Source organism: Paroedura picta, chromosome 2, assembly GCF_049243985.1.
Source record: "Paroedura picta isolate Pp20150507F chromosome 2, Ppicta_v3.0, whole genome shotgun sequence".
Classification (NCBI taxonomy): Eukaryota; Metazoa; Chordata; class Lepidosauria; order Squamata; family Gekkonidae; genus Paroedura; species Paroedura picta.
In genome coordinates, this window is record NC_135370.1 from 142,617,647 (window position 1) to 142,689,735 (window position 72,089).

The 72,089-nt window shown below is 40.6% G+C and overlaps 1 protein-coding gene and 2 long non-coding RNA genes across 6 annotated transcripts in view; 1 reads left to right on the forward strand and 2 right to left on the reverse strand.

Annotated features, from left to right (window-relative positions):
• Positions 1–8,200: 8,200 nt before the first annotated feature.
• LOC143828815 (uncharacterized) lies at positions 8,201–28,032 on the reverse strand. Its single transcript, XR_013227898.1, has 3 exons — positions 27,958–28,032; positions 23,676–23,800; positions 8,201–8,331 (listed from the first exon to the last, which is right to left on the reverse strand). It is a non-coding gene; the product is annotated as an uncharacterized LOC143828815 (long non-coding RNA).
• A 21,974-nt stretch (positions 28,033–50,006) lies between these two features.
• The window catches only part of G2E3 (G2/M-phase specific E3 ubiquitin protein ligase), a 37,782-nt gene continuing 15,699 nt past the window's right edge, over positions 50,007–72,089 (forward strand). The window contains exons 1-15 of one of the 4 annotated variants that reach the window (XM_077323016.1): positions 50,083–50,116; positions 50,856–50,948; positions 52,439–52,601; positions 54,091–54,177; positions 55,110–55,162; positions 58,370–58,467; positions 59,214–59,315; positions 60,020–60,144; positions 60,759–60,921; positions 63,843–63,949; positions 64,583–64,699; positions 67,446–67,573; positions 68,593–68,725; positions 70,099–70,227; positions 71,067–71,377. In XM_077323016.1, the coding sequence (XP_077179131.1) occupies positions 55,129–55,162; positions 58,370–58,467; positions 59,214–59,315; positions 60,020–60,144; positions 60,759–60,921; positions 63,843–63,949; positions 64,583–64,699; positions 67,446–67,573; positions 68,593–68,725; positions 70,099–70,227; positions 71,067–71,377 (1,447 nt within the window). In that variant the 5' untranslated portion in view covers positions 50,083–50,116; positions 50,856–50,948; positions 52,439–52,601; positions 54,091–54,177; positions 55,110–55,128. Of the gene's footprint in view, positions 50,117–50,855; positions 50,949–52,438; positions 52,602–54,090; positions 54,178–54,629; positions 54,832–55,109; positions 55,163–58,369; positions 58,468–59,213; positions 59,316–60,019; positions 60,145–60,758; positions 60,922–63,842; positions 63,950–64,582; positions 64,700–67,445; positions 67,574–68,592; positions 68,726–70,098; positions 70,228–71,066; positions 71,378–72,089 lie in introns of those variants that run through there. The other 3 variants (XM_077323015.1, XM_077323017.1, XM_077323014.1) reach the window with 3 other exon arrangements.
• On the reverse strand, positions 51,100–54,503 carry LOC143830480 (uncharacterized). The gene is made up of 2 exons (XR_013228474.1): positions 54,363–54,503; positions 51,100–51,293 (listed from the first exon to the last, which is right to left on the reverse strand). It is a non-coding gene; the product is annotated as an uncharacterized LOC143830480 (long non-coding RNA).

Sequence of the window (72,089 nt, forward strand, 5' to 3'; positions counted from 1 at the left end):
GACTCCACCTCCTATGGCAGCCATTGGGGTAGGGTCTCATTTCTCCATTTCAGAATTCCAAAGGTGTGCACAGGGTCAAAAAAGGTATGCATTCCTTCACTACCTATTCTAACTGGTTCTCCAAGGAGGGCCAGATGAGATGCTGTGAATTCCATTAGCAGAATTCATAGAGGATGGCTCAGTTCAATATGAGGGCACAAGTTCTATCAACATTGTGACATGAGGAGGAGGGTGCTAAGACCTACTACACTATCTTCCTTACCTGAAAATTTAAAACCCTCTCCTTACACTGTAACCAATCATATTTAGGACTCTGAATACCTGACAATTGAATTTAAATACTGAAAGTACCCGTCTCAGAACTCCCAAAAGCTCATCTGGTTTTGCCCTGGGAGGCTTTGTACAAAGGATACAAGACACTGAACTTTATACATGTAGGGCATGTGTTCTACCAATCAAAATCTACAGTGTTTTTTATTTGCAAAAGCACAGTCAGATCAAAGTTCTACCCACTCCAACATTCTGCTCCAACAGCTGCCAGCCAGGAAGTTCTGAGGGCACTCAGAAGCAAAGAACGGGGGTGTTGCCTTCTCTTCATGTTGTTCTTAATATCTGACTCTTTGGAGGTTGAATGAAATACCAAAACCAATCAAAATGCCAGCATCGCAAATGGGTTTTGTTGAAGGTACATCCGTGCTAGACATCACTTTATGAATACAGCATGGAAAGCAAGGGCTGGGTGAGGATGTGAGAAGTGTGGACAGATATTCCTTTCCCAGTAAGGACCTGTGGGAATGGGGGGGAGCTCAACTATGGGGATCTCTGCACATGCAGGAATGGCACTCTCTTGCAGGAAGGCTTGTATCCTATGTAACTGCTGTCACAAATGAATTGGCCTGCATCCTTTGGCACAGATCATTTTGCTTAGGGGGAAAAATGGAGACTGTTTGACCTGTGTTGTTCACCCTACTGTGGGGTTATAGCAACATATTTTAAAAACCCTCAAAACACATATTCTTAATAGATGAGTTCTTTCATCTGAAGCTCAACTATTTCTTAGTGAGCTATTATATCGTACTGAATTCTGTAATCGTTTAGATTTCATAGTACTTAAAGACTGTGAATAAAAGAAAGCTGTATCCGTTTATTTACTGATGACCTTCCATGTGCCTCTAAAAATAAAACAACTTTGCAATAGCAACATGAATAATTGCCTGTTTTCGTGAATTAAACAGTTTCACAGTATTATATTTGCTTGCCTTGTTTATGCCTCAAGTGAGACATTCATAAATGTGGATGAAAGCGGCCTTCCATGCACAGAACTGTGGCACGTTATTTGCTCCTCCCAAACACCCCAAGAGGGACGGTGGGAGTTGTACCATAAATCACCGACCTTGTTTGTCCTTTTCCCCTTGGTTCTTTGTCTTGAGTCAACGTGAGTCCAAGCCCCATGAGGACATCAGATCAGCAGGGCAGATGATTGCTGGGTAAAGAGAGAAGGGGAAATGTGCAAACCTTGCAAAGCGCACCACAAGCACCAGCTTGCCATGCTCACAAACAGAGCCTGCCGTTCATCCCGCTCCCAGGTTGTCACATAATACAACATGCTGGAAGTTGTGAAGCAATGTGTTTAAGTATAAATAGTCACCACTGGCTGGAAGAAGTAAAACCGTTCTCTGAGTTCAGTCAACACATTGCTTGCTGGGGAAGCTGAGAAGCCAATGGCCTAGGCTCACCAGTGATTTCTCCCTGTAAAATGAAAGCAGGCAATAATTTAGTGTGTAATATTGTCTATTAGGTGGTGCATAAAGGCCTGCATTGTATGTTCATACTGTAGCTGTATAGAAAACATTACAGAATGAGCCTGCTTTTAGCCTGATGCCACATACAGTGGTAATTAAGGAGAACAGCTTTTTGATTTGCTACTATTTGCAGTTCTGCAGGAAAAACAGAGTTTAGGCCATCTTGTGCTGTGCATTGTTGCTATGCTTAATCTTCTGATTTGCCTGCAACAATTACCCGCTGCACCTATGGAGAATCTAATTGCTTGCCTTCTTATTCTATGGCAATTGTAATTACTGAGCGGTAGTGTGGGGGGTGTTACTTCTTTAAAAAAAAAAAACCAGGGACACGCACACACATACACATGGAAATCAGAGTGAATAGTTTTGTTTTAGGATACTGACAGCCCACCCCTAGCAATATCTACTCAGGAGTAAGTCCCACTGAGTTCAGTGGGGCTTACTTCCAAGTATGCATTGGAGCCAGCAGGCACTAAACAGTTCCCAGTATGTGCTTTATAAATGTTTAGTCCAAGAAATGGCCATGTGTGGACTTTAGCTGGTGGGAGAAGGAGTTGTATGGTGGCTAGTCAGCTGCTGGGATTGCCACCCGTTTAACTTGACGTAGAGTTAATGCTGTCAAAAATGGTCAACTAACCCTAAAAATCATGCTCTTAATTGTTGTGATAGAAAAGAGTCTGGAGGTTCTTTGAGCAGTAACTCTTTCACTAAGAAGGTAATAGGAACAGCCTGATCCCAACTTTCCTTTAATTATCCTCCCTAATCCCAATAGCCATTGGGTGACTGAGCAGGATGTCATGGTTAGAGTGCTAGACTATACGACCAGGTTCAAATCCCCACTCTGCCGTGGAAGCTTGCCAGTTCACCTTGGGCCTGTCACATGTTCTCAGACAAATCTATTTCAAGGTTTCAGTTGTACAAACAAAGAAGAAGAAGAAGAAGAAGAAGAAGAAGAAGAAGAAGAAGAAGAAGAAGAAGAAGAAGAAGAGTTGGTTCTTATATGCCACTTTTCCCTACCCGAAGGAGGCTCAAAGCGGCTTACAGTCGCCTTCCCATTCCTCTCCCCACAACAGACACCCTGTCAGGTGGGTGAGGCTGAGAGAGCCCTGATATCACTGCCCGGTCAGAACAATTTTATCAGCGCCGTGGCGAGCCCAAGGTCACCCAGCTGGTTGCATGTGGGGGAGCGCAGAATCAAACCCGGCATGCCAGATTAGAAGTCCGCACTCCTAACCACTACACCAAACTGGCTCTCTCAAAGCAGAGGAAGGGACAACAATGTGATAAAAATATATGATAAGAGTAGGATAAAGTACCTGGCTGCTATATTAAAAGCTATTATGACCCCAGAAATCAAAGGCCTTTATCTGGGAATCCCTTTTTCAAAATGGAGTTGTTTTTGTAACACAGGAAAGATAGATATCCTGACTCACCTAGTTTTCAATTGTTCAAACTTCAGAAAGGACAGAGAAAAATGGATTCAGCCACTATTGGAGAAGAATGAGCTTATAAATGTAAACCAAGATCTATCTTTTCTAGTACAGCACATGAACCCATATAATGGCTTAAGGCTTAAAGGGCAACTGTAGGCCATAAAAACTTTGCCATAAAAACTTTGCCAGATGTTTGCAAACAGCGATGGGGTGGATCAAGCAGAGTTGGCTGAAATTCAACCTTTCAAAAATGGAGGTTCTATGAACCATAGAATCGTAGAATAATAGAGTTGGAAGGGACCTCATGGGTCATCTAGTACAACCCCCTGCACTATGCAGGACACTGTGGCTGGGTAAGAAGGGACCTAGCAAGGAAGCGTGCTTGCCCTGTCTGGACAGGATGCAGTTTTTGGTTGCATGCTCAGCCAGAAATCTGGGCATGATCTTTGATGCCTCCTTATCAATGGAAGCACAGATCACAAAAGTAGCATGGCAGGTGTTTTTTTCATCTTTGCCAGGCAAAACTACTTGACCCAGGAACATTTAACCACAGTTATCCACTCAATTGTCACCTCTAGGCTAGACTTCTGTAACTCACTCTATGGGAACCTGCCCTTATCCTTGCTCTGGAAACTGCAACTGATCCAGAATGCAGAGGCCAGAGTCCTCACAGGAACATCTTGGAGGGCTTATATCCAGCCTGCACTCTGGCAATTGCCCTGGCTCCCAGTTGAATTCCAGATCAAGTTTAAGGTTTTGGTACTTACCCACAAAGCCATTTACAGTCTGGGCTCTGCACATCTGAGAGACCATCCCTCTGTCTATGCACCCAGAGAGTGCTTCACTCTAATCTACTTATTTGATAGTTTTATATATTTTAACAAATGTTATTTAATTGTGTATTATATTGTTAAACAATGTGCACTGTCCTGAACCAGTTCGCTAGGAGGGCAGTATAGAAATTAAATTATTAATTTAATAATTTTAATATTAATAAGCCAAAGAGCATTAAAAAAGAAAGGATGAAGTGTTTTATCAGCTTCCTTAAAATACGAGCCACCCTTAGGGTTGCCAACTCCAGGTTAGGAAATTCCTGGAGATTTGGGTGTGGGAACTAGGGACAGAGTGTGGGGAGGAGAGGAAACTCAGCAGGAATGTGATGTTATAGACCCAACTCTTCAAAGTAGCTTTTTTTCTCTAGGGAAAACTAATCTATGGAGATCAATTGTAATTCCAGAAGAACTCCAGCTCTCACCTGGAAGTTGGCAACCCTACTTCTCCACAGAAAACACAAAGGCATCAGCAATTGAAGGGAGAAATTAGATCCTGACATGTTATTTAGTAAGAGGCAAAGGTCCTGATGAACATGCTTCCATAACTCTCTCTGTCTCCATCACAAATCCATGTTTAGTTCAGCTTGAATAATTGAGTGGATTTAGGTAATTAATTGGAAATTGTTTAAAGAGTGATAATTAGGTTTATGACTTTGTTAGGGGTAGGGAGTGGAGTGATCATAATACAATGATTGTTAAGAAATTATTAAGTTAAGAATTGATTATATGATAAGTATTAATGAAGATATAAGTTAATGGTTACTAATTAATTGCTTTCTGAAATGTTGGATTGATGTAGAAGTGGAAACAATATGTAAAATAAACCTTGTGAAGATATCTTGGGTGACTGAGCAGGTTATAACTGATTATTAATTTTGATATGGATTAATACTAGTTAGTGTCTGAATTATATTAAAAGGAAATGAATGAAGAATTTTGAAAAAGCAAGTTAATTTGGACATTGTTCTAATTTAGGAGCTGAATTAACATTGAAAGATGTTCAAGTAAGATATTAATTAAATTTGAGAAGTGATTGGCAGTTTGATTACATTGTTTGGGGAAATATATTAAGACTAGAATTTCCCTATTTTTAAAAAGAGCTCTATATTTAAATACATTTGACTCAATGAAAGAACACACAGGGAAAAAAAACAAGGGGCTTTCCGCACCGGGATCCTTATAGCAAATTGTTTGCTGAACGAAAAATCGCCATTTAAAATAGTGGAATTCGTCATTATGCATACCTGACTTTGTAGTGGAATCCAGTTGCGTTTCTATCGTTTCCCAAAGGCTTCCGGTCTCAGCAAAAATCGCTAGAAAGGAAGCACTATTGCCAAGCTCATCCCGCCCCTGGCCGTCAAGCAGCCAATGGGCAGCCGTTAGCATGCTCCCAAACAGCCCCTTTCCCTTTAAGAAAGGTTTTTTTTTTTAAAACACACCCATTGCAACAAATCTGTGTTGATTCGTTGCAACGGAGAGACCCATCCAGCTGGCAGGTGTGTTTGAGCTGTCATTTCATCATTGCTACGCTCCTCCTGAGTAAAAAAAAAAAATCCCCCCCCCCTCACGGGCCCAATTTTCGGCCGAAAACAGTGTAAAAAATAAAGGGAAAATAAATCAGCAAACGGGCTTCTCTGTGCTTAGTGACTAAACAGCTCTGGGGAGGGACTGAAGCCGGGGAAGCCTCTAAACAGAGGCTTGCTGGTGGGTTGAGCCCCGCTCGCTCGGAGAAAAAAAAAATGGCTATCGCTTTGCCGGAAGATCAGAGGAGAGAGCCAGGGGGACTTTGTAGAAACCACAACAATGGTAACGCACAGAACTTTCCCGCTAGTGTTGCAGATTGGTTGCAGGAGTGTAGCGCTTTCTGGAGGGTGAATCCACTTTTGGGGATTTCCCTGAAAGCGCTACAAGGAAGCGCTTTTTGCGGATCGGTTTCAGGTGTGTGGCAGATTGTCAACGACGTTGTGCATAATGGCAAATCAGTAGCATTTTCAATTGGCAACCATTGTGCGATTTTGAAGGCGTGCGAAAAGCCTCCAAGAGTTCATGAAGAGAGCTACAGTAGGTATGGCCAGTCAAATCAATTACAAACTCAAGTTTATCTGAACGAGAAGTGCCTGGATAACAAGGAGCTCTAGTCTGTTGATGAATCTGTTAATTTGTTACAGCACCAGAAAGGCTAACAATGGCTACTTTTTTATTTGTTTGTTTGTCTGTTATATTTTTATCCCGCCACTCCCATGAAGGCTCGTGGCCGATAACAACAGACATAAAAACCCCAATAAAACCCATAAAACCATTTAAAACAGTCAAAAAACCAACCAATCAACCTTAAAAACCCTCCAGTGTTCAGCAGCAAGCAACCCGATTCTACTAATAAGCCTCAGGGAGGACAGAGGGGCTGATCTTCTTCTTTAATCTGCCCCTAGTAACCCGATGGCAGGGGGGGTTCAGATCTTCTTCCATGTGCCAGCCTTAACCATAAACCTGGTGGAATTGCTCCATCTTGCAGGCCCTGCGGAACACAGAAAGCTCCCGCAGGGCCTATAGTTCTTCCAGGACCTCATTCCACCAGGTGGGGGCCAGGACCAAAAAGGCCCTGGCCCTGGTCAAGGCCAGGCGTGCTTCCCAGGGGCCGGGAATGACCAACAAATTTGTGCCCGCAGAGCATAGGATGCTGCAGGGGGGGGCATAGGGCAAAAGGCGGTCCCTCAGGTATGTGGGTTCCAGACCGTGGAGAGCCTTACAGATAAGAACCAATACATTAAACCGGATCAGAACAGCAACCAGTAACCAATGCAGCTGCCTCAGCACAGGCTGGATATGGGCTCTTCTAAGATGTCCCAGTGAGGACCCTAGCAGCTGCATTTTGCACCAGCTGTAACTTCCAGATCAAGCCTAAGGGAAGACCCGCATAGAGCGAATTACAGAAATCTATTCTTATGTAATGTAAATATAATCCCTTTGGATGTACTTTGAAGAGTGAAAAAGTATAAAAGAAAATGAAAAAAGATAACAAATGTGATGATAAGGAAGGAAAGAAGGAAGGAAGGAAGGAAGGAAGGAAGGAAGGAAGGAAGGAAGGAAGGAAGGAAGGAAGGAAGGAAGGAAGGAAGGAAGGAAGGAAGGAAGGAAGGAAGGAAGGAAGGAAGGTTGTTTGTTTGTTTGTTTGTTTGTTTGTTTGTTTGTTTGTTTGTTTGTTTGTTTGTTTGTTTGTAGAAATGAGAACTTTGAAGGTCAGATAAAAATCATTGAATCATAGAGTTGGAAGGGACCTCCAGGGCCATCTACTCCAACCCCAATGTAATTTAGAGACAGCCAAATCCAATCTAGAAACAATGGAAATTATCTAGTCCAAATCAAGCACTTTTAAGTTGCATTGATTAAAATAGGATGGAGTTAAACATAGTTAAATTCATCCACTGAAATTATCTGTGTTTAGATTGGTGCAAAGTTCTGCTGCATAGCCAGTTTCCGCTACTCAAATCTATATCCAACATTCAAGGAACACATATGATGCTGGAGCCGGAGCCGGAGCCGGAGCCGGAGCCGGAGCCGGAGCCGGAGCCGGAGCCGGAGCCGGAGCCGGAGCCGGAGCCGGAGCCGGAGCCGGAGCCGGAGCCGGAGCCGGAGCCGGAGCCGGAGCCGTCTGCGTGGCACCAGAGATTAGTGCTATTATCTTGACTGTATCAACTTTTTCTTATGGCAGAATTGAGCCTCCTCCCCTTCATTCTGAATGCATTATATACATTATATGAACTGCGAAAAGTGTTGGATTATGGGTTATTAGTGGAAGTATGAACATCTATGTACATGCAGGACCACAGAGGATTGAAAAATCATAGAATCCAAGAAAAAGGTATGGAGAAAATGTTATTAAGAATTAAATCTTTAATTTAAAACAATTTGAATCATTACACTATTTTTTCCAAAAGGACAAATAGCTTTAAAGAGTTTTAGAGGATTTGGAAGATTTAAAAGATTTATTTAAAAGATTTTATAAAAGAGCTATAGATGATGTTTCTGAACATACGCAAGATTTGAGCTGTCAGAGTAACAACTGTATTTAGGGTGGGTTTGATGTCACTCAAAAACTAAACAAATGCAGAATTATGTTTATTAAAGCATTGAGGTTGAAAGAGAGGATCTGCATTGGTCTAAAGGTGCTTCTAAATTAATAACAAAAGATCAGTGGCTTAAGCCTTCATTGGTATGCTGATAACACCACAGTCTATATTTCTTCATCCAGAGTGTCTGACAGTGCTGTAGAGAAATAAAATAAATAAAATATTTATTATATAGTGTGCCAATATACAATTAAAACCTTTCAGAGTCTAGATTTCAGACTGTACTATTTACAAGCATTCCTGGTGGAAGAATATATGCTGTGGACCACAATAAACCAGATGCCTTTTGGCGTCTACAGCCTTCCTCAGTGATCAAGGATATATTACAGAACACACACTCAGAGAGTATTATATATATTTTACAACCAGGTGTTGTTCACTGAAATTTAAAAAGGGGGGGAAACCAAATTATTATAGTTGAAATTAGTATTATTACACTAATAAATTAATTACACATCTGTCAATTATTCTTAAGATATTAACATCAAAATGGGGAAACTGATGTATTGTCTTGTATTTTGGAGGGTTTTGAGTTTAAAAATTTTTGTTTAACTTAAATCATCTTGAAAATAATGTTCCTGAATTACCTCTATTGAATCCACACATGCAGAGGTTATACAAGGCTCAGAATATGGCCTGCCATAGGGCAGTTCAAACTTTCTGTTGTAAAGGAGTACCAGGGAAGAGTACCAAGGTATTATAATGGAAATGAGGATCATAGAATCATAGAGTTGGAAGTAACCTCCAGGGTCATCTAGTCCAACCCCCTATGTTACCATAAATGTGGCCCATAATGGAAAAGTGCCTTACACAGAGACAACTTCACACACAGAAACCCACGAATGGACACTGAACAGGGTGGTACACCCAGAAACCAGCTTGGCAGAGACTATGGAATAAGTAGGGCTCCTTAACAAGCCTAGGAAGCCAGGCCGGGTCTCCATCTTGTTTTGCCTTCACTAGATTTCTTTCTCCTGCTTAGAAAAGCCAGGCCAGATTTCCAACTGGTTTGAGCTGAACTAGAACTTCATCTTCCATTTCCTGCTTGTCCAACAGACTGAGCTAATTGTGCACATTATTGAAATCACCCCTCCCAGCCAAAGATCATTAGACTATCAACAAGAAAGGAATATCCCTTCCAGGTACTAATTGCAACTTCTTTTGCCTCTTTTGTCCAGTGCAATTAGTGCCCAGCAGCATCTCTTACCCCTAAATGTCACCCATTGTACTGCTCCCAGAGTCCTTCCTGATTAAACAATACAGGGCCATTACACATTACACTTAGCCAAGATATTGTTCTGCTTGATAAACTTACACCATATCTCCCACTTTGCTGCTTGGATCCAAGACAGGTACAATATGTCTGTTAACCTTTTCCCCTGTAGAACTTAGTGTGAATGTTTTTGTTTGTATGTGTTTTGAATGTACCCCAATATTTTCCCCAAATAAATCCCCTTGAGTGTAAGCTCAATTGTCATCTTCACTTAAGAAGGGTTTCTCTCAAGGAATGGACCTCATAAAAATGATAGAAAAGATCCTGCATTACCCAGCCTCTTACTATATTAATGATTTCCCACAATTTCCTTTGAGGGATCCAATTTGGGTAACACCTGCACAGTGCTGGAACTCACAACTACCTGCCCAGCCACAATTTCATGCCCAAGTGATCCTCCACACATACACCAAAACTCTCCAGGACATGTATCTGGTTGGACATGATGGAATCAAATGAATGTGACATGTTGATAATGGTCCAGGGAGGTCTACATTGTAAAGGAGACAAGGAATTGAAAGCTTGAGCTGGTACTTATGATCAGAGGTTTAAGGAGTTGTGAGAATCATACAAAAGAGCCATGATTAATGTGCCTCTGCAGTTCTCAGGCTGCCAGGCTACTTCTACTTATAAGTACTTAGAAAAATACATGTCTGAATTGAGAGACTGAGAATCTGAACTGATACCAAGGGAGTGGTAGATTTATCTACACCACTGATTCCTGAAGGTCAAAGGATATTTGAGGTACCAAGAGATGTGACTCTTAGACCATTTATGCACTGGGAACTTCACTGCCCCAGCTCCTGTGCAGGAGCACAAATCAGGGGCAAATGAGGTGCACCAGCCCAAATGCTCCCCCATGTGGGTGCAGGAAGAGGTGGGGCAACCTGCCACGACTAAAACTCCAGCCTGCAGCTCGGCATGAAACCTCCAGTGCATAAACAGTATATTCCCTGTGATGCTGACAACTTGTATTATTTACAGTCTGCCAAAGCCATGATTCACACCAGTATGATGAGATTTTAAAATGCTTCTTAGCTAATGGCAAAGTCAGTCTTTGGCTTTCTGAAGTATAGCTGAGATGATGAGTTGGAAATTGCCAAGCAAGCTGTCGGAAGTTCACCTATGACCATGTCTTCAGAAAAGTTTAGTGTACTGCCTGAAATGAAGTGAGGCTTTGCTTCATATGGTTGGTTCAAAGTCTGAACCTTTCTGACTGTGAACTGAATGACAATTAATAGTGAATATGATCCAGTAGACAGATTATTGGACTTCAGTCATAAATTCAATTAATCAGTCATGGCATTTGTTAAAATCCACAGATTATCACTGTCTGAATAAACAGCTAAAACAGAAAAAGTAATTTAAAAGATCCTGACCATAACAGTCACAGTTTTGCTGCTATTCCTGTACAGAAAGTTACCATTTTACTAATATTCTTGCCTCCGAGGAATCAAAATTGGCTATGATATGAATGACCCAGTTCTGATCTTGAAGTATAAGAGGAATTCAGTTCTTATATCTTTCTGGTAAATAATGCAGAACATTTTCTGCAGCTCTGCTTACACATACACACAACCATCTTCAAAGACTACAGTGACCATGGAATGATGCCTCTGAAGACTTTATGAAGAGCTGGTATCTAAGGAATCTCTAGGCCCTATGCACCTGTCTGTCATTCTGACCACTACTTCTGTTGACTAAGAATTCTTTTTTTAAGGACTTTGTCCTAATTCTGAAGATAATATTTGCCTGTGTAAAGAAACTGCCCCTGTCATTTAAACACAGGTGTTTCCTTGTCTATAACTAACATTTGTTCATGCAGCCTAATCCAAAGGTGTAACAAGACCATTTTTGTAAGGCATAAGTAATCCTGTGCCAAACTATCCATCAGTTACTGCAGATTGTGGCATCACAAATAGAATGTTTTTCCTTTATCTCTTTGGAGAACTGCCAGTCACATTTGGCCAGCTTTTCTTGCCACATTTTACAAAAACTGTGCTGCATGTTAGCTTGAAAAATAAACATCACATTTGACAGAAATATTTCACCATCAAAGACTCGGAGTGAGACAAAAGAAGTGATAGGGACAGTTGCAGTTAGAATTTCTACTGAAGCATCTGCTGTGGGTAATGCCCCTAAAGTTGCAGCAGGGAGTGCGTGTGTATGTGTATATATACACTATGTGTCAGGACATGTTTTCACACAAAATGGCAGCAGTTATAGGCATGTACCTTTTGAGGTGAGAAAAGGGCATATTATTGGGTGGAAGGTGCCTGAAATCATGAGAATTTATATATGTGTCAGGACACATTTCTGTACAAAATAGCACTGATGTAATCCATACTGTCACAAGCTAAGTTCTTTAAACTGTCTCATATTCTTCATTTATGATCCTAAGGAAAATATATTTTAGGAGAGAGCAAGAGAGACTATAAACTGTCTATTAATGCCTGGTCTGAATGACCATAAAATAAAGATTGGCTTGTGTCTATTAATGCATTCTTAATTTTACAGTATTTCTGTACAATCTGATGAGAGGTGCTACTACACAATATCAGTAATACAATAATATTCCACAGTGTCCAGCAAATCAAAAGTCTGTAACAATTGTTAGTACATATTACATCCAGAAAGTATTGTCCCTCCACTTGGTAACATTTTTCAGAATACTGAGTCCAGAAAACTGAGATAGCTGGTTATGCTGCCTCATATTTGCCAATTTAATTTTCCTGCAACAAGACAAATTTTAGGGAAAGAATGGATTGACAAATATTGATGGGTCAGCCATCATCCCTTTCCATGGTTTATCTTCAATTGGAAAAGTCCATACACTATGGGTAGCATGAGGAGGCAGTTATTGTTAGAAGTTGTACATGGATTGCGGAAGTTGTACATGGATAGTACTGTTATACATGAAAGATAACACTCGTCCTTTAGGCATTTGGTACTGCCAATTATAATGTTCTTCTAAAGGAGTATAGAAATGAACAAAATTTGCAAAGGCGGAGATAAAATCTACTAAAAGCCACATTTATACATTCAACGTTTCATTATCTAGCACTCCTGGGGAATGGAGGTTACCAGTTTATCAAACTTACCAATGGATAGTACTTTTCTATTTTCTCATGAAAAAAAGTAAAAAAAAAGATTATTGGAGTATTTCTCAATTGCCTTGGCTGTTTCCTAACTGGATGCAAATTTCATCAGATCTGCCTCCTACTACCCAGTGCCAAACTCATGTATCAATTGGGTATGGTTTTCTCCACTTTCAAGGCACGTAATTATATCCAGCTTCCGAGTTAGTGTCAGGATAACAGGTTTTCTTTTATGTACTATTCATTCATGCCGATGATATGTTCCTAGCCATATAGTGTTACCCAAATGAGATTGAGTTGGGGGATTTAGCTAGCCGGAGAAGCATCAACAGGGTCTCCTCCAATGTAAATCTTCAAAATTCCCAGTGAAACAGGCCAAAATAAATGAAAGTAGTTTTTATTGAGAACAACAATTTAAAGTTAACTAACAAATTTGTGCACATTAAACTAAACACAAGTGCAAGATCAGAAAAACAGGGATGAGATGATGTGCTAGGGGAATATAGGGGAGGGGGAATATAGCTATTGTCATAAAGTGGAGAAACCTGCAGGAGAGCCAGCATGGTAAAGTGGTTAACAGTGACGGCTTCTAATCTGGCAAGGCAGATTTAATTCCCTGCTCCTCCACATGCAGCCAGCTGGTGACGTTGAGCACATCACAGCCCTGATAGGTCAGTTCTCACAGCGCAGTCCTGTCAGGGCTTTCTCAGCCTCACCTACCTCACAGGATGTCTGTTGTGGGGAGAGGAACCGAAAGAAATTGTAAGTCCGTTTGAGACTTCGTTGGGTAGTGAAATGTGGAGTATAAAAATCAACTCTTCTTTTTCATTTCTGGAAGAAAATGAAGTAGTTGACCCTCAAGCTGGTGGTGTTTGGAGGAAATCCAGAAAACACATATACACAGAAGGGTTCTTGTGTGTGGCTTAAATATCAATATTTGTATCTTGAGGCTAATGGAACTCAATTGCGAGAGCCAAGTCTTAGTACCTGCTTTGCTCAACATCAGTAAATGTTTGATAGGTGTTACCACAAATCCAGATCTGTAGTTTAAAACAGAATATGCTTCTAAGGCTGGACCTTTTCAGTATATCACAAGTGCAGCATCATAGATCATGATGTTGCATTGAAATTGCATGGTCATATTCTACATATTATGCTGAATCAGCCCTACCAAGGTCAGCATTGTCTACCCTGACTGGCATATTGAATTACTGAAAAAGAATTACTGAAACCGAAGAGAGATGATGACTCTATATAAGTCTCATTCGGATATTTTATTGCCATATTGGTTTCCCAGTGCATCTTGTTGTTCTATATTTGTTTCTTCACTGGGACCCACCCCTTCCGGTTCATTATTTTTACTCTGACTAGCAGCAGCTCTTCAGGGTAGCAAGGCATGGTCTTTCCTATCACTTATGACTTGATCTTCTAACTGGCGATCATGGGGTTTGGGACTGGAATCTTCTGAATGAAAACCATGTTCTTCCACTGACCCGCAGCCGCTGCATAGGATCATAGCTATTGTATGTTATGTTTCAGTATCATGTGCAATTAGAAAGGTTATGTTTCTGTATCCCCATCTCATATTCAGACAGGTTCTAAACCCAGTGGATTATCTATGTTTGCAAACTCCTCTTTAACCTAAGTGCACAGGAAATTTCCTGCCTTGCCGTATTTCCCACTCTGAGTGGCATCTGTCCTCATGCAGACATGCCAGCGTAGCTTTGTAACACGGGCTTGTTTTGTGAAACAAGCCTAATTTGCAGTGCTAACAGTGGGCAATCACTAATCTTTTTGTCTCCGCTGGCTGTGTGATTATGCTGCATTCAGCGTTGGGATCTGTTTTGAAATTCAATTTTTGTTCATTTATTCCCAGTGTCACAAAGCAATCTGTTGTAAAGTCCTGTTTTGTACGCTCCGGGGAAGAATCAAGCACGAAGTTTGTTTCTGCCTGTTCATCATCCTCTTCCTCATCATCAGGCCTTTATCTGACAGCTGCATGCTCATTAATGTATTTTGCTTTTGTCTCCCTTTTCAATTTGTGCTGAGGAAAACACATTTCTCTCAAATAGTTTGCTTTTATTGCATGTGTGATCCTCTGCCCCTTCTGCTGGGAATCTTTGCATTGTGTTGTGATTGCCTCCACATTTATTAGAAACAAATCTGGTCTCTGCTACTTGTTTATCCTCATTGTGTCTTTATGTATGGGTATCTGTTTTTAATTAGGCACACTCTAAATCATTCACTGCTTGCTAACACTTGCATTTGGGAAGCACAGTTTTCAGTAACCCCGCAAATATCCTGAGTGCTTTGCAAAAAATCAAATCCATTTCTCAAAATAACTTTGCCATAGTCTCCCATTAATAGTGACACACTCACACACGCATATGCAGACGTACAATCAGTCTGTAATTAATCCATCTGTTAGCTGTTCAGTTTTACACTGTGTATTAATTATGTGCTTATTTTTCCACAATGCAATGGTCAATGGCTTAGCCTACTAAGAGAGAGCATGGCTTTCTCACATGACATGCTCTCATCAGTTCCATTTCCATCAAGATATGCAACCATAATCCACGACCCAGACAAGACAAAATGATTTGGGTTTAAGCTGATTTACTGCTATTCGTCCATAGGGCTAAATCAGCCTAAGGCCTAATATTTTTATTTTAGTTAGATGATATCATTTCTTTCATCCCCAGAATCTAGAATAGGGGGTAATGCTAAAATAAAAACCTAACCAACTATTGTGTTTATCAAAGCACTAAGGTTTGGCTTCAGACCTTTATCATTAGGAATGCTGAGAATTTAGCAGCAAATATATTTGTCAGGGAAACATACTTTTTACTTCGGCCACTAACACCGTAGGAGCCGGGGCTTGGATCACTTTCATTGTTCAGAGCTCAGTTCAAGAGTCTGTGGACAAGCAACTCAGCTGTGGTTCTAGGACTGGAGTTTAATTTCCTTCTGCATGCAGCCACTTGGCACCTATGCACTAAGCGCAATCATCTTCCCTTCAGACTCATGGATGGCTGCATGAGCCAGCATGGTGTGGTAGTGGTTAAAAGCAGCATGCTCTTAATCTGGTTTGATTCCCCACTCCTCCACATGCAGCTAGCTTGATCTAGTCACAGTTCTCTCAGATCCTCGCCTGCCTCATAGGGTGTCTGGTGTGGGAAGGGTTGGCAATTGTAAGCCACTTTGGGACTCCTTCAGGAAGTGAAATGCAAGGAATAAAAAAAAAACCCAGCTCTTCTTCATCATAATCAGGTTGTGAAACATTGTGCATATCCAAACTGCCAGAGACTCAGAAAGATCAGCAGCCATTAACACTGAACAGACACAGACAAAATAGTAAGATTTCTTTTTAAAATATTACAGTGTTTATTTCTGTATCACTGTTTTTATTCATTTTCATTTAAGCTGTTGCCAAGGTGTGGTACGTTGGGCGGAACCTTCAGGTGTACTGTGTATAATTGTAGCAAAACAGCTCAAGCAACCCAAATTTACCTGTCAAACAATCAGCTCCCTGCTCATGGTGAGTGAGCAGAATACAAGCTGAATAGGCAGGGGCTCAAGTACACCAAAGCAAGATATCTAAAAGGGGAGCCCATGAATCTCTGCCATCCTTCTAGGGTTTCTTCTGTAAGGGTTCAACATTCTGAAGAGTTTCCTATATTTTCTATATATTTTTTCTATATATGCCTGAAGAATCTAGAAGGAGCCTTCCTTTGTTATTGCTGCACCGGGAAGGTAGACATAAAACTAAGCAATGCCCACTATTCCCCCCCCCAACCCCCTCCATTACTTTTGGAGTTCTTCCACAGGCAAGCACTATTGTATTCAGGGATTCTTTTTATGTGTGGGGGGGACATCCTCTTGATACATAATGATGTTTTATTGAGCTTTTCTTTGGATAGGATGTACATGTCATGCTGACCTAAAATATGGTTGCTGCTGTTGTTTATTTCAAACAATATCGCTTGCCATTAGTTCTAGTGAAAATGTAAAGCAATGGCCCATAAAGGACAGCATTTATTTATAATCCTCCCTGAAGTCTCTGGAATTCGCTTAGGAACAGCAGAATTATGAATAAATACCATTAAAATCATTAAAAGCATCCTGCTTTAGGATGCTCAGGGCTGATCCTGCGTTGAGCAGGGGGTTGGACTAGATGGCCTATATGGCCCCTTCCAGCTCTATGATTCTATGATTCTATGAAAACTGACCCTGCATTTGTTGTAAGTAACATTAAGCTTTTGCAACCTTTGACAAGAATGAGGATTTTTTACATGACATAAAATAAGTAACAGTGCAATCCTAAACAGAGCTATACCTTTCAAAGACTTCAGCAGATTTAGAATGATATTACTCTGATTAGGTCTGCACTATAAGAAAGAATTTTGGATTGCACCAGATTTCCCTGACATTCATTCTATAGCCTGTCTCAGTAACTGCAGAACAAAGAGGTTTCAAGAAGGAACAAAAAAAGAAACTGTTTTTGAAAATCCGTTTTTCTTTTTTGTTCTCCCAGCCCTGCAAGCTAAACATGTTCCATTTATTTTTAAATTAAGTGAAAATTAGCCAGGTGTGTTAGATAAGCTTTCTATACACAGGTCTAAATATTGACAAAGGGAGATGTGTCACTGGAAAAATCATCAGTCTAGCAATTATCACGTTAGCATGTTAAGCAGAAAAAGATGCGAAACTTCCAAATGTGTCAATACAGATTATTTCATTTCCACCAACTATCAGATATGCTGTGAACACCAGTGCCTTGATGTATACTCAGCAGCAGGTCACCACCTGCAAGCTGATACTCTCCATGCAGCAAGCAGAAATGCCAGGTTCAAAGTGGAAATCATCGATGTAAGGAAGTCCTGAATGTAACGTTAGGAAGTAATTTATTTCTGACTGTATCACCAAGTAAGAATAAAGTAATCATCATCCAGCTTCTCCCATTTATATCTCTTTCTAACAAATTCCAACAGTTTTCAATGTTGTATTAAAATTAACTTTACTGTTTCTAGGTACCATCTACCACATGTTTTAAATTAGCATAATTCTTTGTTTCTTGCTTCTGCAAAACAGTGGTGAGGCAAATCCACTAGTAAAAAATAGTGCAATAAACTACAGTTGCTAAAGTTCTGTCTGTCAAGTTTTGCAGACAACTTTCTGCAACAGTGCTTCTTCTTAAAAGGAAGAAGTTGCCTTCCTATTGTTGTAGGTCTCTATTTGAGAAGTGGGATGGTTCAGTCACTAACAATGGATGCTACTCAGTGATAAATCAAGGGAGCAGCAGAGTTTATGGGAACAGATCAAGGGCTGAAGAGATAACAGGAAGCTCAAAGGAACAGGTTGTATTGGGAAATGGACAGTACAGTTCAAAAAAAAAGGAAAAGAAAGATTCACAAATGCAACTATTACTCCTCAATTGATGTTGCAGTTTAGTTGTTATTGTCTGTGTGTTCTGGTGTCTGCATTCCTGCTAACACTTGTTCAATATGCTGATTTATAAACAGATTATTTAAAAGTCACCTTAAGCCTCAAGTATTCTGACCACCAAAAGAAAAGTAGCAGTGTGTCCTAAGCAGACTTATGCCTATTGATTTCAATGGAATTGGAAGAGTGTAACTCTGCACACCAGAGAACCATCAAAGTGTTACAATAGGCAGTATTCTTTTTAGCAATGGCTATAGGGAGATGTTGCTAGCTTTAGCTGTGTTCCATCTGGACTAAATCTGTTTTTCTCATCTAACAGCAAGATGGCCATACTATGGCATGCTGGTAGGGACTCATGGGAATTGTAGTCCATGGACATCTGAAGAGCCATGATTTGGCCATCCCCGTCTTACAGGCACTTAAAGTTTGAGAAGGGCTAAAGGGGCTCATAGTCCGAGGCCTCTGTTAGGCAGCCTTGTCAATCAAGACCAGCCAGGGAGCTCCTTTATTTTGTGTCCTTTAATGCATTATTAAGGTTGCCTCCAGGTAGTGTGCAGAGAAGCTGACTGGCCATGACAAAGTATGAAGTAGAAGAGTAGTCTTTAATTCAGATCAGTACATAAAACCAGATTGTGGACCGGTTAAAAGACACGTTTTCACAGCTTTGATCTGTGGTTTAGTAAAGAAAATGGCAAGTTTCACATTCAGCTTTGATGCTGATTTGCAAGATGAGTCAAACCATCAATCTATATTGAACCATAACAATGCTAACAAGTAGAAAATTGCAGGAGAGATCTTCAATAGGGGACTAAGTAATGGTGGCTTAGCCTACAAACCTCATAAGTCCTTCCAACTTTGTTCATATTCATTATCAAACTGGTGTTAATTTTTTCCTTATCAATATATGCTATTTTTGGCTCTGTTTTCCATAGTCCTATGAATGTATATACAAATTACACTGTTATTACTGCTTTCACAATAATATCATCAGCATATTACATTTTCCCCCTGTTTTTCTGTCCTATTTAGTTTGTTATGCTCCTATTGTGCTCACTACTAATTTTGCATGTTCTTCTATACATTTCACACTGGAGACATGGCTCCTGCCCTCTTGTTTCATGATGTGAGAGTGGCCATCTTGGTTGGGGTTACAGATGATTTAAAAGAAATCCATCATACAATAATTCCCCACTCAGTTTGCTACAAAAGGCATTCCCATTTAGCAAGAAGACTACTTTGTAGGTAACCTAAGATAATGGTTCCACAATCCGTTGAGATTAATATTTCATACTGAATTCCTTGGATGGTATATGCTGTTGTGTGTATGACATCTTCGTATGATCTGGGGAAAGTCAGCACAGATTTGTCTCTAACAGGCCCTGCTAGACCAACCTGGTTTCCTCTTTGACCAAATGACAGGCTTATTAGATTGTGGAAATTCAGTGGATGTTGTTTATCTAGATTTCCGTAAGGCTTTTAACAAGGTTCACCATGATGTTCTGATGCATAAACTGGAGGACTATCAACTGGATTTTTGGATGGTTAGATGGATAAGGGAACTGGCTAGATAATTGCACCCAAAGTGTGGTTGTCAAAGATATTTGTCAATGACAAGGCATGGTTGTCAATGACAAGATTCACCATGATGTTCTGATGCATCACCTTGAGGACTATAGACTGGATTTTTGGATGGTTAGGTGGATAAGGGAACTGGCTAGATAATCGCACCCAACGTGTGGTTGTCAATGATATTTTATTAGTGAAGGGAGGTGAGCAGCGGAGTGCCACAGAGCTCAGTACTGGGTACTTTTCAACATTTTTATGAGGGGATAGAGAATGCCTCATTAAATTTGTGGATGACACCAAATTGATAGGTGTAGCAGACACCCCAGAAGATATAGAGTTCAATTTGATCTGAACATGCAGGAAAAGTGGGCAAATGATTACAAGATGCAATTCTATAAGGAGAACTGCGGAGTTCTACATCTGGGTCACAAAAATGAAAAACATGTATATTGGATAGAAGATACATTTTTGTGTAGCAGTGTGTGTGTACGTGATCTTGGAGTACTTGTGAATTGTAAGCTAAATATTAACAGACAGTCTGATGTGGCGGTAATGAAGGCAAATGCAGTCTTGGGCTATATCAACAGAGGTATCACATCAAAATCACAAGATGTCATAGTCCCACTGTATACCACAATGATCAGACCCCACCTAAAGTACTATGTGCAGTTCTGGAGGCCTGCCTTCAAAAAGGACATGGAAAAAATTGAGAGAGTTCAGAAGATAACAACAAGAATGATCTAGGGACCAAACCCTATGAGGAAAATCTGATGGATTTAGGAATGTTCAGCATGAAGAAGAGGTGGTTGAAAGGGGACATTATTGCTGTCTTTAAGTATTTGAAAGGTTGTCACTTTGAGGAGGGCAGGAAAATGTTTCTATTGGCAGCAGAGGATAGGACCTGCAGTAATGGGTTTAATCTATGGACAGAATGATATTGGCTAGATATCAGGAAAAAAATATTAACAGAGTAATTCAGCAATGGAATCGACTTCCTTCTATGATTCTATGACTGTAAAAGGTAAAGGTAAAGGTATCCCCTGTGCAAGCACCGATTCATGTCTGACCCTTGGGGTGACGCCCTCCAGCGTTTTCATGGCAGACTCAATACGGGGTGGTTTGCCAGTGCCTTCCCCAGTCATTACCGTTTACCCCCCAGCAGCAAGCTGGGTACTCATTTTACCGACCTCGGAAGGATGGAAGGCTGAGTCAACCTTGAGCCGGCTGCTGGGATCGAACTCCCAGCCTCATGGGCAAAGCTTTCAGACGGCTGCCTTACCACTCTGCGCCACAAGAGGCTCTTTCTATGACTGTAGTGTAGACCAATTAACCACATGGCTCTCTCTGAATGAGATCATTTCCTTGCCATTGTATGTCACATGAGGACTCTTAGGCACTTGTGTGGTAGCTCACCCCATGATGGAGTCAGTACAGGTAACAAAATGCTTTAGCCATAAATTCTTATTTATTTATTACAACATTTCTCTCCTTCCTGTCCTTGTGGTTCAAGGCTGTTTATAATAATAGCTAAAAACATTTTTAGTTTACCAGCAAAAATGAAATAACAACCCCCAAATCATCACATCCTTAAAAGATGCCTGCTGCTTCGGACACCCTTAAAAGTCTTGGGAAGCAGATTGGTCTTGCATCCTCTTGAAGATCTTGAATGAGGGGGCTCCCCTCACCTCTTCAAGGAGCCCATCCCACAGAGAAAAGCCAACAGATGGCTGCCTGATGACCATAATTGGCACACTAGGCCATTTTTGGAGCCATCATGCAAAAAAATAGCCTCACTGTGGCTACCAGAGAAAACCAAGGGAATACACCAGTATTTCCTCCACCAGTTGTCTGGTTTAAGTTTTCAATGTTCTAAGCAGAACAAGAAATATGTGTTGAGACAACAAAGGAAACTCAGGATGCTAACCAACATGTAGAATATGGCCATAAGTCACAGGGATTTTAGGCAACAATTTCTCCTGTATTTTTTAAGAGTTGTTACCATAGCAACTGCTAGACACAGCATATGGTATGTCTGCTACCTCTGAGATAACAGAGCAATTTCTAAAGAATTTACTTTACAATATGGTGTGAACACTTGTACTTTTTACCATTTTTTTCCACAGTGTAGTATAAGGTGCTGTTGTTCCCTGACATATTCCTCGTGTTGAATGCTCATTTTGTGCTCATGCTGAGCAAATACTTCATTTTTTTTCTTCTTTAATCTTTAATATTTCCTACATATATAGAGCAAGCCAGGAAAGATTACAGGAATAATCTAGCACAAAGTTCTTCTACATAGCCCCATATGTAGTCGTGGCCTGTTTCCATTCATTTTCATAGGGTCTGCTGGCCTTTTGGCCTGCCTGCCTACCTGTCTTTCCTTTCCTTTTTTTACAATCAATTTGCAGCTGTCCTATGGTGACCCTGTAGGGTTTTTAAGGCAAGAGACATTCAGTGGTGGTTTTCAATTGCCTACCTTTGTGCATAAGGCTGGGAGTTCAATCCCAGCAGCCGGCTCAAGGTTGACTCAGCCTTCCATCCTTCCGAGGTCGGTAAAATGAGTACCCAGCTTGCTGGGGGGTAAAACGGTAATGACTGGGGAAGGCACTGGCAAACCACCCCGTATTGAGTCTGCCATGAAAACGCTAGAGGGCGTCACCCCAAGGGTCAGACATGACTCGGTGCTTGCACAGGGGATACCTTTACCTTTACCTTTACCTTTGTGCAGAAACCCTGTTATTCCTTGGTGGTCTCTCAGCCAAACACTGACCAGGACTGACCCTGCTTAAGTCCCAAGATCAGGCTAGCCAGGGCTATCCATGGCAGGGTTGCTGGTCTATACTGCATGGAAAATGATTTCTGAGCAAGTCAGATATGTTTCATAGGTTGCTTCCACAAAGTAATGATTATTTATAGGCCCACTTCCCATTACCACTGCAAACACAGAGGCATTCGCAAAAGCAAGAAAGGATGCATGCAGTGGTTTCTCCTACACTTTGCTTGATTCAGCCCCCTCCCCCATGGCCACCATTACTTTTGGTAAATGGCCTCTCACTGTAGCTTAAAAGCAATAACTGGCATATCACTGATAAAGGGGGATTGGGTATCTTCGGTCATTATGGTGCTACTAGATTCAAATCTTGACATATAACTGCAGCCTAACACTACAGTGATATATATTATTGCCAGATATTTTTAAAAGCCTAGAAAAACACTGGGGGGGGGGAGGTTGTTTATTTATAACACTTCTATGCTCCCTGTCCAGGCAACTCCAGGCCCCCATGACTGTGAACATTAAAACAAAACATTTCAAATATAACTGGCAGCCACAGATGACTAGAATAAAGAAAATAGTCTCTATGTAGGTAGGACATACAAAAATATGTACCTTCTTTTCCATATGGTATGAAAATGCATATTAACTGCAATCTTTTAAAAATATTAAATTAAATAAGCTTTGGGAAAGATCAAAGTAAAATGGGAAAACATAGAAAGTAGGGGACATCATCATATTGATGTTTTTTAAAAACTCCAGTTTGAAAGCCAAGCTGGAGCAAAACTTCTATGAGGAAGTAATCCTGGACTACTTGTCATTTCATTATCCAAACCACTTCACATATATTGCCGCTATAACTGTTATATCAGTCCTGTAAATTAGGCCAGTGTTATTAACTACATGCGGTAAATACAGTGCTGTGTCAGGGTCCCCCATTCCCTCATAGCATGTAGTGCAACTTACCCCATGCTCCTACAATATTACACTGAGCATTTTCTCAACTCTGAACCAAATCATTGACTGATAAACACCAGGCTTAATGATGTTGATTCACAGGCAAGCTAGGATGGAAAATGTAACACAGAGAGAACATTTTGGATTGTGGTCCTGTGCTTCCCATAACATCCAGTTCCATTCAAAATTATCCTCATCTTCAATTTGTAGAACCATGCTAGACATGGATATTATGTAATGATGAGGATTCCAACTCCTGACAATCCTATGGCTCAGCTGTCGCCACGTCTTTCCTCTGATTCCGAATTGGGCTTATAGACTGCAGCAGACTGTATGTGAACTGTGCACTGGCAAAATGAAACAATACCTACCTAATCTCTGGAAGTTGTTTTAAAGCTTCATTTTAGCCCATCATGTTTGCTGTCAGTGTCAATGGGGTTTCCCAAGGGAATCCAGGGAAGCAGGAAGCCAATAAACTGCAGCCAGTATTTTATAACTGAGGGAAGAAAATAGGCAATCTGAAAGAATCAAGACTCTAATGACTTCAAACTATGACACATCTGAAAACCAAAAGTCTCATCCAAACACTTCCATGTTCCTAAACGCTTTTAACGCCTACATACATCATTTCAACAATGCTAAAACAAGGCATCAAACATTCAAGTGGAGCTACACTTACTGTACAAAATGTAAAGGCTGTGACAAGTTTTAAAAGGCAATAAAATGTGAAGTTATGGCTGTGTGCTTTCTCCTCCTATGATTCCGGTAAAACTGTGAGTCACCGCACCCAATAAAAAATGAGATCATTTTAATACTGGCACCTCACAAAACAGTCAATGTCTCCATATTTAAAAGGCCAAAAGATTTGTATCTTCTTTGGGCCAGAAATTATCAGGACAACATGAAGCATTCAATCTAGAGATGTTTTGAAAGAAGAAGTAGGGAAAAATAGGTACCCTTAGGCATGCCCTAGTGGTTTTTATAAGGGCTAGACTAAGCATGATGTCACCTTGAAGACTGAGGAAAGGCATGGTAATTTTAATTAATTTCAATTTTAATCAATAATAAATAAATAAGATAGTATGTGACTGAGCCTATGTTTTTATTGGGGGAGTTAAGGTGAGAGAAGAATAATTACATTGTAATAGTAGTGCTGAAAGAGGAGGTGTTTAACACTTGACCCATGGGACATTTGATTTATTTATTTACCTAATGTATTTCTGTACTAATTTACTATTCTGTACTACTGTCTAAAGCTGATTTCAATAAAATGAGTAAAATAAAACTGATCATAAATACAACATATTAAAACAATAATACAATTAAACACCATTAGAACCAGTCAGGAAAAGACCTGTCTAAACAATACAGCTTCAGGCTGCCAGCTGGATTGTATTAGAGAAGAGGTGGTCTTCTCTTCAGCTTGCAACCCATTCCATAAAAATGGGATCATCACAGAAAACTTTCTTGCCCGAGTAGTCACCTATCTTGCTTCCTTTCAGGGGGAAAAAGAGAACAAAACCTATAATGGCTTATGTGATGAAAGGCGGCCTTTCAGGAATGAGACTGTAAAGATCTTTAAAGGTCAGGATGTTCTTGAAACCATTCCCCCATATGTTTCCCCTTGCAGACTTCACAATACAGTCACAATTTTGTCACAATACAGATATTTGTTTTTTAAGGTGCCACAACATGATCTGTGAAGCAACCCCAGATAGGGATGCCAGAAAAAGGGGGGGGGACACAGTGAGGGCTCCCCACTGTCAGGCCTCACCTCTCTCAGGTGGCGATTATCCCCAAGGAAGGAATACCCAACATTTCAGAGATGTTCCCATGTGACTTCAACGTGATAGGCACATCAGAGACATCAGAGTGCCTCATTGATTTAGGGGCAAAAGCTCTATGCTGGAAGCTAATTCTACAATAGAATTTTTGTCCCTAAACTAGAGTGTCACCTTGACATGCCTACGTCACTTCCAGATCACATATGAAGTCATGTGGGCACATTGCTGAAACTTGCAAAGAAATTCCCAGGTCCCAGTAAGCTCACTCCACATCCACTGCCCACTGCCTGAAAGGACCTGGCAATCTTAACACCAGAACTTTGAGTCACTTTGAATATAAGATCTTGTATTTAAATAATGTTTGGAACACAACACAGTGGCACTAAAACAGCCTTTTTCAACTTCTTTGACCACCGAGAAACCCCTGAAACATTCTTCAGGGTTCAATAAACCCCAGAAGTGCTGCCATGGGAAGCATGGTTGGGAAGCATAGCTGTGTATACGCCTTCCAGGGGAAGAAGGTTGACATGACCATATATGGTCTTATCATCCTATAAATGTATAACAATTTTTTTAAATATATTAAAAATTAATTAACTATCACCCAGTCAGGAAAGTCTTCCAGGGCTGTCAAAAAATCCCAGGGTTTCATGAAACACTGGTTGAGAAAGCCCGCCCTAAAGAGAGACTTCCCAGCAGATATATGCCCCATGTTTTTCCAAACTGCAGAACAAGAATGCAGTTTCACTCCACAGTTAACTTATCACATATAAGGTGAACCCACTACCAAGAAGTGGAGTGGAAAAAATTTGCAATATATTTTATATTATTCATTCATGAATGCAGTCTGAATATAGGAAACATGATTGTCTTCTAGTTGATAGAAATGCAGTGCAATCCTATGCAGTTATTTCAGTTTAAACCTTTGAAATGAGCAAGATTAGATGGAAATAATTCTGCAAAGGATTGCTTGATATGAGTGCAAGCCTATGTAGGGATGCAAATACTTCAACATGAACTTGCCAGGCAAACTTGCCTTGAAGGGCACTCTCCTGATCAGATCAACATAATGGTCATTGTTGAAATCCATACCTGTGCAACAGCGACTTAAGCTACAGGATCTGGTAACTTCAGTGTTCATTTGCTGCAATGCAGTTCTAGGTGTCAACCTCTGAACTGCTTACTAAGATGGCCAGGTTGGGTTTTTTGGTATGTTTTTTTGTAAAGAGGCATTACACATTTCTACTATCAGGCAGAAACTTGGGAGGGGGATGCTATACTTTGACTGACATCAGTAAACAGAGGGGAAAGATGAGTGGGAGAGGGCAGCAAAAAGGCACTGGAATGGTACAAGTCTAATCACACAAAGCAGAAACATTCACATTCATTCGGACCTAACAAATTTGTTCAGACGTATCCAAACAGCTCACCAAACACAATCAGTGTGAACTAAAGTGGCAGAGGCTTCAGCATGCCCAATTCTGAACAAATCTGGTAGAAAATACAATCAAGGCATAGCCTAATTATGGCATTGCCACTGAGATTTCAAAGGAAATGGCAAAGAGAGATGGTTTGCCACTGCCGGCATCTGTGCAGCAACCCTGGATTTCCTTGGTGGTCCATCCAAGTACTGACCATGCTGACTGCTCAGCAGCTGAGATCTGGCTAACCTCGGCCATCTGCTTAAGGCAAATCTACTGAGGCACACATCTGCTCAAGATTAGATCCTACAGAAACTCAATGGGATGTACTTCTGAGAGCACACACTGAGCCCCGCACAGCAAAATAAGTGACAGATAATTTTTCTTTAAAAAGTGTGTTTTCAATTCGTTACATTACTATGGAATATTTATAACACCATATCCTTTTTATATGCAAGAATTAATCTCATTTTTAGTCTTTGCCATATTTTAAAATCTTTTCTTCCCTTCCTTGCAATATGTCACTACCTCGCTAGAAGGTTAATCCCAGGAGGTCCTGTAACCACAATTACTGCATTTAAACATTCCACGTCTCTGTCAAGATTCAAAAGTATTCTGTGGTGTCAGTTTAAATATAAATATCTATAATTCTAGCTAATCACCATCACTTCTAGTCAGTTTTGAAAACTCACTTGATGTCTATTTTGTGTTGCGACCGCATGCCGCTTAGGTTGCAGTGCTCACCATTGATTTATTGGTTAAGAGGTTACCCAAAGCAATTCTGCCACACATCAGTGTTCCTGTACAGACAGTGCAGAACTTTTCACAGAGGTAAACTTGTCAATATAATTTCCCCCCTAATCGTTCAAGAAATTGCTCTGCTTTTTATACAGAGCTGTAAGAGAGGTTGGAGTTGTTATACAAATACACTATATCAGGCTCTACTGACAAAAACACACGCTTTTCAATGCTGTTTCCTTTGCTTCCAAAAGAAAAAACCCTCATCCCATTTATATTTACAAGCAATGTTCAAGTTGTCAATACCTCTTGCTTGCGTTTGCCTTTTGAAGCCAGGGCCAATTCTATACAGTTTGTAATGACATCTCGTAAGTGGCCTGAATGACCATGCAAGGGAAAACAAGCATTTGAATGGTTGGTGGAAGCTGCAGCCTCGTAATTTTGACTCAAGACATGTCGCAAGGGCACAGTGTTTACCTCCAAGTTGGATGTGTTCATGTGTCTGCATTTATTTATCCTACTTCAATAGCCCTTGCAGTGCAGATAAAAATGCAATTATTTTTACAACAATGAATGATTCAGGGTGCCAGAACTAATATCCTTGTGCCCAGCACCAATGAAAAGCACTTCAAAGCTTTTAATCTCCATGACAACCTACATCACATTCTTCAATAAAATACCACTTTACACAACATACTCTTTATGCACACCTACTATGTGTTCATAAATATCACTTGCATTGCACACTGAACAACCTGTTCTTTAGTGCCCTTGAGTTCTTTTTCTTGCAAAATTAATCAATCAGCTGCACAGTTCAAATGGAACATAATTTGATGTTCTTATGCTTCGGGTTCACTGCAGAATAAGGAAAAAGAAACAGATAGTGAAATTGGAAAGGCCTCTAAGTTTCCCAAAGTCAGTTATAGCCAAGCCAGGTCAGAGATTTCAGCTCTGTGAAGGGTTGCCCAAATGCCTGGTACTGTTCATTAAATACAGGCTTAACATGTGGAACTTGGTCATGGCACAGATGTTAACAAACACACATCCTAATATGCCTCTATTAAAGGGAAAAGCATTCTTTCTTCTCTAGGTAGGCGGTAACCCTAGCTAAGAAAGTGGACATGAACCAATACATTGCATTATTCCTTTGGTGATTCTTTGATGCTCCATCCCAATCCAAGTCCCTTGATCTAAAAAAAATCTGGAAGATTCTTTTGTGCTACACTGACCAATTATGCACGGGCCAGGACGCTCACACTGACGCTGGCAGGGCGTTGGGGAAAATCACCGATAATGCACGCCACCACTTCCAGCACGGGCGTGTCCCAGCCCAGGCCCTTGGAAGACCCACATTAATGAAACGCGGGTTCTTCCGGAGTCCCAGGATTCCCAAGGGCACAGGCGAGGGCTAGACCAACTGAGCCCCATGCATAATCAGAAGGTCCTCCCCCGACCTATAGCGTCCCTGCAGGGACGCTTCTTGCCTCTGCTGGCTCTGCTCCCACCATGGTGAGAGAGCAGCATGCTGCTCCCCACCATCCTGCAGTGCGGACCCCCTGCCCCCACTTCCCCCCCAGCCGCTTCCGCTGCTTACCTACACTCCTGGTGCTTTCGGCTCTGAGTTGCATGCACGGGGCTGTAGCTCTGGGACAGCTGGCGGAGCTCCGCCCCTGTGTGTACATGGCATGGTGGCAGTGCAGAGTAGCTGCCGTCATGCAAAATGGGTCTATGACATTTGTTTCTACTTTTTATCATCCACTTTTTCAGTGATCAGCTTTAAGCTGTTGTTTGAATGGATTAAAATGTGTCTGAACTATCTGCTTTGCCTCCATCCTAGGTATATGTGAGCTGGTATTAGCATCTATTTAGATTTTCTTTCCTGTAGTGAACTAGCCATTCTCTTGTGATACAGTTTTCAGCTGTTATCCTCTCTTTGGTCCTAGCACATATTATTTCTGAATAGAGTTGCCAATTCTTTCCCCGGGCAGTCCTAAGTACAATTCAACCAAAGCTATTCAGAAGTGGAAGAAGTTTCTACATGGAGTTTACCAAACACAGAGCTGATGCATACTAATCTAGTACATCAAGTAGTATTTCACATTTCAACTAGACTTTCACAGCTCCCTACCCAGCTTCATCTTTTAGTTTTACTGCTGCCCCTCAAATCATACTCTGCCTGGAAACCAGCTTTTCTTTGTGAATTCAAGGACTTTATTATAAAAGAAATAGCAGCTATAAAACGCCTATTGGTGAAACCAACACATTAATTTTCTATTTAAAAGCACCAAGACTCCCTGAATATAAACAAATTATAAAATAATTTTCACTTACTTCATACAAATAAACATATAAACTGTTTATGGAAAATTCAAAGCAAGCTGAAACTGAATAGAAATAACAAGAATTCTATGTAGAAATATGTAAAGAAAAACTGCCTTGTGGGTTTTTTTCAATCACAAAGTAAGTTTCCTGCAAATCAAAATTTAAAAAATCAAGATTCATCATTATATATGCAGGTCTTAAACAAAAGAATATTGATGTTGACAAATGTAAATACTCAGATTGACAATCTCTACTGGGAAACTGTCCAATAATTTTAATACAAGGAGATCTGCACAGCAACATTCCCACCCACTGCCTTTGAACAGTGTGCATTTTCTGCATGGATGTTTCTTCTTATGTAGTACACAAAATGTACAAAAGCAGAGTGAAAGCATAGTTGCAGATAATAAGCATGGGGCAAGCATGGCTGTAACGTACAAAAATAGCTCAAATAATCGGGAACAAATACACCCAAGAAAACATAACAAAATAATGGAAGGATCTAAATGAACATGGAAATAAAGTAACATATGTAAGGAAGTGGAAACACATTTGAAAAAATTAAATTTAACTGATCTATCACGTTCTACAAACTTATAGTCATTACTGGTGCTCTTCTTTGCTCCACTAAGTACCAACTGATCAAAGCTCATTTGAAAAGGGAGTCATTGAAAAGGTGTACCTGTGGCAGTCATTCTGTGGTTATTCCTGCCACTTTGTGTCAGAATTCAACAGGCGTCCACAAGTTCAAAAAGGTTGGAAATGCCAGATCTAATGATATGCATTTGGAAGACTATTTCCATATGTGGATCTTCTTCTCTGCCTGAGGAATCTGAATTTCTTGCTGCTTTACTTAATTAAAATAATATAAGGAATGTAATACATTATGGTCATCATCCTAATGTAAGCTATGTGTCAAATAACTAACATAACAACATCAGAAGAGCCCTGCTGGATCAGACCATTGGTCCATCTAGCCTAGCATACTGTTTCAGACAGTGCCCAGGAGCAGATTGTCCACTGAAGTCACTGAAAAACAACCTAGTGGGATGCTGGCCTGGAAGGGCTGTCTCTCCCACACCAGGGCCACCCTGACTCCAAGTGAGGGGTGACCCTTATCCCATGTTTGGCATCTCTTGCAGCCCCCTCTTCAGCAAGCTGGCAGCCAAACAGCTTTACTGGGTAAGACAACTGTCCTAGCCCCTTCTGAGGTGAGAGAGCCACCACAGAGAAAGAGATGGCTGCCCTGGCCCTATGCAAGGCACATGAGCTGCCATCATGAGCAAGCAATATTTTCCTCCTTCCCCCACCCCTCTACTGGGGAGCACAAGAGGGGAGCACTAGAAGGTGCAATCCTTTCCAGGGCCATTCTTGCTTCCAAGACTACCCCTGCACAGTAGCCAGTCAGCTACAAAAGGGGATTGGCAAGTGTATTCGTTATGCTCTCTGTCATTTAACCAGCTTTTAACCCATGATATGGCCTATCCACTAATTCCATGACTGCTAAGTTTATGTAGGTGGCATCTTGTCACAAACCTTTTGGAAGCCCAATTATAAAATGCCTACTGAATCACTTTTATCCAGCTTTTTGTTAATCTGCTCAAAGAACTCCAAAACCTTGCAAAAGCAAGACTTCCCTCAACAGGCTTTGTTCCTTGATTAACTTAATGATTCTGTCTTTAATAACAGTTTCAACTAATTTTCTCTGGGTTGGGAAATACCTGGAGACTTTATTTTTCTTTTCCTTAATAAGCGGGGGGGGGGGGTCGGGTGAAGTCCAGATGGCATTAAAGCAGAGTGCTTTATTTCTTGACTTTTGATTCTGAGTCAGAGTGTAGTAAACTAGATAGTAAAGAGTTAACTGAAGCCTGATTAGGAGTGGAGGAAAACTCCATCCCTCAATTAATTCTTTTTCTTTGCTTTCATTTTTCTCTGTTAGTTGGAGCAAGGTTGCAAATAAAGAAGTTGTGTTCTGCAGCTCCTGTGATTACCTATATGTATTGATTACAAACAGAGCAAGCCAGGGGAGGAGCCAAGTTCAGCATGAGGCTGCTTGTTTCTCTCTTTTCCTGAATGAGGATGGGATGAGGGAGGCGGCAGCAGCCTCACAGAGAATGAGGCAAATCTTTACTGAGAGAAGTGTGGGCTTCTGGAGCACAGTCACTTTAAAACAGAGCCCAAAATGGGGGCAAAAATAAATCTTGGGAGTGAAGTCTTGCAACCGGGAACCAGGAAGTCTTTGAACTGATGCCCATGGAAGATTGCTTTGCTATGTCAACCTTGGAGGCATGGGGCAGGAAGTTAATCCAGCAAAACGCAGAAGATCTAGGCAGAGTCTGCACTTACTTTGTTTATTCCATTGTCAATCCTACTGAATTCAGATCACTTTGAACTCGGATCTTCCTATTCCCCCCTCCCCATTGAAACAGGATAGTGTTCTGCACGTGGTTAGGGTAGTTCAGAAGGGGGGGGGGGAGCCAAGCCTCTTTCTTTCTTTTCTTGAAAGGGGGGGAGAAGCCAAGCAGGGAGCCTCTTTCTTTTCTTGGAGGGGGGGGGGGTGGGAGAGGATCGAAAAAGACAGAGAAGCGAGAAAAATGCAGGACTGACAGAAGTTGAGAGAAATTAGGGGTTTCTCCCTTAAGGCAAGTTTGTCACATGACCACCTGTGGCCAATCACGAGTCCTCTACCACAGAGGAGAGCCCAGATTCAAAACAGCCTTTAAATATTGAGGCTTAAAAGCACTCTAAGATATCGCACAATAAAGGTAGGGTCACTCCAGATCAATCCTTCTTGCTGCAGAAGGAAATTTTAAATCGCCCCAAATCCAAACGGAAATTGCATTCTGTGTAGAGGGCAGGGACTGAATCGATCTGGGGTTGGAATAAAAGCTCCGTGCAGTTTACACCCTACACTTATACTGGGAGCTTTCAAAGCCAGTTTTTCAAATATGGTGACTTATATCCACTCCTGGATATTGCAGGGGGAAAGTAGGATCACTGCAAATCAATCATGGATGTTGCAGAGGGCAAATTTAAAGCACACACACACACCATTTTCTACAGTGAAAACAAATGTATTCTTTCAGTTTTTCTGCCATCCTCTTCGTTCACCATCTAACCGTTTAACTGCCTCCCTAGCTGGTTTTCTGCTCCTGGTATATTTGAAGACATGTTTGTTTTTTTAGCAATCTGTTCTTCAAACTCTTTTTTTCTTCTTCACTGTAATGTCAACTTAGATTTGTTTTGTCAGACCCTGTGCTCCTTTCTGTTTAATTATTCAGAGAAACCTTCCACTTTTTAAATAAAGACTGACTTAAATGTGTGTATAGGAGAGATCTAATAAATGGACTGGAAGACAGAACTTTAAACCTTTAGACTGCTGCGCTCAGTAAAGGCAAATGCTTTGGAAATAGCTTCAACAACTTTTTTTTTCAGTAACCTTTTTGCAATATTACCAAGGGCTCATGGGGGTATGATTCCTTAAAGCCATGAGGGTGGGCTATGACATCCCTAATAACACAGTAAGTAAAATGTTTAGACTGGACCAAAGGACCTTTTTGTGAAGTACATTTCTTTGAACCTGGCCCTTTACTTGAAGAAACTGTTTTGTATACGTAGTGCCAAACTATTATTTGCATTGTGGAAGTGGCCCTGAGTCAAAGATCCAGCTTGTAGAAACTCACTGCTGACATTTACAGGACCTTCAATTATCTAATCAAATCATTTCTTGCCTCCTTTTTTCTGCTTTATTATATTGTCGTGAAAAAATTATATACTTTGCCTCTTCAGAAATGGGCTCATTCTTTTTTCAGCATTCTGCCTATGGAGAACAAAAAGTTTTAGGTATGGGGTGAAGATAATGCTTGAAACTATAGTTTCTAGCTATATATAATTATTTTCAATGGAGCAAAATCATGATGAGAATAGGTTTATTGTCATATTTTCACTAGTGGGTGTGAAGAATGATTTAACTTACAGGTACTGATTATGTAATTGTATTGATATAGGGCACACAGCCTACTCTGCTTTGTGAATCATCTAGACTGACAAGAGGAGGTGTAGAAAACCCCACATACTTTTGGTTTCACAAAGGAGAAAGGTGCTTTGCACAGTGAGCCGGTAAAGTTCTTGATCACAGATATGCATACAACAAAGGGAACATTTCAGTTCCATGTGGAGCAATTCAGACATTCATTCAGTGAAACAAACCAACGCTTGCACAATGTGGCTGTCTAGCAGAGGTTGCCACTGCTCTGAAAATAAAGTTGTAAACTTAGCTGAGTTCATTTGGCTGATGATCCCAATCCCAATCATCTTTTTGTTTATTTTGTTCATGTTTTTCTTACAGCAGATGATATCCCAGAATAAAGGAATGAACAAGGTTTACAAGGATTTCAGTGAGCTGATTGAGATAGTAGAAAACCAACATCCAGTAGGTTTGCGTATGAACAGAGGACAGTGTATGCTGTTGTAAACATCCTCATATGCAGAGATGGCCCACTGATAGTCCTCTTTTCTTTCTCCATGAAATGTAGCAGCCCTCTTGGCATACTTCTGCACTCACAAACCAATAGTTATGTGATACATCGGGCCTGAGTATGATATAATGCAACTTAATAACAAAATAAATAAGAAGCAATAAATGTAAAGAAAGTCCATGAAATGTTATGGGTCTTCACTTGAACAATCTCATAGTATAAATCCATCCATGCATTAGAAGTGCCATTCATTTTCAATAGGAAACATATTGGAGGAAATGTACACTGAAATGTAAAGAGAACAAAATTTTGGATTGGTTGGTGATAAACTAACTTGACACACTTGCAGGCCACTTTACACACATTCCACTATTTGTAGCACATTCTAGTACACTGAAGCATCAGCTGATTAAAAGAATATGGTTGGGATCCAAATGTATATGGCATGTATACATATGTAAAAGAAATGAGGCTTTTGAACTCTGGTGGACCGTTTATGCACTGGGAACTTCAGTGCCCCAGCTCTCATGCAGGAGCACAAATTGAAGGCGGATGAGGTGCCCCAGGCCAAGTATTCCCCCATGTGGGTGCAGGAAGAGGTGGGGCAACCTGCTATGACTAAAACTCCAGCCTGCAGCCTGGCATGAAACCTCCAGTGCATAAACGGTCGTGCTGGAGAAGACTCTTGCGAGTCCCTTGGCCTGCAAGGCGAACAAACCGGTCAGTCCTAGAGGAGATCAGCCCTGACTGCTCCTTAGAAGGCCAGATCCTGAAGATGAAACTCAAATACTTTGGCCACCTCATGAGAAGGAAGGACTCCCTGGAGAAGAGCCTAATGCTGGGAGCGATTGAGGGCAAAAGAAGAAGGGGACGACAGAGAATGAGGTGGTTGGATGGAGTCACTTAAATGGACTCTGGGAAATGGTAGAGGACAGGAAGGCCTGGAGGATCATTGTCCATGGGGTCGCAATGGGTCGGACATGACTTGGCACCTAACAACAACAATACATATGTAAATAGTGTCCATTTGCAGATCTTTGTTGTTTTAACTGCAGCACTCCCAAATAGACAAGCAGTATTTGGTTTAGAATGTTATCTGGTTCTTCATCAGTAGGAATTTCTACACCATTAACAAAGATTTGGTTGTGCACACTATGCATTTGGATCCTAGTGAACAAATCTACAGTGCAGTTCCAAGCAAAGTTATATTTATTTAATTTACAAAGTTTACAAAGTTTGCTACCTTTTATATCCCACCTTTCTTCTTATAAGGCTATGCTGTAATTCTACTTAGGATAGGAGTGTTAACTCTGCTTAAGGTAGTACTTTAGTAACAACTAGTTCACACAACACATTTCCCCCCCCCCCTTTCAAGCAAGAAGTCGTGTATGGTTGCAAACCTCCAAATCAACTCCCCTTGAGAAAATGTCTAGTTTAGAAGATGTAGTGTATGGCCATATATGTTAAGTCCTCCCTTCCCTTCTGGTTGAATCTAAGGCAACTTCATTTTGTTAATGTGTTTCCTCATTTCTTGATGCAGTCTTGATGCAGTGGCTGAAGTACCAATTAGAGTGATTTACTTCTAAACAATATTGAGTGCCTGAATGAGAATTCCTGAAGTATGTCCTCAAACCCCACCATCCATAGGTTCCACCCTGAAATTATCCAGCAATTTCTTCATCCAGAGTTGGCAACTCTATTAGTGGAGTTTTCAGAATGGTTTTCATGAGATAAACAAAGTTTTGTATGTGTGAAGCTAGGAGAAGAAATGGGTGATCCTCCCCATGAGTGTACCTCCCTGAGATATGAATATCTGGGCTGACAAACCAGAGAGGTACCAACTAGATATCAGGGAGGAAATTCACAGTCAGAGTAGTTCAGCAGTGGAATCAGCTGCCTAAAGAGGTGGTGAGTGCCCCCACACTGGCAGTCTTGATGCAGTGGCTGGACAGATACTTATCATGGATACTTTAGGCTAATCCTGCATTGAGCAGGGGATTGGACTAGATGGCCTGGATAGCCTCTTCTGACTCTATGATTTTACTATGCAACAAAATGGATTAATGGACAGACCAGTGGACTAGAACCAACCCTCTTCCCACCTGGTTCTAGCTGGCCTGATCATCCTTCTTTTGTTACCACGACTGCTCCATTGCTTCCTCTATCTACCTGAAATCATTGGATGGTGATACTGAACAAGAGTAGTTGCAGCTATCTTTGTATGAATATATTTATTTGAAATATTTCTGTGGTGCCTTTCCTCACAAGGTATATAAATGATATGCACACATAGAGGAGCAGGACTAATAATACTGAAGAAATTCCAAACCAAACAAAAATGTCTTCATCCACTGGTGGAGGACAACTATGTATTTTGGGGCTTCAGTTACCTGTCCAGCCTTCTCACAACTCAGGCAGGCAAAAACTGTCCCCTTTGTGTCTCCTGGAGGTGGGAAATGAGCTGGGAAAGAAGGTGGGGCGGGCTATCTGCCTGCCTTCTGCCGATCATAGAGGGGGCTGAGCAGCTTGTTTTAAAGCCAACCATTAGTACCAAATGTCTTCTTGGGCTTCAGGGACAATGTGCAGCATCTCAGAAATCCACCCAGATAGAAATAAAGTGCAAAACCCCCCACAAATCCCCAAATTGGGGGGGGGGGATGCTGGACCGTTCTGGCATTTTTCCATAGCAATGGGGCAGTGTTGATTTTATTAAAGATGCATTTCATTTATGGCATTACCGCATATCAATGTGGAAGTGACTTATTTTTAAAAAATTAATTTCAGGGCTGGGGGGGAAGGAAAGTGTCAGTCCATGAGAGAACTGCTGTGTTGTGACTGGTGGCTTGCTGTGATTGACAAGCCAAGGAGTGGAGGGAGAATTTTGGCTTGTTTTTCTTTTCAGCCTCATCAGGAGACAAAAAGCCGCAGTGGGGCAGATGGAAAATGCAGGAGGGGTTTTACTATCCCGTGTTTGCCAGCAGGAACCCACTCATGTTTTACCCTCCATGCATAAATGGCCACCATGTACCACTATTCCATTGAGTTTTAAAAGGAGAGGAAGAGTATGCAAGCAGACAGGTTTGAACATAAGCAAAGCGGTGGTGTTGAATTCTGTTATTCCTTCTTCCCACTGCAGACTGGTTTGTCTTTCCCTCTTGCCATGGGGACAGTGGCTGGTGGCACATGACTCTCCTGTATGACTTACTGACTGCGGTTTGATCAGGCCCAGAAGCAGACACCAAGCCACTTGCTGCTTGGAACTCACCTGGGTTGGCAGATGACCTGTCCAGGTAACTGACTACCAATTAATTTGCACACCATGGTTGGGGCCGGGGTGGGACCGGATGACTCAGCACTCTGCAATTTGGAGAACTTGATCAAGCCTCAAAGCAACCACCACAAAATTCACCTGAACACCTTGCTTCCACATGACTTTCACAACTAGAGCAGGTTTTTTGTAAAGTAAATGTGTATTGTTTTTTTCTTAGAAACAGATCATAAAATCATAGAGATGAAAGGAATCTAGTCCAAGCCCCTACACAATGTAGGAATGCATATTCATGTAGGTTGCTTGTATATTCATGTAACATGTAAACAGGGCTACTGCTCCAATGTGGAGTCTCTTCCTTTGGTAGGAACCAAAAAGGTTGAGGAATCTAAAATTATTATAATAAAAATATATTGAATATAGGTTTTATTGCTAAATATATTGTCAATTAAAAACAATACATTAAAATCGCTGATGATATCCACCTACCTTTGCTGATGGACAGCCACCCATCAACACCCCCAGACTCTTTTGCCAAATGTCTGGAGGCTGTGGTAGACTGGCTCAAGAAGATTGGCTGAAATTAAATCCAGCACACTGAAGGAGATATAATATAATTCCCAATGCTAGATGAGGTTTGTCTGATACTACACCCACAGTCAAAAGCCTGGGCATAATTCAGGATGCCTTCCTAACCATGGAGGCCCAGATCACAAAGGTTGCTTGCCATGCATTCTACCTCCTTCTCCAGGTGACACAGCTTACACCGTACCTATCAGCATCTGACCTGGCCACCGTGATCCATGCAATAATCACCTCCAGACTAGACTTCTGTAACTCACTCTATGCAGGGCTGCCCTTGAGGGTGATCCAGAAATTTCAGCTGATCCAGAAAGCACAAGTCCTTACCAGGACTCAATGGAGAGCCCACATCACACCAGCATTCTCCCAGCTGCACTGGCTCCAGATTGGAGACCAGATCAGGTTCAAGGTTTTGGTGCTAACTTTCAAAGCCCTTAACTGTCTGTGACCCTGGTACCCATAGGACCGCCGCCTCAGCTACACTCCCAAAAGAGAACTGAGATCTAGGGACCAATGATTGCTCAGTATCTCCAGCACAAAAGAAACAACCAGAGCCAGGACTTTTTCGGTTCTGGTCCCAATCTGGTGGAATGTTCTCTCTGATGAGATCAGGGACCTTCAACAGTTCTGGAGGGTCTGTAAGATAGAGCTGTTCCGACAGGCCTATGGTTGAGGAGAGGAAACTAACATCAAGAAAATGCTGGCCTCCCTGCTCAAAACACATCATCCTCAAACAAACTGTCCAGGAGAAAAGAAGCCCTTGCCCTTTCATAAGACCCTAACAGAGGTGATCTAATAAGTCAATAATATAATTTAATATAATTTAATTAATAATTTAATTTGGAAATTAAATTGTTATCATCTGTTATTACTGTAATTTTATTGCATGTACATGCCTGTTGTTATCTACCCTGAGTCAATTGGGAAAGGCGTGCTATAAAATAAAAATATTATTGTTGTTGTTGTTATTATTATCATTGAAATATGCAAAAATATTTTGAGCAACGCACAGTGCCAAAAAATATGCTACAGATACCAAAATGACGAGATGCATTTTGATCCAACTGGATCTTCTTCAGAAGTCAATTATCAGGCCACACATACATAAACAGTATATTTATATTTTAAAAGCCCTTTTTACAGCCAGGGAGATTAGTACAGCTGGATTACATGTAAAGAAATAATAACAATAATTCTTTACTATACTATAATGAGATCCAGATATCCTGGATGTAAAGAACATTATGGATGTAAAGAATTCACAATCACCAGGTTGGCACCTCTTTATCATACAGTAAGGAATGGTTTTAATTTTTTTTTAATGACCTTGTTTAGCACTGTGCACTAAAACATATATTTTTTAAAAAATTATTATAATATTTTTAGATTTCTCAACCTTTTTGGTTCCTAGCTTGTTTCAAAGGTTGATTTTGTTCTTTTCCCTTCTGTTTTTGTTGCCTTTTCCTTTAGTGCCAGGCAGCCCTGCTCCTGGCAAGATGCTGGTTTCACACAAATGAAGTGCCTGGCACCTGAGGAACATACGCTACAGTGGAGCACTGCCTCTGCAAGCAGACATTTTATCAGGATTATTTTTGTAGCAATTACATCTGCTTAGTTTCTTTTTCTATTATTTATTTCCAACAATGAACACAGATGATTTCTGTTTTCCAACAAACTGGGTGAGACTGTACTCCTCAAGTACTCCTTTGCCAATTTCTGTCATACGGGATAAAACTTTCTCATGTAAAAGATAATCTTGGTTACACAGAGAGCAAAGGAAGCCAAAAATGGCTATCTTCCTTCCTTCAAGTGGGTGAGAGATGTCTATTTATGAATAAAACATAGCAACTGGGTGAAGGGAGCATAACCTTGTTGTGCTTGATTTTACTATTTTTCTCCCATCCTGGTGTACTTATGCAATAGAAGTCTGGTCAGGAGAAAAAAAATGCTTCAATAAACACAGTACTTAAAAAAAATATTCTTCCAGTTTCCCTAATTGAGGACCCTGAGATCTTTTCCACACCAGGAATCCAGCCTGGTGCAGCACTTGTCTGGATGTGGGGCTAATTTCCATTTCCAAATGACGCAGATGCCAATCCAGGGTGGTCCCAGCCCTGGCACAATGCTGGCGTTCCCTTGGCATGGGGCAAATGAGTGCCTGTGCCGTGCCAGGCCTGGGACCACCCTGGACTGGCACAAACATTGTCCGGAAGCAGAATTTAGTCCCATGATCAGACAAGTGCTACGCTGGGCCAGATTCCTGGCGCCAAAAAGGTCTGAGTGGCTTTTCACATTGTTCACCCTTCCTCCCCTTTATCCTCCCCACAACCACCTTGTGAGGTTGAGATTGTGATGACCCCCAAGGTCACCTGACACAGGTTTCCATGGTTGAGTGAGGTATTCAAATTTGGTTAGGCCAGTTTCAAATCCTACTCTCTAACCACTATGCAAAATCAGTAATGTGCTGGAGACAGAGAGTTTTGTTTCCGTTGCTTACACACTCCATTGGTGTTTTTAAATATGCCTGCCCACCAACCGCATTGAAAGTTTGCCTCCCCCCACCCTCCGTATTTGAACTAACAGGAGCTGGTGACTTGTTGGGGGGTGGGGGGACAGTGCCACAGCTATTACATGATATTTCACTAGGAGATATCAGATCTTGAAACAGCTGTTTTTTCTCACACTAAAGAACCTGATCCTTATAGCTACCTCATGTTCTTACTGTTCAGGGAGCTGAGCTTTACACTTCATCCATTCTCCCTGTCCACAGAGCAGATGTTCTGCCTCCTGTTAGGCAGGAGGTCAAAGCCTGGAGCTCTACTCCCCCACTGTCATTCTGTACCACTGGCTCTCTGCTGGCCACAGAGTGGAAGCAAATCATTTCCCCTGTCTGTCCCATTTGAGGCAGGTACCCAGTTTCTCGCCTGGAGATGGGCATAAGTAGACTTGGGATCTTTGTTTAAAGTGGTACATAAAAACTAAATGCTGTTATGGTGTTTAAAGACGATCTAACCGTTTGACAGTTATCACATAGTAAAGAAAATACTTGAAGGCTCGCTTGCTAGAAGAGAATGTATCCATTATTGCATCACAGGAGGGAACAGAAGGTAGATTATGACATAACAAGAACAACAGTTCAACATTAGTCAAGGAACTGCATAGCAAGGGCAGAGGACAGATTCTGAGAAAAGCCTGGTTCAAGAGCAGTTTTGTAGTGGGAGAATGTCTGTTTTTCACACTCCTGTGCTTAAATTCCGGCTTGGGTACCCCCTCAACTCCGCTTAAATTATCACATCCGCCCAGCAACATATATCTGTTAAGTTATTTTGTAATTCATAACATTATTTGCAAATCTCTTCTATGAACTAAGAAATTCTCTGCCTCCATCTAGTGGTGATTTATTTTCAGACCTTCAATAAAGTAGAATTTATTGTTCTAGTGACAATGAGGAGCACTTCATAGATTATTTATTTTCTACATTGATAGTTCTTGAATAGAAAATTGTACACACACCACATATTTACAGTCATATATGAAGAATGTATCTATTTTGCCTCAGGAAACTGACTGTAATCAGGGCTTCCCTGTACATGTACATATCATAAAATAGTCATGTATGCATTTGTCACATAATATTAACACAGGAAAATGGTAACAAGCGAAATGACTCTGAGAGCAGAATATGTGTATTAGATTCCAAAAGCTTTTTCTTTCAGTCTCACCTAATCCTCTTACTATACCACTTTACTTTTTTTGAGAGTGAAGGTATACTCTACACCCATTTTCCAGTAGTGAAAGAGCCTGGTGGACCCAACCATCTAGTTTGGTTTCTGCCAGTGGAAGGTGGAGGGAGCAGAGCCCTTTCTAGGGCTGCTCAGGCCTTTGAGGAAGGACTTGTTGGGGCTATGCCTGGAAGCAACCACCAGGTACCTTGATACCACCTGATTTACATGACTTGCCCAGGCCTGGCTTCTTGCTACTGTTCAACAGCAGCCACCGCCACAAAAGCCAGTGCAATATAGTGGTTAGAACTTCAGACCCTGAATCCTCCTTTTGCTGTAGAAACTCAGTGGGTAGCCTCTGGCAAGTTACACAGAGTTATTGTGAGGATAAAAGGGGATAAAAATAACAAACAGAATTGGGTCCCCTCTGTGGAGAAAGACAGGATATAAATGAAGTAAATAAATAAAATTAATATAATAACATAAGAGACGGCATGTTGGAGCAGGCTAATGGCCCATCTAGTCCAACACTGTTGTTTTACACAATGGCCAAAACCCAGGTGCCATTAGGTTCAACAACAGGGCCAAAACTCCAGGAGTTCACTATCCCCTAGGACGGTGGTCCCCAACCACCAGGCCATGGCCCGGTGCCGGGCTGCGAAGGCCCTGGCACTGGGCCATGGCTCCCTGCCTCTGCAGGGCCACGCCCTGCCGTGCATGCGTGTTTGTGCCGTGCACAGCCGCAAACATGCATGTGCGGCACTCCCTCCCCACCACTGCTGGTCCGCAGCCTAGAAAAGGTTGTGGACCACTGTTCTAGGACATTTCAAGCTGCAACATGAACATCTGAATCAGACCATAGTGAATCAGACGGTCCATCAAGGTCAGTATTGTCTACTGACTGTTTTTTAAGTTTGATATTACCCACCCTGAGCTGACTAGGGAAGGGTAAGATATTGTTATTAATATTAGGCAGGCAGTAGCACTCCAGGGTCCCATTCACAACATTCCCTACTAGATACTTTTAACCAGACATGAACTTAGGACCTCTTGCATGCTGATCAGTTAACCACAAACCCTCCATGCTTTCAGGGCACCAGGAGTGGGGAGGCTGGAAAGTTACGCTTCCATATCCAGAAGCTCTTCTATGCACGTAAGTTTCCAACCCTTTGTCTATTCCAAAAAGTTCATCTGATGTTCACACCAAACCTCCCAGGGCAGTAAACAGAGGAACACAAACTGCTGCCAGGGTGTAAACTGCACGGAGCTTTTATTCCAACCCCAGATCGATTCAGTCCCTGCCCTCTACACAGAATGCGATTTCCATTTGGATTTTGGGTGATTTAAATTTTTCTTCTGCAGCAAGAAGGATTGATCCGGAGTGACCCTACCTTTATTGTGCAATATCTTAGAGTGCTTTTAATGCTCAATATCCGGATTGGGAAACCAAGCTCTGTGGTAGAGAACCTCTGATAGGCCACACCTGGTCATGTGACAAACTTGCCTTAAAGGAGAAGCCCCTAATTTCTCTCAACTTCTGTCGGTCCTGGATTTTTCCTCCCTCCTCTGCCTTTTTTGATGATCTCCCCCACCCCTCCAACAAAAGAAAGAGGCTCCCTGCCTGACTCCTCTCCCCCACCTTCAAGAAAAGAAAGAAAGAGGCTTGTCTCCCCCCCCCCTTCTGAACTACCCTAACCACGTGCAGAAGACTTTCCTGTTTCAATGGGGAGTGGGGGGGAGGAAGACTCAAGTTCAAAGCGATCTGAATTCAACAGGATTGACAATGGAATAAAGAAAGTAAGTGCAGACTCTGCCCTGTTCTAATAGAACTATTAAGCATACTTTGTTCTTGTCCATAGGCAGAAACGCCATGTCTAAGCAACACATGATCTATATAGGATGGAGAGTTTTGTTTGTTTGTTTAATTTATATTCTGCCCTGTGTCTTCTTGAAAGAAGTTGTGAATGAAAAGTGGCTGTGGGAAAATGAAACTGGTAGTGCAGTAACAGTAGAATAAGGGGCTGTTTCAATCTGTCTTGTTTGTATGCTCAAAATGGATTTTCCAAAGCTGGCTTTCTACTTGTTCATCCACCAGTTTAAGAATAAAATTGTTTTTTTTCCTGTCCTATGGAGCCTCAAAGCAGCTTATAAACACTTTCCCTTCCTCTGCCCACAACAGTATCTTTTGAGGTAGGTGGGGCTGAGAAAATTGTGACTTGCCCAAGGTCACCCAGCAGGCTTCATGGGGAGGAGGGATGGGTGAGGAATCAAACCCAGCTCTCCAAATTAAAGTCCATTGCTCTTAACCACTACACCACACTGGTAGAGACTATTTTTTTTTCATTTCCAACACAACCAGAGATTTCCTGATGCTCTGGGCACCCAAAACTAAACACAAGTTAAGGGGAAGAATTTCTTCACAGCCATCTCTGTCATTCCCAGCCAAAGTCTTGGGCTCCTCCTCTTTGAAAAAATGGGGCCAGGTAGCCCAACAAAAATGCACTGATTGATATTCTTCCAAAAGAACATTTATTGTACACAAATTATTACATTACTAGGGGCCAAGCCCATTGCATTCAGGAATACAATGGAGTGGTGAAGTGGAAGAACTCTGCAGATGGCCTCCAGCTCCTCCGAGGACCTGGAAAGCCTGAGGCAGCTGTTATGGAACTCAGAGGCAGCTCTCACATGGCAGGGATCTGCAGCCTCCAAGCCTCAGAGGGAAGTGAAAAGAGGAGGGGGTGGTCAGGGGTGGGGGACAGAAGATGGCCACTGGACAGACAGGCAAGCTGGTTGGAGGAGGAGGCACTCAGGGTTGGGACAGCCGCCCTGAGTGAGCATGAAACACTGAGTGGCACTTAAGCCATGAGACATGTTCCTCCTCCAAGGCCTTACAAGGAACGGATCAGGAAGAAGCAAAAACAAAGAATAAAATAGTAAAATAGGCTGCCTAAAGTGAATACACTGCCTAAGGAGGTGGTGAGCTCCCCCTCACTGGCAGTCTTCAAGCAAAGGTTGGATACACACTTTTCTTGGATGCTTTAGGATGGTTAGGGCTGATCCTGCGTTGAGCAGGGGGTTGGACTAAATGGCCTGTGTGGCCCCTTCCAACTCTATGATTCTATGATTTTATGATTCTAAAATAAAATAGTCCTTGGGCACATGTGTTTCTTCACAATTTGACTTGATGGAATGCTCAAGCAGGGATCAAAAATATTCAAGTCTCTGAAATTCTTTCTCAATTGCTGAACAAAATTGATCTCATGGACTGATTATGCATGGAGTGGGAAGTCTTGGCTTATGGCGGCAGGGCGGCAGGGCATGCCAATTGTGTATGCCGCCACCATCCTGGCCCCCTCCCAACCCTGGCCTGACTCAGGCCCTGGGATGGCCTGCGGTAAGGGAACATGTGGTGCTGCAGTCGCCGTCAGTCGCTGCAGTCGCCGTAGGCCAGGCCAACCCCATGCATAATCCTCCCCCAACCTTTGGGATGCCAAATGCCCTGGTCAGCTCCACAGAGGCATGGAGCCAAACAGGGTTTTTTCCCACCCCCACAATGGTGGGATAGCAACATGCCACTCTCCTGCCATTGTGCGGTGGTACTCCAACTCCCCCCACTCCCCTCCTGCTGCTGCCGCCACCACACAGCACAGCAGGCTCTTCCAGCCCCGGCATTGTCTGTGCATACACACATTGGGGCAGTCTCATGAAAGCTCCCGCAGGGCCCGTAGCTCCTCCAATAGCTCATTCTACCAGGTAGGGGCCAGGACCAAAAAGGCCAGACATGCTTCCCGAGGGCCGAGAATGACCAACAGATTTGTACCCACAGAGCACAAGGCCCTGCAGGGGGCATAGGGCGACAGGCAGTCCCTGAGGCATATGGGTCCAAGACCAGGCAGGGCCTGGTCTTGAACCGGATCTGGACCACAACTGGCAACCAATGCAACTGCCTCAGCACTGGCTGGATATGGGTCCTCCATGGTGTTCCTGTAAGGACCCTAGCTGCTGCATTTTGTTGCACTGCTACTGTAGGAGCATGTACATAGTTGAGGATGCTGCTAGACCTGGGGCTACTGCTGGATAAGCAGATGGTTTCAGTGTCCAGGGTCCTTGGTAATCTCTAGGTTTAGATTACTGCAATGTGCTCTACATGGGGCTGTCCTTGAAAAGTGTTCAGAAATTTCAGCTGATACAGAATTCTGCTGCCAGGATATTAACTAGTTAATTGGTTCATCTACACTGGCGTTCAATTGGTTTCTGTGCCCCATTCAAGGTGCTGGTGTTGACCTTTAAAGAGAACCAGCATGGTGTGGTAATTAAAAGTAGAACTGGGTTTGATTCCCCATTCCTCCACATGCAGACAGCTGGGTGACCTTGGGCTAGTCACAGTTCTCGGAGCTCTCTCAAACTCACCTACCTCACAGGTTGTCTATTGTGGGGAGAGGAAGGGAAAGCGATTGTAAGCCACATTGAGACTCCTTTGGGTAGTAAAAAGCAGAGTATAAAAACCAAGTCATCTTCTTCTAAAGGCCTGTATGATTTGAGACTAGCATACCTTAGGAAATGCCTACTTCCATACAAATCTACTCAGCCACTGTAGTCATCTTCTGAAGCCCGGCTTTCGGGGTCCCTGTTTTATAAGGATAGACATGTGACAACTTATGAAAAGACCTTCTTGGCTATGGGGCCATAATTATAGCACTCTCTTCCCAGGGATATTCATCTGTCCCACTCTGTCACTGTCTTTTACCAGGTGGTACAAGCTTTTATTGTATTTTATGTGTGTTGCTAATACCAACTTTTCATTGGTTTTATTATGTATTTTTATTATGTATTGTTTTAATTGATAGTTACCTTGGTGACCCTGATTGGGGAGAAAGGTGGGATTTAAGTACTGTAAGAAACTAAATAAATAGCATAAGAACAATCCTTTACTGCCTCTAAAATGGAGTTTGCATGTGTGTAAATGACACCAGTTGTGGCCAATTGAGTTCAGATTGACCAAAGCCATCTGGTATATTTATTTATATTTATAGATTGCTTCAAGTGATTAGAAATTGAGGAACTTATTGAGATAACTTTGAATTAGTCTGGGCACAACTTATACACAAATGCTTAAAAGATTAATTAAACGACCAATCATATTTCTCAGAAATACTAATTTGTACATCTAAAATTAAATATCCTTCTCTATATAAATTTGCAGTTTTGTAGATCAATTTTATAGTGAATGCCACTTAGATTACTGGTACAAGAAAATATGGATTAGATGCAACAGCATCCCAGTGTCTACTGTCTTCAGTGGATTCACATTTAATTGGCTTCCTGATAAATCTGAACACTCTCATCCAGATGCATCAGAAAAGAAGCACCATTAAAAGTGTGAACCAAGGAAAAGAAAATGAAGAACAATTGAGCCAAGTCCCTGTTTCAAAGACCAAGGAATGTAGCAGGATGATGTTGCATTCATATAAACACATTATGCTTGTGACCCATGTTAGAACAAAGTAGCACAAATGTACAGGCAACATCTGAGCTCTCCTTAGTGAAATCGCGTGGTCACACAGCGGGGGAAATATCATTCCCAGTCACTGCTGTTCACGTAGCTACTTATTATCCGAGCAACTCTGTAACAAGAGACTTGAAATTGCTGTTTTGTGGAAAAAATCCTGCTGCTAAGAAGGTGGCATGTTTGAATTTAAAAGGCACCCAGCACAGTCAGAGGTTATTTCAGGATCAAAACACTCACCCAAGGATGTAAGAATATAACAGAAGAGATGTTTCTTTTAAAGTTATGTTCTGTGGTAAACATCAAACTGTTATACCTAAGAAGTCCTCTGCTGAAAGTGAGGAACTGAGAAATTTAATTAGCCCAAACTAGTAGGGAAACTTGGGCTTTGCATATTTTCCCTATGCATTCATTATCTATTGATTAAGTAATTTTCTATCCCATCTGGGTCTTAAAACCAATAAGCTTTTCAACCAGAAAGACATCAATATAGCAAAAAGTTATTGCTGTTCAATATTCATTAAAAACAAATGATGTTTAATTACAGAAACTATATATTTGCATACATCTAATGTTATATTAAAATCCAGGTCTGCTAACAGAGTAATTAAATGATAGTTAGAAGAGCAAGCAGGCTTCTTATTCAAATGAGGATCCAGCAATTTTCTTCTCAGATCTGAATAAATTACACAGAAAAAGAAGAAATGCTCAAAAGTTTCTACAGAAGACTTATGGATGCAACCTCTAGATCCTCTTTCTTGGCCTGTAAATCATCCATGTAAGACAGCAAGAGGTATATTCATTCTTGCAAGGGGAAAAATATCTTATAGCACAGCTCCATAATACTATAGAAATATGGTAACTGATGTTGATTAAAGTATGAATATCCAAAGTGCATACGTGCCACTTCCCTTCCTGAAGAACACAGCATTCTTCCACCAAATGGCTGCTAACCAAACTATAAGCACAGTTTTCCATAGGACCAAGAGAGTCACAATCCAAATTAGTATAATTCAAAATAAAAAAACTTATCTATCAAGAGACCTTGAATAACCACAGCAATATTTATAGCTGAAAATAATTATATACCACATGTCACTTAAAGCTCAAAGACTGACCAAATATCTTTAACAAAATCACTATAACAAAAAAGATGGACATGGGAGGAGGACAAACTTCAAAAACAAAAATTCAACAATTCTGTGTGTAAGACTAAACCAACAACACAGAATCTGAAAAACAAAAAACAGGACCCTAATTACCTGGATAGCTGAGATTAGCCCTGCCTCATCAGATCTCGGAAGCTAAGGAGAGTCATACATGGTTAGAATTTGGATGGGAGACCATCAAGGAAGTCAGGGTCATGACATCTTGGCAGGCTATATCAAACAACTCTGAACATCTCTTCCCTTGAACAACACCTAGGCTTACAATAAGTCAGCTGTGATGATATATATGATAATTAAGACACAGTACATTATTACAATTACTATAGTTATTTGATTTGTTACAGAAATAAGGCAGCCATTTTCAGCAAAAAAGTGACTCAAATTACATTATATATAGCTTATAAACAGTTAAAGTAATAGAGAACCAATAACAAAACCAAGAAACTCAGATTTACACATATATATGATCATTCAAACCTTTTATTTATATTTATTTTATTTATTTCTCCACAGTGAAAATCCAAAAAGCTTCTCTTTGAAATAACAATTTGTTTAGATCTCAATAGTAATAATACCTAAAACATACTACCTCAATAGCCCAAAATACAACATTTCTAGGTTTATATTGTTCCCAAAACTGTACCCATAGAACCTCAAATGCCAGGATGGGAACTGTCATAAATGTAGGAATAGACAATCTATTCTATTCCTAATACTATTTTAATATTAAAACATATTTAGATAGCTTATTTTTATTGCTTTTCTCCTAGTATTTACCTTTAACTCATCTTACTAACCAGATAAGCCATCCCAGTAATCTTTTAAACATATCCATGTACTATTCTTTGATCCTATTTTTCTATTCAACATGCTAGACCTCCAAAAACCTCCCCCCTCCCATGTATATCACTTGTGGTGCTCATTCTACGAAGACATGACTTAACCTTATCAGTTTGATAAAATGAGCCATTTAACAATATTCAGCTATGGAAAATAATAATCTCCTTGGAACAGCTATGGAACTTAGGTGTCAGATTTATTTAGGATACTTTGTGATGAAAACATTCAAGTCAAAGTTCCTATTACAAAACATTTGCATATACAAAACGGAAATGCCTCCACGAATTTTTAATACTTGTTTTAAAATTGGGAAAATGTAATGTGTGTTGCTATCTACAAATTCTAAAAGACAAACTATTATGTTATGGTTATATAAGGACGACCAGTTTTAGGTAACAAATGCACCTTCGCGATGCAGAGCATTTTTTGTATGCATTAGGATGGAAGGAAAAGCGGCACTTCATCCCTCTTCCGTGGGGTTGCCAGGTACCTCCTGGCCACCGGCGCGGGATGGGGAGCAGGGTTGCCAGACTCAGGTTGGAAACTCTTGGAGATTTGGGGACACAGCCTGGGGAAGATAGTGGGGTACAATATCCTAGAGTCCATCCTGCTAAGCATCCATTTTCTCTAGGGAAACTGATCTCTGTGGTCAAGAGATCAGGAGTAATTCCAAGGAGATTTCAGGCGGGTAGAATGCCACGCCGCTAAGACAGAACTAGCCAAGCGCAGCTAGTCACCGGCCGCGTCCCGCCGTTTAAGACAGCTGCCTTCGAGCAAAGGATCCGACTCTAGGCATCTCTAGCTGATCTGTAACACTAGTCGATGGGAGCCATACCGATCCGTGGAAGGCGGGGCTCAGCTCGCTACATCTTTTGTGACGTAGGCGGATGTTGGAGTTTGAATGCTCCGGCGGTTAGGTTGGGTCGGATTGGACTGCGACGGGCTGTAGAGGTTGGCTGGCTGTCTGGCGCTCGGGCAGGTGAGTGAGCGGCTGACCCGGAGAACCTGCGGACGGCAGAGCGGGCGGTCGGGCGGGTGGTCGGGGGGGGGGGGGGGCGGTCCGTAGAAAGAGACACGGCCTCTCTCCAGCTTTCGCCCCTCGCAATCGCGTCTGTAGGCTGCGGCCGTGCAAAATGCCCGGGACGGAGGTGGCCCTCGAGAATGCCCCTCCCTTGGGGCGAGAGCTCTGCAAATGCATCCCTCGGCTACTTGGGAGTAAGGCTCCTCTGAGTTTTACGCCTGAGGAAGTGAGCCCACGGATGGGGCGCTACGACGGCCCTTGCCTTCGGGGCCTTTTGTTCTGCGTCGCTCCCTCCCTGGACGTCGTTCTCTTTGTGTGTGTGTGAGAGAGAGAAGGCTTTTTTCACCCGTCTCGGGGTAGATAGGTGACTTTCCAGCAAACACATCGCGAAGATGCAGCTTCCCCTTTTGTCATGTGTGAGGTAAACAAAGCTTCTCCCAGCTGTGGCTATATGCCAGCTCTCAAAGCTTCCAGAAAGACTATGGGGGGGGGGGGTCTGGGCATGTGATGTGAAAACTTCCCCGTTGTCTAGAGTTGCTATTTTATTCAAGGGGCAGACCGTAAGCCCCATTCAAGCGCCTCTGGCACTTTCCTTGGGGTCCGTGTGCTGGCATTTGCTTTGCTGCCAGACAGGTTGTTGCTCACTGTGAGGCTCTGTGCAAGGCTCTTCTCACTTGAACATCGTTCTCCGTTCTAGAAAATGAGCTGAAGCTGTGTATGTATTTCGCAGTCTTTGCTGTTCTCTGAGTGAGGCTCTCCAGTTACTCTAAAGCACCTCATAATTCTTGTGGTAAGCTGTGTCCTTCTTCCTAGAAAGGATCTAAATTATTGCTTTGGTTCCTAAATTCCCAAGTTTATACCAAGGTTGTAAATCCTAAACATGCCAAGGTTATTTATCCTAAATGTGTTTGCCAGGAAATGACGCATTGAACTCAGTAGAATTTAATTCTGAATAAATATATTTGGGATTTGGCTGCAAGACTTTAAGATGTGTTCAGGAATTTGAGGTCTTTTCAGACTTGCCATGCACAGTGAACGTGAACTGATAGTTGTCATTAGGAGTTGCCATTCACGTCAGTGAGCATTTCGGATGAAAACTGAAGATGATTTGCTATACAAATATCCCAGTGGTTTCCTGTCAAGAGATAGCATTAGACTGTCACAAACCACAATGTGAACCTAAGACCTTTTTATATTTAAATTCAGGGAGCGTACCATGAAATAGTACACACTGGCTTTGTTAGTACACACTGTCTTTGTTACCTATTAATAGAATGGAAAATGAATCTGAAATTCTCCCTTTTCCCCTTGTTTTGTGTATTTGGTACACTGTATTTAAATCTCACTTTTAATGTATGGCAATCTAGGCTTGATCTTAAAATAGACTTTGTTAGCTATCCAAGATATGTATCATCTTTAAAAGTTGAAGCTTTCTTTTCATGACTATTTTCAATTGCTGTTGTGAACTTCAGGCTTTATTTTGCTTATTTGTCTTGAAATATTTATGTCCCATCATTCCCTCTAACAGTATCCCAAAGCCTACAAGAAAGGCATTACAAAAAAAAACAGAAAAGCAGCTGGCTTTATAAAGAGGTGCCAACTGTTTATCTGAATTGTAAAAGTTTTCCTTTCAAAGCTTATATTGAAAACACAAAATAGCTGTATTTTCTTGTGAATTTTAACTTGGTAAAATAATGCTAAGTTTCAAAATGGTCTTGTACTGATTCTAATTATTTATTTAAAATTTTCGTCTTATTTTCAATTTCTTCCCAAAATCTACCAATGCTATTTTTCTACAAATTATTTTGCTTGTATCATTAATTTTTAACTCATTCTTTCCTTATATCCCACCCTTCTTTCAGTGAGTCTGCAATTATGTATATTTTTCCCTCTCAAGAAGCCTTTGAAGGAAAATTAAACAGAATGAGATCAGTCCTATGTCACTCAGTAAATTATTTGGCTTGAGACGGGATTCAAATGCAAATCAACTTTGTTTATAGTACTGGCTAACTTGATACTTGTACCTAATAGCAGTTCTTTGCTGCAAAGAAAAATCCTATTTTATTATTTGGGCATTATGTGAATATATGATATTTAACTAGTTGCTGGATTTAGAAAGCCTGATTTAGAAATAAAAATGCTTGAGGCTGTACAGCATTGAACAAAAGACAGAAAAGCTGCAGATAAGAACATTCAAAGGTGTATTTTCCTATTGGGGAAAGAATTGAGATGGGAACAAATTACAGCTGTAACCACCTATTTTTTCTCTATTGTCCGTAGGTGCTGTTTCCAGACATATTAAAATGCTATAGTCTTTGCATATTTGTGCAAGGAAAACTACCCGTACAGATGATATTGTTAAAATGCTTAACATTTGTGGGTTTTAAATGCCACTGGACGTTATTGGGAAAAGAATATCTTGTCAGTAAAAACATCAAAAGAGGTAAAGGCTATTTAACTTCTTGAAATCAGTGAGTGAAGAGAGTAATATTACTGTATTTCTTACATTAACATTGGGTATTACAATTAATTGTAATATTACAATATCCAGACCTCTAGGTATTGAAGCAAGAGAATAAAACAGGCACTCTTATTAACTTCATATTTTCCCTCTCCTGAGAGCTGATGTAGTGGCTAAGAGGGTGGTAGTGAACTGAAAAGTCCCTGGTTGAAACTTCACCTCTTCCACTAAGTAGCTTCAGGGAAGTATCATCTGTAGTAGAAAGTCCACTGGTATATTAATGCTGTATAGAAAGTAGAATGGTATTAGATTATAATAAATAAATTGTGGTATTAAATACGTATAGCTGCGTAGTGTAAGGTGACCAGATTTTAACATTGGTAAAGCGGGACACCATTGACCGGAGAGGTTCTTGATTAAAAATTTGGTCTATATGGAGCAACATAAATTTTCATAGAACGCAAAAATAGTATTGTAATATATATTCTTTTAATTTCAACATAAGTACAATTTGCCAGGTGACCCCAGATGTCCCTCCAAAAGTGGGACAATCTGGTCACCTTAGTGTAGTGTGATGTTGTGAGAAGGGAAATGTGAGTATAAGTCTCTGTCTAAAGCTAGAGTTGGGGTTCAGATCCTCCCGAAATCCATCATGTGATCTTGTTGCTACTAAATAGCTAATTACAGCAGGGAAAAGAAAAACTGGAAGGCCTAGCAGTGATGCATTATAAAACAGTATAATAAAATATGTCTGCATCCTCCGATATGGTTAAGGTCTCTCAAACTCCAGGGGCATACCAGTGACCTATAGAACAAGGGTTTAATGCATTTCCAAAACAGCATAGTGCTGGAACTCACTGAATTATTGTGACAAATGAGATAGTTGAATGCAGTACTGTGGTCTGTCATGGTGCTTTTTAATGAGTAATGAATATGATCTGAGTCTCTGACCAAAATACAAGAGAAGTATATCTCCAAATTATTCAAATAATGGTTGCTATTCCTATGTGAAACTGGAGACCGGAGACTAGCCACAAGGATAAGGTGACCAGATTGTCCCACTTTTGGAGGGACATCTGGGGGCACCTGGCAAATTGTACTTTCGTTGAAATTATATATATATATATATATATATATATATATATATATAATTACAATACTATTTTTACGTTCTATGAAAATTTTTGTTGCTCCATATAGATCAATTTTTTAATCAAGACACCCCCCCCCCCCCGGTCAATGGTGTCCCGCTTTACCAATGTTAAAATTTGGTCACCTTACAGAAGGAGAAAATAGAATTGTAGTCAACTGTATGTATCAGTATGTATGATTAAAACTCCCCCAAATCAGCTTTATCTGGGATGTTGCTGGTGGGATGGTATAAAAGAATTTAATTTTAAGATGCAACTACATACAAAGCACAATGGATTTTGCTTCCCAAACCTATAATTCTGTTTGTCTAATGTCTTAGCCACTTAGATGGAACAAGACTGATGAGTGACCTCATATTAGGTGGATCACGCTGGAGTTCTTGCATACTCAAACTACTGTGAGATCTGTGAGTATTTCCAAAGAACTATGTATATTTCGCTATTCATAAAAGGTTAAGTCATTTTATAAACTGATATAACATAAAAACTCCCTCTATCATTAATCTAGTTTTACAGTGAGAATAGATTGTCAATCCAAGTTTGCTATAAAAAAACAATGACATTTCCCCCCTCACAGTTAAATTATCTATACCTGCTGTTGTCCAAGGATTTTCAAGCAAAGTACAAATTACTTAATCTTCAAATAACCAGGTTAATCACCTCTAGTGGTGCCTAGAATTGGCATCCTGGAAACATGAAGGACCACCTTGTAAAAACAAGCGCATTTCTAATGCCTTTCTGGATTATTCTGATGGCAGCTAAGCAACAGCCATTATGACCTGTTTTCCTCAGAGCAACAGTGTTTGTGAACTCATTGCCAGAAAGTGTATGCTCTCCCATCCAGCTGTTTGCCAGTTGACACACTACAGCAGCAGCAACAACTTCCCTCTCATTCCCTTCCCCTTCCCCTCCTTCCTTCTTTCTCTTTTTTCCCCTTCTTCTTGTTCTCCTCATTGGTCTGAATGAAAAAAGAATTTCCTTCAAATCACAGAGACCAAATTGCTAACAACAAAGATATTAAGAGCTGCTTCTGGATAATTTTATACCATCAAAAATATAATGTATTTGCTTTTTATAAAGTTCAATCATTTAAGGGGGGAATTTTCATTGTTATTAACTGTAAAAATAATGGAAATTTTCAGTAGCCCAGATTTTTTAAAAGTTGGATTTGACTTATGAAGAACATGCATATAAACAATTACTATAGTAATTATAATAAACAGTTAATATAGTAATTCTCTATCTTCCTGCTTAAGGCCTGTAAGAGAATATTGTATTATTAAGTGATATATTTGACTAAAATTAGTGTGATACAAGTAATGTCCTTTCGCCCCAATAGTTTGAAGGAGAAAACTAGGATGAGTGAGAAAATTGGCTGCCTTGAGAACCTGCGTAAGTAGTCTTTAAACATGTATCTTAGATGTGCCAAACTGATGCTATTTGAATATTAAAAGCTTCTTTCTGAGACTTAAAGGAAGATGTGCTAAAATCATTGCTTGGTGGTAGACATATGAGGCTATGGGGATCTTGCACATTAATGTTACAGTAAGAAAAAATGCATTAACTAAACAAACTGGTTCATTTTACATTGTGTTCATGTATTATCCATCCTAATATATTATGGTATATCCTTCCTTTGTAGACCCTTGATTGAGCACAAATTGAGCACAAATTATACAGTCCAACTGATACCCCATTCTTCAATGATATCTCCACTCAGTCAGTTGTGCAAAGTACTAATACTATGTATAAAACTAATATTTGTTTACAGTATATATGTCTCATAAAGTGACTTACAAAACTTTATGAAACTTAGAATAAAAATAAATGACAGGTGCTTATATAAGTACAAAAATGGTACTGCAGTGAGCCCAAGTTTTTATTTCCAAGTTTTGTCAGTTTCACACAGTCCACTAGTAGTATCACAAAGTTCCCTCTCCAGCTCTTAGACATGTCTTCCAGTTAACCAAGTCCTTGAAGCAGATACAGATTACCAGTCCTGTATGAAGCTGCCAGTTTTGATCTGTTAAGGAAGCCCAAGAATTATTTTCTGATGTTGACCTAATAGGTACATTTAACTTTAAAGGACTCTGCCCTCTTCTGCCTTCGTTGCATTGTAGAGGCACTGCAGGTTCCTCAAAGTTGATTGAATTATGTTATTTTTCCAGGAAAACTGTTAAGCCCAACAAATGTTTTCTCGGGAACCATAAGATTTATTAATAGTTGTTTTAAGTGCAGGTTAATGATGGACTCTTGTATCACCAATACAAAAACAACACCATTTATGCAACCAAATATCATAACAACTGCCCTGTAGTATGGCTACAACTGGCTATTTAAAGTAGTTTTAACTTATCTGAGTGTGATCTGGCCAGAATCTTACTGAGATCCATAGAGTGTTCGTACGATTTCAGTGTAAAAGTCCTGCATCTCCAAGTAAAAGGAGACACATAATGTACCTATATATCGATTGAGTTTTTAACTGGGTGAAAAGTATGATAGAGAACTATAGTGTAATCTTTAAAAACAATGGTGAAATCCACTCCATGCAAAAGCACATCAGGGCAAGACTGCAGAACCCTGACCTGGTTGGTTAGTTTCCTGCTTACCTACTGTTGAACTTTAGCAGCTAAGCATTTGCCATATAATGCTGGCTGCCGAAGTTTGAGGCTAGTTGAGTAGGAAGATTTATTTATTTATTTATTTATTTATTTATTTATTTATTTATCATACTTCTATACCGCCCTCCCCGGAGGCTCAGGGACTAGATAAGTATCTAGTCCTGAACCTGAGTAGTAGAGTGTAGGGAGGGAGGCTGTAAATTGAGCCCCACAGTTTGAGCACCCTTAATTGTATTTTAGTGTGCTTTTATAGTATTTTATTGTGTTAATACTATATGATGTTTTAGCTACTATCATGAGCCACCCTGAGCCTTCCTCATGGGAATGGGAGTTATATAAATTATTATTAATTTAATAATAATAAACACTGCATGCTCCTTATCCTATTTTCACCCTTCATTCTAGGATACTTACCACCTTCATGATTGGAAATCCTTAGGGAAATTCACTATTAGGATTAGAGAAAAGACATTCCATCTATCTAATCCTAATAATTATATCCCCTCTTCCTCAAAAGTCCTTACATTTATTACTTCCTGTAAGGGAAATAAATATGAAAGGGAAACGGATACATGAAGGCTTTGCATCCCTACTATGTATTCTTTCTGCCAACTCCATTAAGCTGTTAAAATAACCCCTGTTTATATTTGAGTTCAACCTCCCTCAACATTGAGTGATTCCTAAGGGGCAGTGAGCATGCTCACTATTTGTTGGTTCCTTTGGGACTTTTGCTTCCTTTTCTAAAATTACTAATATTTTCTGCATACCTGGGAGTATACTCTGGCTATGCCAAAACTTCCTACTTTATCCATTGGCATCTCCATTTCACTTCCCTTCGAATGGGCTGTCAAGTTAACAATAAGAAAGAATAATTAGTATTGTTTTCTCTTTTGAAAGAGTTTAGTAGTTGACTTTGAAGGGCCATGTCTCCAGTTGAAGAGTTGGAATTTTTCATGACGTTAAATGGCTCTTGTTAGCATAGCTTTAGCCTCATCAGTAATTATATCTTTGTGATGATGATGATACGGAAATTGTGGTATTGATTTTTTGGGGTTTTTTCCACTAAAGTGTAGCTGTGCAGGTATGTCTGGCATTATGACATCGCAGAAAGAATAATAGGAGACTGATACTTATTTTGTAACACTCAGTCCTGTATATTGGTCCTTAATATTGCTTCTTCCGCTTTTTATGGTCTGACATCCCTAATGTATCTTGTTTAAAAAAACTGGAACAATACTAACTGAAATCTTAAAATACTTTGCTTCTTCACATTTGTTTGTGTTGTTCTGGGGAAAGACCCACAAACGTTTTGAGCTTGCAGCACCTTTTGAATTCTGACACTGGTAGGCACAGCCAATATGAAAATATTTTTAAAAATCTGCACTTCCAATCAAGCCTTTCTGGGTAAAACCCTTACTTGGACCCATCTGCTTTCTAGCTATTTGGCAAGCATGGGGAAGATGTCAGTGGGTGATGACATGGGCTCACATTGGAGATCCCTGCTTGAGATATTCAGAGTAACCTGGAATTATAATTCTTAAATCACAATGTTTAGGGTCAGCTTTGCTTTACTGTCTCTATGCATAATGGTGTGTCCAAGCTCTTCTGTACTACATGAAAGAAATCATCTTTGAATTTTAAAGGCCATTGGTATAGGACAGTTTGTTCCTTTCCTAAACATCTATAGTCTGTTCTCAGCATACATAGTCATGTGGAGAAACTGAACTGTAATCCAAGCTGGGTTGTGTAGTACACCAACAGCAATCTGCAATAATAGCAACACATTCTCTGATTTTACAAATAGTTGTAGCTAGATGATGTTAATAGTGCATTAAATCGCCATTGAAAATATTATGTACAGTTTAGGTTGCACTGTATTTGAATGGTATAACTTGTTGGCAGTTGCTAGACATCTTTTTTTAACTGATATTTCATAGTGACTACAATAATTTTAAATTAAGTTTTTGTGCTATTTTAGCCTGTGACTTCTGTCAACGGACTGAAGATTGTCCTGAAAAATATGGGGAAAAGAGGACATATGAGGAATTCAATCTCTCTGTTCATTATTACTGTCTAGTAAGTAGTTCCTTTTTACCCTGCAAAATTCTGGGTTATCAGAAATCCTAATTACAATCAGAAATGCTGATAATTGGAAAACTCATTGTCAATAAAAACCTCATTGTCAATAGAAACTAATGGAGTGGTATTTTTATCTAGAATTGTTCCATTAATTTTATTTTGAAAAGTATGCACATTCTGTTCTTGGTAGAGAGTCATATGTGATATGAATCAGAAACCCACTGACAAGAGACAACAGGGTTACAGTGCAGGCCAGGCTTTGCAATTATTAATATTTTATTATTTATTTATGTTGTGTATAGTCTACTTTTCCACTGGAACTCAAGGCGGATTACAGAGCGTTAATACATTAAATAAGTTGGAACATTCACTAAACAATGAAATAGGGCTTAGATTTTAGAGCCAACCAGAAATCTGAAAAACAAAACTGATGCAAAGCTCAAGTATTAACAGTACACATTACATAGCAGAATCTAATTTACAGCACAGTAATATAGACCAGTCCCTAATAATTTGTACAAGTAATTGTAATTGTTAGAAAATCACTCTTGAATAATTCAGTTTTGCATAGTTAGTGGAGAGCCAGGAGAGTGGGAGCAGGGATTTTCTTGACCTTCTCAGACAGATAGTAAAATGGGAGTGATACATGCTCCAATCTGGCTGCCAATAATATGTTTCTGCGTAATAATGTTTGAAATGTACATTCAGTGTCATTGTCAGTCATTTGCTCCTTTTTGTCACAGTTGCTGTCAAGTGGGATTTGGCAGAAGGGTGAAGAAGAAGAAGGTTTCTATGGATTTTTAATTGAAGACATCCAAAAGGAAATAAACCGAGCTGTAAGACTGGTAAGAATATATCTTCCAAGTCTTTGGATCAGGCTAAAACATGCTCTGTAAGAGGGACATAACAGTAGGTATGCCAACATAATATAAGGAAAGATAAATGTTGGCACATACCTACTCAGTAAGGCTGTGGTGTTGCCACAGTGTTGTAGGCAGTATTCTTCTGAATAACTGTGTTTATAATTCAGAAGTAAGTTCCATTTACCAGGTCATGTAGAAAAGATTACATGGTGAGAAAATTAACATACCATGGATTTTCTTTCACTTGAAAATAATGGGGTTCTTACCACTATTTCTGAAATTAGTAGCTTCTAACTTGTTTCCCCTGATACAAGATATGGGAAAAACCCTTCTGCTTTGAGGTATCCTGTAACTGGATGATCATTTTTCACTTTAAAGACATTTGTATCCAGGATGTTTTGCTTTTTCAAAATGAAGGTACTGTTTCAGAAACATCTAGTTATATAATTCGTATAAGCTCTAGAACAGGGTTCTCCAATATGCTGTGCATATGCACCATAGTGCCTGCCAGTTCTTCCTTTTGGGCTCACCAAACCTTTCAAGAAACTGGGTTGGGGCCATTGTAAGATAGGACTTTTTACTGTAAATCATTCCTTTAAAACAAGATGTGTCACAATGTTTTGTAATTTACACTGAACTAATGTTAATCTGGTCAACTAACGTCAATCTAACATCTGTCTTTTTAGAAGTGTAATATCTGCAAGAAAAAAGGTGCTTCAATTGGTTGCGTGGCATCCAGATGCAAGCGAAGCTACCACTTCCCTTGTGGAGTAGAAAGAAAATGCATTTTCCAATTCAGGGAAAATTTTCCGTAAGTTGTAGTAATTCTTTTACCTTTGTATTGGATGAATTAAATTATAAATTTGCTGAAAAGCTGAGGATCTAACAGGAGACATCAACGTTTTCTGACTATCAAGTTTATATACTGTACATATACATATTATTGAAGCTAAGGGAAGCTGCCCATTTCAGAAGGGCAACAATTAGTCCATTTCAGCAAGATTTGATGGAATTTTATGTTCTGCATGGCATGTTACACACCAACCATTATCTGTTGTATTTCTTGTCCTTCTGTCTTCACTCCATAAACAAAAATACTTGGGTTTTGCATTCTGTATTTGTGCTACACATACCTCCTTTCTAGAGCGGTTGCTTTAAACATTTAACAAAATGGACTCTGGCCCATGAAAACTTGCTTTGAAATATTTTCCCTTGTTTGAGGGAACAATCGCTTTTTAAAACTAGCAAACCCTGAGATGCAATAACCAGTAGATTTTGAAATCTTCCTGGAAAATATCTTTTCCACATCAAATATTAATGTAATTGTAGGAAGTGTTATTCTTTAGTTTTAATATGGAGTACAAACTTTGTCATGGTAAGAATAAATATTATAAGACTAAATGGATCTCTGGCTCTCTTTTTAAGATCGTATTGTTGGAAACATCGACCTGTTCAAAAACCTTCCTCAAACTCTAAAGGATCTTCACAATGTACAATATGTTTGGAGGTGGTTGAACATTCACCGTCATACATCATTTTGACAACTCCATGCTGTAAAAATGCCTGGTTTCATAGAGACTGTTTACAGGTAGGCCACTTTGTGTTTTACACACTTTGTATTTGGCTTGTAAAATAATGGAGTAGAATTAAAAAATGGTAGCAGATTCTGTACTATTTGCCATTGAAGCAAATTAAAATTCATGAACCTTTACCAACTCTGGAATGGGCAATCCCAGGAAATCTGGGAGAAGTCTATGGGGAGGGATCTCAGCAGAAGATGTAATACCCTAGTATAGGCCCTTCTGGTCTACATTTGGAGTTTCCCCTCATTTGCTTGCAGGCCAGATATGAGCCATGCATGGTTTAGCTCTGGCCCCTGGACTGCATGCTTGGCACCAGTGTTGTAGGCCATAGCCAATCTGCTTTCTAGGTATGTCCATAACTAAAAGTTGTTCTTCATGTCCTCTGTGCATCACATACATAGAATCATAGAATAATAGAGTAGCAAGGGACCTCCTGGGTCATCTTGTCCAACCCCCTGCATTTTGCAGGACACTCACAACCCTATCGTTCATCCACTGTAACCTGCCACCTCCTTGAACCTTCACAGGAATCTCAAGTGTCTGTGTGCAGACCCTTGGAATCTATAATCTATAAGAATGGAAGCCTCCTTACCCATAATGGCTGTTCCTCCTTACCCATAATGCCTGTTCATCATGTGTACCTGGGAAGGCAGAGCCATGTTCACCTATCAGTTGTTCCCTAACCGCCACAGCAGCAGCTGCCCCTCTTTCTCAGTGTCTTTGAGCTATCTATTTAAATGTTACAAAAGAAAGGGCCAAAGAAAAAAATTACTTAATTGTGAACTGCATATATTGCATGCCTATGGCACTGTTTACAACATTTAAGAATTGTTCGGCCTGCAAGGGGAAAGTCCCATCCATAGATGGACATTGTCTTATGTTTGGGTGGGGGAGGAGCATCAAATGGACTTCTACCAGCATTGCCTTAAGTGTATAAAACAAGCTAGATGTAATCGTGATAACTAAAGACTGTGTTGTGGGAGAAAGCTCAAATGACTGCATCCCAACAGTGCACTGACAACATCAGATTCCATGGCATTGGTATCAAGCAGTTCAAACCCACATAACCCTAGTCTAATCAGCAGAAACAGCTCTTGCGCAAGAGAAATCGGCTGAGCTTTATGATACAGGTGCAGAAGTCAAGGGCTGCTAAATGTTAGCAAGTGATCACAAAAAGTAAAATAAAGCAAACTGGAGGGCAACCTGCATCCACTGATACTTCAGTGATACCCCAAATTTCAGATCCAGTACAGGGCAGAGAGGTCCAAATAATTCTTGGAAGTCTTCCAGAAGGATTAATAAGTGAGCAGTCAGGAACCAGAGAAGTTTTATGTGTTCCCACCTCTGCCTATGATGTTAAAAATGCTTCATAAAATAAGGCACTGTTCTGGCCAAGATGGGTGTGGTATCTGACTCTACTAAATATAGCAAGGGGTTGTATCTGCTGCTTCTGAGAAATAGTGATCTCAGGAGAAGGAAAGATACCGGACCCAGGTATGACTGAATTGCATCCAACAGCATGAAGAAGCAGCTTTCTTGGCCAGATTAGGTGTGGAAGGTGTTGAATAATGCACAGACGCTATCAGCCAAGAAACTATGTTTAGTGGATGCTTTTTGTAGCATATACAAAGGTTTGGATCCACCAGTGTGCATCATAATGAGCCTATTTTGAAGATCTTTGTAAAGGTGGCCATGTGGGCACGTTCTTAACCATTCATAAGATATTATCCAATGGATGCTAGAGCAAGGAGAGGTACAGTGTTTGTTTCAAACATTATCATAAATTGGTTGCACAATAGCTTGTGCTTTGTTATGTTGCAAAAAAAGTTGCATAGCACAACTTTACCTGAGGTTTTAAACTTGCTAATCAATCCCATCTGTGTGGTTCGTAGAGACCTCAAAGAAGTAAAACAGAAGTAAAACCTGTAACATGTTCTTCAGCTGGTCATCTGTGCAGTCACAGCCTTCCCTACCACAGTTGTATATTCTAGTTAAGAAGAACTGATGGGTGAGTGTGATTCTGCCTACTGTAGGTGTGCATGATGAGCAGCTATTGTGGGCAGAGAACTCTCTCAAAGGTTAGGAGGCTATGCATGTATATGTTTGAGATCCCATATATGTAACTGCACAGATGACCATTTGAAGAACATTAGTTACAGTTACACAATCTTTGGTTTTGTTCTCATTTTATTCAGCACAGCATTGTTTCTTGATTGGCCATGGCTACTTGCAGTATGGACTGATGCAGATTGAGAAGTTAATTTCCTAGAAAGGCCTACAATGTAGCATTTGTGTGTATACCTGAAGGGGTGTAGCAGTCCTTGTATAATTTTGCCAGCTTAATCTTTAACCGCTCCTAGCAGAGCGGATAAATTAATTCATTAAGGGCGCCAAAGGTGGGCCCTGTCCATGATGAGGAAGGGTGCCCATAGGTCCCTTCCCCAGGACTGACAATCGGGCCCTCCAATTGTCCCTCCGATTGGGCCCTCCTATTGTCAGTCCAGCCGCAAGGGACCAATTGCGAGCCACACGCAGTGCGGGTCGCAATTGGTCCCTTGCCGTTGCACCTCCCGATCTGCCCCCCTTCCTCCTCGCCCGCAGCCGCCCACCCGCCGCCATAACTTGCCTCGCCGCCACCACGCAAGGTCTCTCCTCGCACTGCCGCCGCCGCCAAACACACTCCATGTCCCCAGATAGCCTGCGCTGCGGGGGGGAGTTGAGCCGCACCACGTCCGTATCGGGCCCGCCAACTCCCAGGGCCCCACTAGCACCCGTTGAATTCTGACTGCAGCGGGCTTATTTACTAGTAATAGAAGAAATTGCAAGTGTAGCTGCTAATAGCTATCTTCAAAGGTATGCAGTAACTGTCCTCTCTTTAGTAGACAGCTGCTGTATTAATCACCATTCTCTCTCCCTCTTTATCCAGCGTCAAGCTCTGAGTGCAGGAGTGTTTTTCTTTCGTTGCCCAGTATGCAACAATAAAGAGAAATTTCAGAGTGAAATGTTTAGAATGGGTATTCATATTCCAGAAAAGTAAGTACTTGTCAAAATAATAATGTCTAGAATATTATCTGAAAGTAATAAACTGTCTTTCCTCCCACTGGCATTTTGTTATTTACATTTTCTATAATATTAAGGCAAGATGAAAATAGCTTGCTAAATTTTATCAAATATGTATTCTAAGTTCCGTGTAAATCTTTATAGAAGTTCAATTGATGAGGGATGAAGATACAGAGCCCAGTTGATTCCACCCTTGAAAACAAGATCTAAATGCATTCTAAAACTAAGGAACATAGATCTGATTAAATCCTTTGAGACATAAGACTAATATTTTCTCTTTATAGATAATTATTACAAGCAGGCAGGCAAAGAGAGCAATAATCATGTATGGTTTGCACAGATATAATATGAAAACATGGCCAAGGAAAGGGAAGGGAAGAAAATCTTCTTCTGGAGTGGAGCAAATAGAGATTCATAAGGTGGCCATTTGATCTACAAACTATGATTTGCATTAACCACAAGTAGGAATGCTTCTGCCAATTTAAGTTGTTAGTTGGAAGATCTGAATTGCAAGTTGTCAAGAACTGATCTTGCTCAGCTTATTTTAACAAGAATGGGCAAACTGGGAAAGTTTATTTTTTTAAAAAGAAGTTTGTGTGTTTCTAGAGATGCCTCCTGGGAACTGGAAGAGAATGCATACCAGGACCTTCTTCAGTGTTACCAGCGCTGTGATATCAAAAGATGCATGTGTAAAAATGGAAGAGATTACAATGAGCCTGATAGGTATTTTTATATATACTTCTTGAACGTGTAATGTGCCTAGTACTGTGTGTAAACCATAGTTCAACGTGATGCCCAGACAACTCAGTTGTATGTGAAGTCAGAGCTTCGGTAGCATAGCGGATCACTTTCCCTAACGTCCATAGCTGAGAGTGAGCTAAGATTGGCCAGGGAAGCCCATTGTAACAAGAAAAGATTTTTCAGTTATGTGAGGAGCAAACGTAAAGTAAAGGAGGCAATAGGCCCACTGTTGGGTGCGGATGGACAAACTCTAACGGTGCAGAGAAAGATGCAGAGAAAGCAGAAAGGCTTAGTGCCTATTTTACATCTGTTTTTTCCCACAGGTCAAAGGGTTTAGGCACATCTAGAGATAGCAGTAGCCAAAGGATAGTGTCTGGGTGGCAGGTTAACATGGATAGAGAGGTTGTCGAGAGGCATTTAGCTGCACTGGATGAGTTCAAATCCCCTGGGCCGGATGAAATGCACCCGAGAGTGCTCAAAGAACTTTCCAGAGAACTTGAACAGCCCTTGTCCATTATCTTCGGGACCTCTTTAAGGACTGGAGATGTCCCGGAGGACTGGAAGAGAGCAAACGTTATTCCGATCTTCAAAAAATGGAGGAAGGATGACCCAGGGAACTACAGACCAGTGAGTCTGACCTCTGTTGTGGGGAAGATAATGGAGCAGATATAAAAGGGAGCGATCTGCAAACATCTGGAGGACAATTTGGTGATCCAAGGAAGTCAGCATGGATTTGTCTCCAATAGGTCTTGCCAGACCAACCTGGTTTCCTTTTTTGACCAAGTAACAGGTTTGCTGGATCGTGGAAATTCGGTTGATGTCATTTACTTGGATTTTAGTAAAGCTTTTGACAAGGTTCCCCATGATGTTCTGATGGATAAGTTGAAGGATTGCAATCTGGATTTTCAGATAGTCAGGTGGATAGGGAATTGGTTAGAGAACTGGACTCAAAGAGTTGTTGTCAATGGTGTTTCATCAGACTGGAGAGAGGTGAGTAGCGGGGTACCTCAGGGCTCGGTGCTCAGCCCGGTACTTTTTAACGTATTTATTAATGATCTGGATGAGGGGGTGGAGGGACTACTCATCAAGTTTGCAGATGACACCAAATTGGGAGAACTGGCAAATACTCTGGAAGATAGAGACAGAGTTCAACGAGATCTGAACACAATGGAAAAATGGGCAAATGAGAACATGATGCAATTTAATAAAGATAAGTGTAAAGTTCTGCATCTGGGTCAGAAAAATGAAAAGCATGCCTACTGGATGGGGGATACGCTTCTAGGTAACACTGTGTGTGAACGAGACCTTGGGGTACTTGTGGATTGTAAACTAAACATGAGCAGGCAGTGTGATGCAGCGGTAAAAAAGATGAATGCCATTTTGGGCTGTATCAACAGGGCCATCACATCAAAATGACAAGATATCATAGTCCCATTGTATACGGCACTGGTCAGACCACACCTGGAGTACTGTGTGCACTTCTGGAGGCCTCACTTCAAGAAGGATGTAGATAAAATTGAAAGGGTACAGAGGAGAGCGACTAAGATGATCTGGGGCCAAGAGACCAAGCCCTATGAAGATAGGTTGAGGGACTTGGGAATGTTCAGCCTGGAGAAAAGGAGGTTGAAAGGGGACATGATAGCCCTCTTTAAGTATTTGAAAGGTTGTCACTTGGAGGAGGGCAGGATGCTGTTTCTGTTGGCTGCAGAGGAGAGGACATGCAGTAATGGGTTTAAACTTCAAGTACAACAATACAGGCTAGGTATCAGGGAAAAAATTTTCACAGTCAGAGAAGTTCAGCAGTGGAATAGGCTGCCTAAGGAGGTGGTGAGCTCCCCCTCACTGGCAGTCTTCAAGCAAAGGTTGGATACACATTTTTCTTGGATGGTTTAGGATGCTTAGGGCTGATCCTGTGTTGAGCAAGGGGTTGGCCTGTATGGCCCCTTCCAACTCTATGATTCTATGATTCTATACCTGCAACAGCACTTAATATCGCAAATACCTATTAAAGTGCTGTACAAAATGATGCATGGGTGTTGCATCATTTTGTACAGCACTTTAATTGGCATTTGCGATATTAAGTGCTGTTGCAGCTATGGATGTTAATCTTTGAATACAAGGCTAAAATGCAAGGGGGATAAAACATTAGGTATTTATTGCTGAAAAATAGTACCAATTGAGTGCAATATGAATTTTCTCGCATTAATTCTGCTTTTAAGGTATACTAATCATAAAAGTATCATTTCTAAAATAGGAGTCTCATGGCAGGGAGTTTCCGTCCCTACGATCCATTTTTCTACACAAAAAAGGGAAAATCCCCCTTTCTCTCTTTTTCCTCCCCCCCCCATCAAGTTGTGGTTCACTTATGGTGACCCTATAGAGGTTTTCAGAGGCAATTTAACATTGCCTGCCTCTGAATACCAACCCTAGACTTCCTCAGTGAGTTTCCTATCCAAGTACTAACTAACCTTACTCTGCTTAGCTTCCAAGAGCTGACAAGATTGGACTAGAGTGTACAGGTCAGGGCAAACTCCTGTTAGTTGAGTTCAGTTTACACTTACTGTTTGTGAGTTTTGTTCCAAGCACATTGTGTGAACAAAGCTCTTACACTTGCAAAAGGGGAGTGTAAACTGCACTATACTAATTTCTAAGCAACTTTATATCATTAAGGCGATATAGTGAGTTAGTTTTGCTATGGTTAACCATTTTAATGTCAATCTATTTTCAGTAAATGGGAAATAAAACGCTGTCAGTGTTGTGGCTCCAGTGGAACCCATTTGGCATGTTCTTCATTAACAACATGGGAGCAAAACTGGGAATGCTTGGAATGTAGAAGCATCCTTGCTGCATCAAATGGTATGAAACATTAATTTATTGTCCCATATGCTTGGATTAATTGAAATACATAGAAAGATTGTTGGACAAATACTTGACAGGTAAAGTGGAGGCAAAGTCACTTTGTATCAATATAAGCGCCAGGAATAATATTCAGAAAATTGATGGGTGTATTAGATATATACCAAAAGAAGGCAATTTGGTTACAATATCCAGGTATTCATAAAGCTAAATACAATCATAAACATTGTCTGTTTAAAAAGTGGGAAACCACAACATGCATCCCAAAATCCTCAGGAAATAAAACACTATTTCATAAATCAATACATGCATATAGCAGATACGATTGTTTGTTGAAACAAAAGAAATTGTGTTAAAAATAATACCATATAGCAGGGGTAGTCAACCTGTAGTCCTCCAGATGTTCATGAACTACAATTCCCATGAGCCCATGGAATTGTAGTCCATGAACATCTGGAGGACCACAGGTTGACTACCCCTGCTGTATAGGTCCAAAAGTAAATGCGTTGATGGTCATGGGGCTGTGTGCGAATCCAGAGAACCTTTAATAATACAAGCCTCTTCTAAAGTAATGGTAGTATTAAAAGTGATGTGACATCTAGCGTAGGTTAAATAGATTGAGCTGGAACATGAATGCCCTTAAGACAGGCCTAAGTAGAAATGACTAATAGGCCTGGTCTTCTGGCTGTTTACCCTTTTTCTCTTCTTCTCAGCACACATGATTGTATCTGCTATAAGTGTATGTATTTCATTTATGAAATAGTGTTTCCTTTACTGAGGATTTTGGGGCGCATGTTGAGGTTTCTCACTCCTTTGTTTTAAACAGATAACATTTATGATTGTGTGTAGCTTTATGCATATCTGGATATTGTTACTGAATTGTCTTTTTTCTGTTTATATCTATTGATTTTCTGAATATTTTACAAAGTGATTTTGCCTCCACTTTTCCTATTCTGTACTGTGTATCTCCTCTTTCTACTTACGGAAAAAGTACATGACGCTTTTATTTCATTTTACAGGTAGCTGCCAGAAATGGCGAAAACGTTCTTTGACTATGTCAGAAAAAACAGACATTGGAGATAGTTTGCTTGAAGAACCATCGCCAAAATACCCAAGACAGTCTCCTGGATCCCACCTTGGCTTCCTAGTCAGGCATGTGGCTTTATTCTTTTGCAACTATTAGGGAACATATAGGTAAATAATAGTTGGGTTCCTAGAAATAAAATGGTTTGAAGCTTGTTCATGAATCATCTAGTAACTCTAGCCAGTCAAGTCTCTTTAGTTACTTTTAATCTCCTCAGCGTCTGTATTCATCTGCAGTTCCAGTTTTGTGGTACGGACATGTTGGGAAGATTTGGAAACCGTATATGCAGCTGTCTTTCAAAAAGGAATTCTAGACAGTGTTTTTTCCCCAGAGAGTTTCTCAGGCATCAGGGTATTTTGTTCACTATTAGATTAATTGTCTTTCAGAATTGTAGCCAAACTTTTAGTTTATGTTCTTGTGTTGTAGAGGTTGATTTTTTTTATTTGCCACCTTGAATAAAGGAGAGATGAGAGAAATCTTTTAATAAATATAAATAAAAGCTAGAGGGTGAACTTTGTGCACGTTGCTCTTTAAAGCATCTCCACGCTTCTTCTTTATTCAAAATGGAGTCCAGTAGCTGCCAAAGAAACTTCTGTTATGGCAGTCGGCCACTGTCTTAGTTAAATTTTATTGTTGTACTAGCTTCAAAGCCCGTTCCTAAGAACGGGCCTTGAAAGGGTCCCCTCCCCTTGCAGCCGGATCAAGTGGAGCGGGGGCTGGGCAGCTCATTAGCAGGCCCAGGATGGAGCTCTTTAGCAGGCAGTCAGCAGGCCGGGAGGCCCTCACTAGCAAGCCGAGAGCTCGTTAGCAGGCCCTCCACCACGACCCATTGCCCTTACCTGCTGCTGGCTCCAGGCACTGAGGCAAGTCTGAGAGCAAAGAGTTCAGGGACGGAGGGTTGGATAAGGATTATGGGGGGGGGGGGGTTAAATTGGGGAATTTATTGTTAATGTGAACCAGCCTGGCTGAGAGTGGCAGTCCATAAATCACAGTATATATAAATAAATAAATGTTAGCAGTATTAAAGGAATCAATAATTATATTTTTATGAATATTTGGCATACGTTAAAAAATCATTTGGTATTTCAAAAGCTAGTGTGCACAATATTTCTCTTAATTTTTTCCCAAATCCAAAGCATGCCTTAAGACATTATCAGTATACATTTTTTAGATGATGAATATCTTATATTTTTTTAAAGTTTGCTGTGTCTCAGAAGCAGCCTCTTAGAAACTTAATGTTATTTTGCTAAGATGAATTTTAAAGACCAATTATCCTCTCTTCTCTTCTACATATTGTAAACTGCAGGAACAAACAAAAAATAATAGTATATGTTACTGGGATCAGAGTAAGTGAATGATTAATGGTGAGAAATGGCCAGTAACCAGGATCAACCAGGTAGATCTGCTCATTTGTACAAATCTCAAACCTTATTTCATTCAGGTCTCCAAAGAGAATGTGCCACAGTGGTTTGACTCATTGTTCTCCGCTGGATCTTCCTTCGTCTAACAGATTGATGTCCCCAACTTCTTTAATTGGTCCTTCAGTAAGGAATCTGTCATTAGGAAAAATGTAAGTAAATAGCAAGCATTCCATAAAGTATTTTTTTAAAAATGAATGATTTGGGTTAAATGGCAGGCAAAGGGCATGGTAGGAATCCAGAAAGCTGTTTGAGCTTATATTAGCTCAGTGTTTTGTTTTGGTTTTTTTGCCATGAACATTTGGCTCCATATCTTATCTTATCATACAGAAGTGTTGTTTTTTTTATACTCTGCTTTTCACTAACTATAGGAGTCTCAAAATGGTTTACAATCACCTTCCCTTCCTTTCTCCATAACAGACACCCTGGAAGGTAGTTGAGGCCAAGAGAGCTCTGTCAGAACTTCTCTGTGAAAATAGCTCTAGTTGTGAGTAGCCCAAGGTCACCCAACTGGCTTCATATGGAGGAGAGGTGACTCACATCCAATTCACCACTACACAAAGTTGGCACTACACTAAACTCTTCACCTTATTCCTAAAGCAGATTTCCATCCTAAGAGAGGGGGTGGGAATGAACCTGGGTTCAAAGCTTAATTCCTTTATTCTTTAGATTTAGATCCTTAGTCATCATTTGTATTATGATGCATTTTTTCCTGCCTTGTGATATCTCATGGTACTAAATGTTTTTCACAGACCATAGACATAAAGTTACCATCAGCTTTCTTTATACATACTGAGAGATTTAATATTTAAACTACAACTTTATTTGACATGTAATGTAATGTAAATGTAAAAGTTTACTGAGCTGATGACTACTCCCTGAACACAGATTTCTTCAAACACAGAAATGAATATTCAGATTCAGAATGCTTGCTTCATGTGTTCAAAATAGTTGCGGCACTAATCAAAGAACTAATTTTATATTGTTTTAGGCAACTTGGAATGCAAAAAAGAGAAGCCTCCAATCTTCTAAGGGAATTGAGATTACAGATTAATACTAAACCAATCACATTAAATATCAATAAACAAAATATCTGGGATAACGCCTTAAAGTGTTTCCAAAAGAGAAGCTTCAATCCTGCCAATACTATTGAAGTAAATTATATAAACTGCAGGGGTAAAGTAGAGACAAATATGTGTCGTTCACCAAAGGAAGATTTTTTTCAGTCACTGATACTTCACCTTCAGAACTCATCACTCTTTGAAGGCAATTCTTCCAAGAATTTATCTTTTGATGCTCAAGGTAAATATATAGCATTTGAGATATATATTTGAAACAAAAATAATACAGTAATACAGATTTGTTGGAGGTGGCACTACAAGTCTTTGTTTGCTAGAGCATTTCTAGGGATATGAACAGCAGACATTTTAGAGTGGGACAGTGAGCGGGGGGGGGGGGTTGTTATTTTTTTTAAACCTGACCCATGAGCCCTGCTCCATTTTGTTCCTCTGAGGTATCTAGGCCCCAAGTAGCCATTGCAATTCTTCACAGTTACACACCACTCTCCTGGCACATTTTTCCTTCTGTACACTGATCAGAGATGACCAAGGCTTGGAGACAAAGGCCTACAAGTAAAGGCTGAGGGCTTTGGGAACATTCTGTCACCTAGGGGAAGGCATGATAATGGGTATAAATGATGGCCAGAAAGATACTGGCTGGATATTTCTAGAGTAGTTCAATAGGAGAATCAACTGCTGAGGAAGGTGGTGAGCTCCTCACTTGCAGTCTTCAAGCAGCAGCTGGAGAATGACATGTCAGGATGTTTTAGGTTCAGCCAACAGGGGATTGTGGGGCTCCTAGCTATGATTTTACACAGCTATCATCTGGTCAGTTTTGGAGTTACTTGCCAAGAGTCCAGCTTCCTTTCAAAGCTGAGTACTCTCAGCTTCCTTTCAGTGTTGTTGATAAAAGGCTCCCCACCAGTTTACTGCTACCCAGCAACTCTGTTAGAATG